This window comes from Furipterus horrens, unplaced genomic scaffold (assembly GCF_987537825.1).
Source record: "Furipterus horrens unplaced genomic scaffold, mFurHor1.1.pri manual_scaffold_11, whole genome shotgun sequence".
Lineage (NCBI taxonomy): Eukaryota > Metazoa > Chordata > Mammalia > Chiroptera > Furipteridae > Furipterus > Furipterus horrens.
Genome location: NW_028327181.1, coordinates 65,359,445 through 65,430,112, shown reverse-complemented (window position 1 = coordinate 65,430,112; position 70,668 = coordinate 65,359,445). Strand labels below are relative to the sequence as shown.

Here is a 70,668-nt window from a genome sequence, read left to right as displayed (position 1 = left end):
AGAGGGCCCCTGCCCTCGGGACAGTCTTGTTTTGGCGAAGTCTTAGATTGAATGGGGAGTCCGGCCCTTGGGAACTCCCTCTCTGATGGGGGAGACACAAACCTGCCTTGTGGAAAGCCCAGTCTGAGGGACACAGTTCCTGCCTAGGGGGCCCCCCACCCCCACCCCAGGCTTAGAAAGGAAACACGGCCCTCCCTGTTGGCAGAGACAAAGCATCGCTTTGGGAAACACTATCAGGGCAAATGCGGTCTCTGTTACTTGTTGTGCATCTGCCTACATCCCCATCCTGTGGGCCCTGGGAGAAGGTGAGCCCCTCAATTCAGGGCTTCCTAAGGGAACATTTGTGATCTTTGGCATCAGGCAGATCTGACCTGAGTTTAAACTCCAACACTATGCTGTCCTTCCTGTGTGTCCTTGAACCAGCGACTCAGCCTCTCTGAGCCTCCTTTCTTTTCCTGGAAGACGGAGCCTGTCTTGAGGAGAAAGTGGTGAAGCTGTGTATGTGAAGCCCGAAGAGCCCTTCAATGGAGGGCAGCGCCCCAGGTCAGACCAACTCACAGGATGCGGCAGAGAGGCAGCCCCTCCACTCCCAGGGGAGAGGGAACCCAGGTCCCACAGGGTAGTAACCAAATCAGCAGTGGGACCAGGAGTGGGGCCCCAACCTGTGGCAGCCCTCCCTAGGCCACCAGGAGATGGCACAAGGCCAGATGCCCAGGGGCATACTGAAGATGACATGGGGGCCCAGACTGGGGGCTGGGGAAAAGGACCCCCCTTCCAAAGCAACTCCAAATTTAGAAATTAGAATCTATTACCCCAGAAACAACAGAAGAGGTTCCGTGGCCGCCCCCACCTCCTAAGAACTGCTTCTGAGCTGGCGCTGCTTCCTTTGGGGTTATTTTTAGCTTGTTTTCCCACTAATGATTCTTTTGGGTGGATTTCAGGGTTGGAGCTGCGTGCTCTCTGGGAGACAGAAATGGTATCTATACAAAAAAGAGAGAGAGAGAGAGTTGTTATCCATAGTAATTCAACTGGATTTGTAAAGTTATTATTAAGCATTTGTCACCACAAAAGTCACTTTGATTTAGCTTTCCTTGGAGCTCTTCTCCATGCCCAATTTTGCTTCCTTATCTTACACAGGAGGCCTAGAGAGTTTAAGGGGCCTGTCGAGAACACACAAAACTCAGAATCACTCTTCCCAGAAAGAGAAGGGAAAAGGCAAATCCTTTGGGGCTTGAATCTCAGGGGAAAGAAAATTAAAATCTGGATAATTATGACAGCGCACACACGCACACACATACATACACACACACACACACAGAACATTTATTGTGAGTCAGTCACTGCTTCAAAGAGCTTTGTAACACTGTGAGGTAGGTACTATCAATATCCTCATTTTTCAGATGAGGATCTAGGCACAGAGAGGTTAAGTAAATTGCCCAAAGTCACACAGCTAGTAGATAGCAGACCTGACTTGAGTTCAAATTCCAATGTTACAATTTCCTTCCCGTATATCCTTGAACCGGTGACTCTCTGAGCCTCCTTTCTTTGCCTGGAAAATGAGACCTACCTGTATTTGAATCCAGCAGTCTGGTTCTAGGAATTAGGCTCTGAACCACCCACCAAATAGCTCCTGGCAACAGCCTGTGAGGATCTGAGAGACAGGGGTGGCAACACAATGCCTTGACTTGGGCTGAGGCAGGGAAGGGGATCTCCAGGTGAGAAAAAGTCTGCAGTCACCCCACACAGTCTTTGAGAGTCCCCGGCTGGTGGATTTTGAGGTGGCATTTTGAGGAGATCAGCCTCAGAGGATGTTTATACAATAAATGTGCTCTGAGCAGCAGAAATGAGCACAGGCTGTAGGGGCAGATGGACCTGCAATCAAATCTCAATTCTGCCACTCTCTAGCTGTGGAACTTTGAGCAAGTTACTTTGTCTCTCTGAGCCTTAGCATCCTCATCACTCAATGGAGATAATATTTACATGCCACCCAGGATTATTGTAAAGATTTTTTTTTTTAAAGGTAATGAATAGGAAGCACCTGAAACATCACAGGACATTGGTGTCCAAACTATTACCCCTTCTGTCTTTCATTCACCCATTCATTCATTCATTATTCATTCATTTGCTTAGTAAACATTTATTGAACACTTAATGCATCTGTGAAACTGTGTTCAATTTTGTGGAAGATTTAAAGATGAATAAAATATTACCTTCGTCCTTAAGGAGTTTATCAGTGAATAGGGGAAGCTAAGAGATCAGGTGAATTCTAACTACAAGGCAGATGGTAATTGATTTCAACTTGAATGATGAGCAAGGCTTTGAAGAAAAGGGCCCACCAGGAGGTGGGAAAGGTGGGACAAGTTTTCCAAGCAGCGGGAACAGCAGGCAAAAGACACCAAGGCAGAGAAGGTACAGCTTGTTAGTGGGAGGATGGCTAGAAGGTATGCATTAAGCACTAAATGAAAATCTAAGGGATTTGGATTTAATCCTGTAGTCAGTGGGGAGTCATAGATGGTTTTATAGCAATAGTGAGATGTAGGGAAGCTGAGAATCAGCTTTGGGAGGTGGGGTGGAGAACTAAAACAATGATTCCCATCTTGAGGGATCCGGAAGGAGAACCTGAGTTTTGATCCCAACTCTGAGATGGGCTCCCTGTGTGAAGTCAGGCTGACTGCCCGCTGCTCTGAGCCTCCCGTTCCCACCAGAAACACTGGGTTTCCCATAAGACCTCTGTTGGCCATACAAGTCTATGGTATAAGGGCTTCCTCCCCAGCCCTCAGCATGCCTGGCTCCTCTCATCTTCCCCAACAGCCAGTCTGGCATTTCCCACCCAAGGCAGGAATCCTAGGCACTTCCAGCCCCAGAAACCAGGCAGAGCTGGCTCAACAACCCTATGAGGTCATAGGCAGAGGTTTGGGAAACTCTGGGGAGAAGATGGGCCCCTGGCTCTTCCTCTGCCACCTGCACCTAGCAGCCAAGTTGGCTAACAAAAGGGAAGTTGAGTAAGACGGAGGAATATGGAGAGCTTACTGCCATTTTGCTGCTGGGCTGTGGCAAAGAAAGCATGCTTGCTCTCTCTCTCTCTCTCTCTCTCTCTCTCTCTCTCTCTCTCTCTCTCTCTCTCTCTCTCTCTCTCTCTCTCTCCCTCTCTCTCTCTGCCTCTGCCTCTCTATTCTCTGCTGCACATTTGATCAGAGCTTTGCCCTGGAATTAAGTGAAGCTGTGTGGGGGTGGGTGAGCCAAGCCCAGCCCATATGGCCTGAGTCCAAATCCTCCCTTGGCTGGGTGCCCAGGGTGGTCCTAGCTTTCTGTCCTCATGTGCCAGAGGGAGGAAGGGAATGGGGACCGCTAGAGTCAGGGTTAGGCAGGGGGTGGGGGTTGGAGGGAATACACTGCTTGACGAGGAATCAAAGGTAGAATACTCCAGGGAAATGAGAGTAGAAAGACTGTAAATGGTTCAGGGGGCAATTTATTTTGCAGTGTGTGTGTGTGTTTGTGTGTGTGTGTGTGTGTGTGTGTGGCCGTGCACATGCAGCAGTGATAAGATGTTTCATAAGTATCTTAGTATCTTTGACCATGTGTGTGTGAAGCTGTATGTAAATGAATAACCCCGGGAGTTGGTATTATACAAGCCTATACCTTTGTGTATAGGGGGTGTGTCTGCTTGCCTCTCCAGCCTCCCTTCCTAGCCCACCCCAGCACTCAGTGCTCCACCCATGCCATTTCCTGATCACACTGAAGGCCCCCTGGCTCCACGTACTTACAAAAACTGCTTCCTCTTCCTGCAACAGCTTCCTCACCTCTCTCTCTTCTCCCCCCTCCCTCTTCCCCAGTCTACACCAACTGGTCTATCCTAAAAGATCACCTCCTCCAGGAAGCCCTCCCTTTTCCTGCAAAACCTATGATATAGACAGAGCTAGATGCCTGTCATTCCAGCTCCCTGTGCTTCCCTCCATGGGGCAGCCCTCATAGCCACCCTATGTCATATGCCTATGTCTGCCCACTTACCTCTACTATACAATGGGGAGCTCCTTGAGGGCAGAGGCTACTTTATTCAGCTAGCATAGCTCCAAACACAGAGTAGATGATTAATAATTCATTTATTCAATAACCAGTAACTGAACATCCAACAGATGTCAGGTGAGGGCATACAGTGAGGACAACACAGACACAGAGCCTGCCTTCCTGTGTTCTCCGCTCTCTGGGAGGAGACAGGCATGTCAGCACAACCCTATGCATGCTTAGATGCAAAAACCAGAGCCTTATAGGTGCACAGAGTAGGGGCGGGCAGTGCGCAGAGTCAGGAAAGGCTGCAGAGAGGAAGAAATGTCCACAGTGAGACAGAATGACTGAATGAGTACATAAATGCATTTGCTAAAACTGGAGTCCAAGGTCTGAGCTGAGCCAGCAACCACACTGAATCAGGGCTGAACCTCCAAAATAATGATCTGGGGAGCCTCGTTCCCTCCATCAAAGAAAAGATGGTTCCCAAGTCCACAGTGGGACTGAACCAGGTGGTAAAACTTTAGGGATGGGCACACTGTGATGCAGGGAGTCAGGCCATACTTTCACGGGGTTATATCCCTGTAACTGGCTGTGTGACCTTGGGCTAGTCACTTGCTCTTTCTGGGAAATGGGTTTCTTATTTCTAAAATAGGAAAGGGATGGGTTCTGATCTATAATCCTAATTGAGAACACGATCCCATCGCAGGGTGGATTTACTGTGTCATGATGCCTGGATGCTCAAGGTGCAGAGAGAAATTGAACTGAGTACGTTGTGATCAAGACTCGAGCCATGACTGATTCCATAGTCACTGTTTGTTCCTTTTTTCCATGAGGCCATGCAACTACATCACATGAAGTCTGGGAAGACTCCCTAGAGAAGACCCCTGAGCTGAAATGTTAGGAGAAGCAGGTTTAATTGGCAGAGAAAAGCACTAATGAAGCCCAGGGAACAACACAAGTGAAGGTACAGAGAAGTGAATGAGCCTGGTGTGGAGACGGACATCCCTGGTGGTGGCGGTGGCCAGGACGCCCTGGCTGGGACAGAGGAGTCACACTGGGGAACAGCAGGAAATGCCTATGGCTCCATCCCGCAGGCTTTCAGATCCCCGCAGTCAGGGTAAGGTTGGCATGGCAGCTGGAAAATCTGGGCATATGGCACAATTCAAGTTGAGACAACCAAGAGGAGCATCAGGGATGAAGGTGACTTTAGCAGTGGCCTCCTGGGCTCTGGGAGGTCAGGGGAGTGAGGTGCCAAGCAGGTCCCCATGTCAACTCAGACCTAAGACCTGATTACAAGGACTGGGTAAAAATCAGTGCCCAACTACCAAAATAAATGATTATGAATGAAGAATTTGAGGTGTCTATTTTGTTGAGCACATATGCCAGGCACTGTTCTGGGCACTGGGGATACACTGGTGAACACTTCCTCTAAAAGAATCTTGGCCTTGGGGAGTTTATATTTTATCAAAGGAGACAGATGTGACAGACAAATTACAAAATTAAATGTCAACCACTATGAGTCAAATCAAAGTAGGGTAAGAAGACAGAGCAAAGAGCTGGGTGATGGTTGTGTTATTTGAAACTAGGGGGTCAAGGAAGTTGTTCCAGAGGAGGTGGTAGGTGAGTCGTAACCTGAATAAAGCAAAGGAACAAGACACAAGGCCCCAGGGGGAAAGCTTGCTGGATGGAAGGAACAGCAAGTACCGAGCCCCTGAGCAGGCATGTGCCCGACATATTCCTGCAGGGACGCCTTTGTGGCTCCAGTGTAATAAAATCGAAGGAGAGTGGTAAAAATGAGTTTGAAAAGGCAGCTATGGCTCAAATCATCTAGGACCAAAGTGAGCAGTTTGGTTTCAAGAATTGTAAGAGTCAACATTACAGAGCACGCATTTGTGCCCCGTGCTATTGAGCAATCAGTATACATTAACTGGAATTTTAAAAGCGACTGGGGCTTGGTGTGATTTTCTACATTTAACATATGAAGAAGGCAAGGCTCTTCGTGGCAGAGATCCTCCCGGCTTGAGCATCAGTTTGGGGCCTAGAATCTGAGCTGGGAGATCAGCCTACAGGGGAAGGCACAGTGGTCCAGCTTCAGGGCAGAGGCCGTGTGGTTATTGTCACAGCCACATGAGTGTGTATTAAACTGAGTGTATGTGTAGCAGCAGGTAGGTATAAGGCGGTGTGCTGAAGGAGGGGAGGCAAGAGGCTGAGTCACTCTGTATGGTGCTGCAGAGAGAACATTGCTCTCTGGTAAGAGGCTCCTGTGTCCCCAGAGTCCCTGTGTTGGCTGCCACAGCATTGTCCTCCCAGCAATGAATGGCCTGTTCATGCCTGGTGCCCCCACTGACCATGAGGTTTTCCAGCCACGGTCACAGTAGCTTTGTCATCTACATAATCCAAGGAACTTACACCTCCCAGTAAAAGCATCTAAGGTTATGTACCTGAGGTTTACGTCTCTGCTACTTTCTAGCTGTGTGATCTTAGGCAAGAAACTTATCTTCTCTGAACCTCGGTTTTCTCACCTGGAAAATAGCAATGATAATAGTATCTACTTAACAGGGTTGTAGTGAGGACCCAGAAAATACATGCAAAATGCCCAGCATAGTGCCTGGCACATAAAAGTCACTCATTAGCTATTAATATGCCAATGCACTCAATATGGATTTGTGGAACTAAGTTCTTGAACTTGCCCACCTGGGTCTTGTCTGTTTTATTCAACCTATTGCAGGTCTCCTCCACCCCCCATCATAAAGTAAAGTGTCTTCATGATACCTTTGTAGAAGAAATGGTGTAAAGCAAAGAAGTAATTACCATAGGGCACATCTTGCTAACAGATGCAGAAAATAAATCAAGATAAAGCACAGATGAGCGCAGGCACAGTTCAAAGGTATGGTGGCTTAAGGCTGAGATATGGAGTGTCATTCCTAGGAAAGGGCTTGGTGGGACTACTCTCGATACTCAGGGTGCACATTGTCTCTATAACTAGCTTGCTGCCAAATTTGAGAAAGCAAAAATGCTCTTCGGATATCTTTCAGTTAGCAAAAACAGGTACTAATGTATTTGTTTCCTAAAAGTAAAGTGAGAGAAACCTGTATTCTGGTACCTAGCACAATGCTTCACACATAATTAGAGTTTGATTTTTTTTAAGGTCAAAGTATTAAAAGACAACTAACAGAGCACAAAGTGAGTAGAAAAAAAGGAAATAATAAATATCAGAGCAGAAATAAATAAAATAGAGCAAAAAAAAAAAAAGTACAAAAGATCGATGAAACCAAGAGCTGGTTCTTTGAAAAGATAAACAACATTGACAAACCTTTAACCAGACTTATCAAGAAAAAAAAAAGAGAGAGAACCCAAATAAACAAAATCAGAAATGAAAGAAAAGTAACTTACCTCACAGAAATACAGGGAATTTTAAGAAAATATTATTAACATTTATGTGCCAATAAATTAAACAATCTGGATGAAATGGATATTCCTAGAAACATATGGTCTTCCAAAACTGAATCAGGAAGAATCAGAGAATCTGAATAGACAGACTACAATTAGTAAAATTGAAGTAGTAATTTCAAAAAAAAAAAAAAAAAAAACTCCCAACAAACAAAAGTCCTGGACTAGATGGCTTTACAGGAGAATTTTACCAAACACTCAAAGAAAAATTAATACCATTTTTTCTCAAACAATTTCAAAAATTCAAGAGGAGGGAAGACTCCTAAGCTCATTTTAGGAGGCCAGCATTATCCTAATTCTAAAACCAAAGAAAGACACTGCAAGGAAAGAAAATCATAGGCCAAAATCTTTGATGAACATAGATGCTAAAATCCTCAATAAAATATTAGCAAACCAGATCCAGCAATACATTTAAAAATATCATACACCAAGATCAAGATCCAGAAATGCAAGGTTGGTACAACATTTGCAAATCTATAAATGTGATTCACCACATAAACAAAATGAAGGATAAAAATCACATGATCATATCAACAGATGCAGAAAAAGCATTTGATAAAATTTAGCACCCATTTATGATTTAAAAAGACTCTCAGCAAAGTGGGAATAGAGGGAACATACCTCAACATAATAAAGGTCATTTATGAAAACCTACAGCCAACATCATACTCAGTGGGCAAAAACTAAAAGCATTTTCCTTAAGATCAGGAAAAAGACATTGTTGTCTGCTTTTGCCACTCCTATTTAACATAGTACTGGAAGTCCTAGCCACAGCAATCAGACAAGAAGAAGAAATAAAAGGCATCCAAATTGGAAAGGAAAATGTAAAACTGTCATTATTTGCAGATGACATAATATAATAAACTCTAAAGATTCTACCAAAAAAAAAAAAGTGTAAAAACTGATAAACAAATTCAGTAAAGTTGCAGGATACAAAATAAATATCCAGAAATTAATTGCATTTCTATACACCAATAATGAACTAACAGAAAAGGAAACTAAGAAAACAATCCCATTTGTAATTGCATCAAAAGATACCTAGGTATAAATTTAACCAAGGGTATAAAAGACCTATACTCAGGAAATCATAAGACACTAAAGAAAGAAACTGAAGAAGATACAAATAAGTGGAGGTTTATATTGTGTTCATGGATAGAAAGAATTAACATCATTAAAATGTCCATACTACCCAATGCAATTCCTATCAAGATACCAATGGTGTATGTCATAGAACTAAGACAAATATTCCAAAAATTTATATGAAACCACAAAAGACCTTGAATAGCCACAACTATCCTGAGAAAGAACAAATTTAGAGGGATCACATCACCTGATATCAAACTATACTACAATGCTATAGTAATCAAAACAGCATGGTACCTGCATATAGATCAATGGAACAAAATGGGAGAGCCCAGAAATAAACCTATGCCTCTGTGGTCAAGTAATATTTGACAAAGGAGGCAAGAATATACAATTGGGTGAAGATGGTCTATTCAATAAATGGTTCTGGGAAAACTGGACAGATGTGTGCATAACAAAATGTAACTGGATGACCTTCTTACACCATACATAAGAATAAACTCAAAAAGGATTAAAGACTTAAATGTAAAACTTGAAATTATAAGAATGCTACAAAAAAACACAGGTAGTAGAATCTCTGACATTTTTTCATAGTAATGTTTTCTCTGATATATCTCCTCAGGCAAGAAAAAAAAAAAAAAAATGAGACTACATCACACCAGAAAGTTTTTGTACAGTAAAGGAAACAATCAACAAAATGAAAAAACAACCCACTGAATGGGAGACCATATTTGCCAATGATACATCTGATAAGGGGTTAATATTTAACATTTATAAAAACTTATAAAATTCAACACCAAAAAGACAAACAATCCAATTTTTTAAAAATGGCCAAAGGACCTGAATAGACACTTCCCCAAAGAAGACATACAGATGGCCACTAGATGTAAAAAAAGATGCTAAACGTCACTAATCATAAGAGAAATGCAAATTAAAACCACAATGAGATATCACCTCACACCTGTCAGAATGGCTATTATCAGTAAATCAACAAATAGCAAGTGCTGGTGAGGATGTGGGAAAAAGGGAACCCTGGTGCACTCTTGGTGGGAATGCAGACTGGGGCAGCTACTGTGGAAAGCAGTATGAAGTTCCTTCAAAAAATAAAAAATGTAACTGCCTTATGACCCAGCAATTCTACTTCTGGGAATATATCTGAAGAAACCAGAAACACTAATTTGAAATAATATAAGCACCTCTATGTTTGTTGCAGCATTATTTACAAAAGCCAGGAATTCGAAGCAGCCCAAATGTCCATCAGTAGATGAGTGGATAAAAAAAAAGCTGTGGTATAGTTACAGAATGGAATACTACTCATCCATAAGAAAGTAAGAAATCCTATCCTTTGCAAAAACATGGATGGGCCTGGGGAATATTATGCTAAGTGCAATAAGCCAGTCAGAGAAAGGCAAATACCATATGATTTCACTTATATGTAGAATCTAATGAAAAAAAATAAACTAACAAAATAAAAACAGACTCATAGATACCGAGAACAAACTGATAGCTATCAAAGGGGAGGGGAACTGGGCAAAAAAAGTGAAGAGATTTTTTAAAAAACCCTCACAGACAGACAACAGTACGGTGATTACCAGAGGGAAAGTGGAGGGAGGGAAGAGAGAGTAAAGGGGGAATAAATGGTGACGGAAGGAAACTTGACTTGGGGTGGTGAACACACAACACAATATTCAGATGACACATTATAGAATTGTATCCCTGAAGCCTATATAATTTTATTAACTAATGTCACTCCAATAAATTCAATTTTTAAAAGGTCAAAGTATTTATTGAAATGACCAAATTAACAGGCCCCAGTTTTTGCAGCTATAAAATGAGAGGACTGGCTTAGGAAATCTCTGAGCCCCTCTGTAGCTGAGCCAGACTAGAATTCCAGGAGACCTCAAGGGCTCCCAAATGCTTAGCTCCCATTAGTAAAGCCCCATGCTGGTCTGTCCTATCTGCTCCTGCTGGCAGGCACTCTGAAAACCAGGAGCATGCTGGCAGGACATATATCACAAGGTCAGCCATGGTGGTGGGTTGGGCAGAAGAGGAAGTGGTCATCAGTTTCTGAATGGGTCCCTGATGGGCATTCATGCAGGGTACAGGGGCCCGACACAGAGTCTGACTTACTGCCCAGCTGCCTGGTAGGAGCCTGGGGCTATTCCAGGCACCACCCAGGAGCTGAGAATCAAGGAAGCCTCCAATTATTGCCAGTTCTCCAGCCAGAATGACTCTTGGCCCTGAACAAAATGGAAACAGCAGAAAGGAGATACCACCACGTTACTGAATAAGAGTTCTTTTGGGGCACAAGAATACACACAGGCCAGGTCCTCTCTCTAGCCTGGGTTCCCCCAGAGGTTGCTCCTCTGACCCCCTGCCCAGGTTTGACCAGGCATTGACAGTTGGTATCGATGACTAGGCCTCAAAGGTGCAGACAGGGCAGTGATAGCAAAGGTCGGAGGTAAGGTATGAGCCTCTTTCTAAGTCAAAGACTTGAAAGACTGGAATAGTTGGAAGAGGTGGCTATATCTTCTTCGTGCCAACTTTTTTCTGCCTGAGCCCTAGAACTGGCACTGCCAAAGAGTAACAGGTCCATGGGACACTGGAGTTGGGGCTTTAATTCCCAGGCACGGTGTGGGGGAGGGATTAGCAAAACCTTCACTTCCCTGGGGCTAGGAGAGAGGTCTACCATTTGGAGGATCAGAGGACAATCAGACACACTGACCTGGCAGAAGCCTCTGGGTCCATGAAGCATAGACCCACATAGGAAGTACCAGAAGAACCTGAGGCTGAAATTAACATTCTCTAAAGATAGCAGGTGGTCTCCACCCACCCACAAACCTGCCTCACCTTGGGCCTCAGTCTCCTCCATAGGATGAGCAAAAATGTATAATACCACTGAACTTATCACAACTGTAATCAATTAAAAGCTTCGTTTGTGTCTTCCCTTCTGAAGTGTAAGTTCCATGAGGACAGGCTAGGTCTGTCTTGCTCTTTGCTGTGCTGATAATGTTGGAGATAGTCACCATATCACTGTGAAAAGGATGGAGAGAGAAAGGAGGGAGGGAAGGAGGGAAACGTGAATGGGTAAAAGGAGACTCACTTTTTAAAATCATCTAAGACTTGGTGGGGGGGGGCAGGAAAAGAGAAGAAGCAGAACACTGCTGTTTCCAGAAAAGCTCCTGAGAGTGGGCTGAAATTGCTGACCTGTTGGCTGCCAACATCTGTGGAGAAGGGGAGCTTGGTGTTCCTCCCTGGGACAGTGTCCTCAGCTCAAAAAAGCAAACTTGTGTCTCTCCTCTCTTCTGGACTTATTCTTGACAGGCCCTGTGCCCCTTCCATTGGAGGCGGGGAACAGGGATGGGAGTACTGCCTGCTTCCTTCCTCTTCTTCCCAGAACCCTTCTGTCTCAGGAGGTGGCCTCTCACACACACAGCCTGACTGTTAGCTTGTCTTTCACTGGGATGGTTAATAAGCCCAAGGGTGACATTAATTGCCACCAGGCATTAGGAGCCTAATGAGAATCATCTTGCTTGAAGACTCCAGCACCTTGTATCCCCAGGGCCTCCAAGAGCCAGCCAGCCCACTTCACACTGCACCTCGCAGCTCCAGACAGATGTGCTGTGGGGGAGGGGAAAAAGCCTCTCTCAGCTCTCCTAAGGCCTCAGTACAAGCAGAGGCAGCAACAGCCCCAAGCCAGGGAGGAGGGAGCCTTCCAGGAACTGCCCAAGCCCATTTTCCAAAAAGAAAATGTCACTTTCCTGGATGAACAGTAAACTCACAGGATCAAGAAGTCTAGGACTCAGTCAGGCAGATGGGGGACAGAGACTGAGCACCCCAGATGGCCTTGCTCTGACCTACTTTGCCCCACACTCTGGGGTGAGTGCAGATCCACAAGACCCTCAACCCTCCCCTTGCCCCTCCCCCTGTAAGAACTATGTCCTTAGAACTGAAGATCCTGTCGCTTCACAGGAGAGTGGGATTAAGACCTGGCCCCTGGAGGTTGAAGCATGATACCCAACGTTGCTATAAAATCATTGCCATTGATCCGATGCCTGGCTGACGTTCTGACAGTTGACTTGTCGGGTCTGATCTGGGTTGCGCTCTAATGGAACGGGCCTGAAGGTGGGAAAGAACGCCCCCAATCACCCCTCCCCCTCATCAGCAGGTGCCTGGGTGAGTGTGCAAGAGAGACAGTTCCCACTCCCACCCCACATCCCCGTAAAGGCTTGCAAAACAACCTGTAGGAAGGCACGTCCCCTGCTCTCCACCCACTCCCTTCCCCAGGGGACCGGTTTTCCCCTAGATTCGCCCCACGATCCATCCCCGAACGAAGCTGAGCCAGCGAGCTCCGGCGTGGCTGGAAGGACTGGGCGCGGCAGCTGGGCTGATCCTCATCCAGTGCCCCACGAAAACCCCACGCAGACTCTGGCGATGGGGGTAGGGTGCCCCCTACCCGCGCCTCTGGCAGAGCGGCTGTAAAACACCTCCGGCGCCGAGCTGGGAGCGTGCATCCTTTAAAAAAGGACATCAGTGGCTACAGTGGCTTCTACCCGAGGGAAATGCAGCCGCTGCAGTCGGCCCCACTCGGGCCCCAGCGCTAGCCTTCACTCGGGAGAAAAAATAAAACATGAAACAGGGACGAGCGAAATCGCGAGGTCGGCCCTTGCCGGAGTCTCATTAAGGAGCCGAGCGCGCCCCCAGGCTGGGAATGCGGAATGGACACGTGGACAGGGGAGGGGGGACTCGAGGTGGGGGGGGGTGTCTCTGTGGTGCGCGAGTCGTGGGCCGCGCGCTCCGGGGCCACGTGATCACAGGGAATCTGGGAGAAGGGGGAGGCGAGTGCGCCAGGCTAGGCGCCTGCTTCTGTCAGGGTGGGCTCTGAATCCCGGACGGGGGAGGGCGGGCGAGCGCGAGTGTGTGTCTCTCTCGAGTCATTTACGGCGAAGCAGCCGGCACTCGCGCCGAGGAGGCGGCGGCTGCTTGGTGCAACTGTGGCTCCCCCCACCTCCTCTTCCTTTTGGCTCCTTGATTCTTCTCCCTACACACACGTCCATGGGGAGTCGGCACCCCTGCCGGCACCCCCTCTCCGCTCGGCCGCATAGATACCAGCTGCCGCCTTCCTGGCCGCGGGCTGCGCGGGCGCCGGGTGCCCCGGCCCCTGGCGTGGCGCCCAGGTCTCACCGCCCGCAGCCCGGGCTGGCGCTGCGCTACGCTCGCCCCAACTGACTCCGAGAGAGAGAGAGCGCCGATGCCCGGCTGCACAGAGACAGCGGGCAATCGGACGTCCGGGGGCAGGGCGGGGGTGGCGGGGAGAAGGAGACGTCGGAGATTCTGAACCCCGGGAAAGTTCAAGGTTTGTGCAGGTCTCCCCGGGGAAGGCGAGGAGTGAGGCTGAGCATTGCGCCCCTTTGCTGAGACAGCGAGACTTGGGAAGAGAGGGGGACGACCGGGAGCTGCATCGGGCTGGCTGAGCCCCTCTCCATCCTACTACGTTTACGACCCGGAGACTGAAGTCAGCGCCCCAGGCAGGCAGGGCTCGGGTCAGGCCACTGGCCGGCGTTACATCTCCCTGGCTTCTCCAAGCCCCATCTTAATGGGGCAGCCCGTTCTGTCCGGGCCACCCTCACCCCAGCTGCGGAGCCGCGGCCCGGGCAGGCGGCGCTGAGCCAGCCTGTGTGCAGCCTGGGCCCTGGTCGAGACTGGAGAGCGCGCGCTGGAACCCAGCCTCGAGCTCTGCGAGGGGACAAGCAGCTGGCCGCCCGCCGCGGGCATTCGGTCCCGGCTTCTCGTAGGGTGGTGACGACCAGTATCGCCGGCCTCAGCACTGCACGAAAACTTTTCGTTCTGCAGATGGATTAAAGTTGCCCGGATTTCCTCTGTCTTTGCAAAAGAAATCATTCATTTCCACCTAACCCGGGGATTTTTATGCTGGAGCTGCTGAAGGGCGCTTGGAGGAAGAAAGCCGCTCTATCCATGTGGGTTTACTACCGAAACTGAAGAAATTGGGGCTTGTGTTGGAAATCTGCACCCTCGACCGAGTTCGGATTCGAACTGGGCCGCGGGGTTGTGGGATCCGTCACTTGGCTCTAGGCAGCCCCTGAGACGCGGGTGGCCACCGGCACCGGGTCCGCACGTGCGGCTCCCCCCTGGCCGCACAGATCCTGCAGGGGGCACCAGCCGGGGAGGTAAAGGCTCCTCCTGCCGCGAGCGGCGCCCCCACCGGCTCCCAGGGTGTAACCGGCGGCGCCTGGGACGCCCCCTCCCCTCAAACTGTCCCCGAATTGCACTCCCTGGCCCCCAGAGCCTCCGCAGAGACAGCGGGGCGCCGCAGGCCATCCTGAGTTGGATGTGACCAAGCCCAGACTGGGGGCTGAGTCGTCGTCCACTGTTGCCCCCTCGGCCACCGCCCGCTCCTGCCTTGCCCATGGCCCCAAGGATGTCGGGCCGCGGCGGCGCCGCCCTGCTCTGCCTTTCAGCGCTGCTCGCCCACGGTAAGTGTCGCGGCGCGGACTCGGGAGTGAAGATGCGGCAGTCGCCCCTGGAGGGGCACAGAGGCGACTGGTGAAAGGCGAACCCCCATCCCCGGACCCGCAACCGCGGCTCCTAGCTTAGCATCTCAGGCTGCAGTTCGAGTTACCTCCAGCCCCCAAGCTCTTTGGCGCGAGTGGAGGATTCGAGCCCCGCCCTGGGGACCGATCCCGGCCCAGGAAACGCGGGGCTGTGGAATCACTCCAGTTTTCTCTTGATTAGTAAGAAGGGTCCAAACCCGAGTGTCCGGGGGCGTGTCCGCCCACGGAAATCTATAGGGATCCGGGGATCCATTAGATCGTGTCTGGGCTGCCCCTCCTGTCAATCCCTCTTCCGGAGCCATCGGGGCTGGGGGCTGTTGGGGTCCTCGGAGACCGTGTCTTCCCTCGCCCCTGGCTCGCAGGCTGGTGCGGGGCCGCGCCGCCCGCTGCCTCGCTTCCCGCGGCGGTCCCCAAGAAAGGAAGTGGACTGGCAGGGGCCCGGGGAGCCGCGGCGGCTCGCCCACTCGCCGTCCTGTGAGCTGCATCTAAATGGCCGGCTTAGCCGAGCCCGGAGGGCGGGGGGGTATAGAAAGCCGACGCAGGCCGGGGCGGCGCGCGGAGCGAGCGGGCTCCAAGCTTTCGCTTTCTGCAATCTGTTGCGTCTGCTCCCCAGGCTCGCCCCGGGCTCCGTGGTAAAGGGTACTGGAGAGGGAGGGGCCAGGTTGGTGCGCTTTGGCAGTGGGACAGCAGGGATACGGGTGGGGGACAGAGGTTCTCTAAACAAACCCCCGCTAATGAGAACTCAGATCCGACGGGTGGAGGCTGCAGCGGGCCTTCCGCAAGCTGGAGGCGCTCCAGGAGCCGAGGGGCGCAGACCGAAGGGGGAGGGAGAACTCTGGGGAGGGAGGAGAATGAAGAAGAGAGGCCTTCTTCTTTCTCCCAACAAGAAACCAACAAGCCTGGGACACATTGCCCTAACCAGCGGGGAGTGGGGCGGGGGGTAGGGGTTCATTGCTCCTGCCGAGGGGTGGAACCTGGACAGGCTGGAGAGAGGCTTAGATGGAGGCAGCAGTGGGCTCTTCGCGGTGGTGGAAGACCCTCGCTGAGTCGTGCTCCGCTGTAGCCCACATCTGCCCTGTCCCTAGGAGCCTGCCTAAGCGCCCGGTGAGGGCGCCCAAGGTGTCTAACCAGCAGCCTCTGATCCAGACCAAGGCGCCGTTCTCAAGGTTGAGAGCCTAAGGAAAGGAACGCCTCTGGAAACCTAGGGTCCTTACGCTGGGAGTCGATGGGGAACAGGCTGGCCTCCCTTTGCCGGTGGATTGCTTCTTCCATGCTGGGAGCTGTTTCGTGTTCGGTTCACCAGACCCAGCCAACCTCAGTTCTTTATCAGAAGAATGGGCAAGACAGCACTTGGAGGGGAGGGGGGACGCATGTGCAGCTGGGAACCTGAAATGTCAGCTTCATATGCAAGACTGAGTGTGGGGAGGTAGGCTCTGTGTCTGCACCCTGGAGCTTGGTAAGCATGGAGTTTGGACCCCTGGCAGGAGAAAACTGAGCTCAGGCCTGGGTCTAGGCATGGTTCTGCCTCTCTTCTGCATCTCACTGCCAGAGTTTCCTTCTGAAAGCTTGCCATGGCCCTACCTCTAGGTAGCTCAAATGTTCTTCCTAGGCTCCCACTGCCTACTCTCCTGAGTCCTCAGCCTGTAATTAAAGATCCTTTCCCCTCCCTCACTTGCCAGAATCCTGCCTTGCTTCCTAAGATCCAGCTCAAGCTGTCTTGCTGTCCTGGTACTGCTTCTCCTGAAGCGTTAGCAATCTGCCTCATTTCCTCCTTAGATGGGTCTCTTCTCTGTGCTCTGCTAGTCCTGGAGTGCTGGTGGCAGAACCATGGGCTGATTCTTCTCTGTCCTTCCATACCGCCAGTGCCCGGTACATGCATGGCCCAAGGTTAGCTGATGACCAGTAAGAAGCTATTTGAGGAGGTGGGGTAGGGGTCTCCCACTGAGCAAGCATTTCCCCCTCCTGATTATCCATCTGGCTCCTTTTCCAAGCTCCTTCCCTGAGCCCCCATCTCCCTCCGCCTCCCCTTCCTCAAGGAAAAGTACCAGCAGATTTTTCAAGCTTGGGAAACCCCCAAGACAGATACAGCCAGAACCACTGAAGTTCCTCCCTCCCCAGACCTCATTTCCCCCTGGGCCTTTCCCTTTCAGGGTCAACACCCACTCACCCAAACTGTCCCTCTATCCAGGAAGAGTATGAAGATTTACTCTCAATTCAATCTAACTCTTGTTTGGGAGTTCTGGGCTCTTCAAAGGTGCTGGGGTGTGGGAGCAGTTGCCATTTTTGGTGTCTGACAGGCTACTAAGGCCAAAGGGTTCTGACTACACAGCCAGACTGGGAGCCAAATAGCCTGGATTTTTGTTTAATTGTGGTGCCAAGGGGCAGAGTGACCTTGGCCTGCCTCCCTCATGTTTCCCATCTTCCACCAGCAGTGTGGCCTATGGTCCATCCCTCCCCTTCTCACTTTCTGCCAGTACATACTGCCGGGCAGATACAGAGCCCCACCACCTTTTAGGAGGCAGCTCAGCCTGTGCGGGGACAGCCTCTACTCTGTTCCCAGTCTCAAGGCTTCTGCAGAGATCTGAGAAAGGAACTTGCCTGCATCTGGTCTTTAGGGAGGCTTTCTGCTCCATATTTAGTTTGAATAAGAGTTTGAGGGGGGCAGGTGGTGGTTAAATCTGTCAGAGAGTTGATTATGTCAGCCCCCTATTCAGTAACCTCCACTGGTTCCTCACTGCCTATAGGATCAGAGATGCTCCCTGCTCCCAACCCCCCAGCATCCAAGGCCCTTTATGATTTTGTATCAAGCTACCTCTTCACTTCTGTGGTACTGCCCTCCCTCCAGCCTCTAAGCATCTTATGAAAGAATGCTTTTCTCACTTTCCTGTCTTTCTGCTTTTACACTTACAAAGCCCTCTATTTGGAATACCCTGCCTCCAGAAATTCTTATCTAGCCTTCAAAGCCCAACTCAAACATCATCTCCTCCAGGGAGCCTGCCTAGATTATTCCTTAGCTTCTCACCAGCAGCCCCCATCCCTCCAATAGAAGTAATTGATCTCTTTCCAGTGCTGCCTGGGCCCTTCATACTGCCTAGGCAGCACTCCTCATGGGCTGCAGTGCCTGTGTGTGAAGGGTGTGTGGGCATATTTACACACAATCCTCACAAACTTGCATTTAGGGCAGGAGCCACATCCTCTTGGTTTTTGCCCCAGTCTACAGTGTTTGGCACATAGTAGGGGCTGAGAAGAAATGAATGGGGTGGGAAGACAACTTTATATATTGGGGGGCCCTTTTAGTGTCAATTGAAAAGGGAGTTCTGGGGTGCAGGGCAGAAGAGGGGTTGGGAGGAGACAGGCAGAGACACCAGAAAGAGAGGGATGGCATGGGGCAAAGCCATGCCACACCCCTTGAGTGGCACATACTGGATACACACATCTGGGGTGACATGTTATAACACAGCTCCAGAGGACATGAATGTAGTGCCCCATGGTGCTCTGATACATGATATCAAATACATGTGCCCTCACCTTTGTGGTCAACAGCCTGGCAACCTCAAGTTTCTCCTCCTGGTTGTGTCCCCACTTTCCCATCCTACTGATTACCTAAGCTCTGGCTCCTTGGAGATGGAGGAGGGACACAACAGGGGGATAGGATCAGCACTGGGCTGTGGACAGCTCTCTCACTGCTGGAGTGAGGAATGAGGAATGATGTTTGTCCCCCTCCCCCACCCCCACCCCCCATCCCTGCCCCAGCACACACGCACACCCATCTCCTTTCTGGCCACACAGAGCCCTTTGTCACAACACAGCCTTGTAATGTTTAAGACCAGTAGGTGGGGATGTGTTATAAACTTGGTGGCAGAAAATGAGCTTTACTGAGGATAGCTCAGTGCTATGGGAGGTAAGGCCACTTTGGAATAACGGCATGGGTATTCATTCCCTCAGCCCTCACTGGGGGCCTGTCTGGAACCAATGGACCCCAGGACTGAAATTGGTAATGAGTGCTTGTGATGCTGCAGAAACTGAGACTCTGAGAGGCACTAACTCCAATGACCAGGGTCTGCCCACCCACCAGGGGCAGGGTGTGTGTGTTAGGGGGAGGGTCTTGCTTTGTTGTCCTATACAAAATGACGTCCATCCACAATGCTGAAACTGAATGAGATCACAGAACCACCCAATCCAACCCTCCTGTGGATGAGGAACTGTGCACTTGAGAGAGAGAAAGGGGCTGGCCAAGGTCACCCTGCCAGCGGTTCTGGAATCAGGACTAGCGCCAGAGCCCAAAGTGGGTTTCTGGGTTGATGGTCTGTTCTGGGCCCCTCAGTGGAGATCCCACCACCTCTGTTCTTCTCTCTCTTTCCAACTTCATGCCAAGATGTGATTCTGGCCTCAATCTAGCCTCAGGTCCCAGGCAAGCAAAATAATCGATCACCAGTGGTTTTAATAGACCCTGCCAAGTACTTGCCAATAGGGAACGTGAAAGGGTTTGAAACCAGATCCTCGGGTCCCTCTTATGAGCTTGAAGCCCAGTTGAGGAGATGAGAAACTCGAGTCCCCACGATACAAGAGACAAAGGTGCAAATCCTGACCTTGTCAACTCGTTGTGTAGCCACAGGGATGTCACCCCCCTCTCTGAGTCTTTTCCTCTAACTCTGCCAAGTGAGAGGGGATGATGCCCACCGAGCCCCCACCAACTCTCTGTTCAGTGATGGAGAAGCTGCTCACTACCTCCCTCCTATTTGTCTGCCCCACGCCCACGCCTCCCTCCACCAATGCCCACAGCAGGTGCTACCAAGTGGAAATGACTCTTCTACCTCAGACCCTCCACAAGGTCTCCCTTACTTCTTCTTTGCCCATACTCAGTACAGAATTTTGATAAAAGATTAATGAATCAGGTGTGTGTGTGTGTTTCTTTTAGGAAAATAAATTTCTTTTCCTGTTTTCCTCCTTTGTGTTTTTAAATGAAAAGTAGGCCTCCTTATCATCAATTCAGCTGGCTGAGCCATACTCCAACAGTCCCCAAGGATGAGGCCATGTATCAGTGCATGCCTGCACTCTGCTCACTGCTGCACCAATTTCTGGGGGGCAAACAGACTTCCGGGGTGTGGGTGGAGAGGCACTGAGACAGGTGAGGCCAGTGTGGTAACAGAGGGGGGACAAGCTCCTCTCGGGATGCAGGCTGGAAGTCCAGAAGTCATGATCTCCTTTCCTGTTTGCCCCTTTCAGCTCCTCCTCCTCTTGCACCACCCCCCAACACACACACACTCACACGCACACTCACAGCCCTTCACCTCAGGCCTGCTGGCTGGCAGACAACCCAACAGGATGAAGTGGAAAATGGAAGCAATTACTTGGATTATTCGATGCTTGTTGCACAAATGAATGAATGCAAAAATGACTAATTCAGTGCAGAAAAGGGTAGAATATGTAATTGAAGAAAATCCCCTCTTGCCTGAATTATTACCTAGATAATTATCTGTCTTTGGAAAGTTCTGCTTTTTATCAAACTTGAATCCTTCCTGCTGCATTGCCACTCACACCTTTTTGGTCACCTGGATAAATGAGATGACACTCAAAACGGTCCTGGTTCTCAGAGGCATCTCCATCCAAGAACCCAGGTCTGAGCAGTGTCAGACCCCACAATGCAGACTCCTGGCCCTGAGAATAGGCAGCCAGGACAGCTGCAACCCTGAACTCCTCCTCAGGAACACAGCCCAGACGTGGCCAGCCCTTAAGCAGACTCAGCCACAGTCACACTGAGTGACATCCTCTCTGCTTTTCTGAGGGAGAAGAGGGGAGGAGGGGAAATGGTTTTTCCCCAGGGAGTGCCCAGTATAAAGAGTCAGACAGTCTCATTTTCAGAGAGGCCCCAGTCTAACAAAGGAGGCACAGCCCAGCCCTCTGAGGTGGCCTTTGTCCCTTCACACGATCTGACCATGAGAGACAAGCTGGCCACCTTTGCCCAGAGGTTACAGGATGCCATCTTGCAGGCCTCCCCTGACACCTGCTTCCTTCAGCCCCCAGGGCTGTTGGAGAGCCTGGCTCTGGACCAGAACCAAGTGTCTGAGTGTACTTTGGGTGGCTCGGTACAGATAATGCAGCAGACATGTCATGGCAGGCAGCAGTGTCGGTGGGAGCTAACAGTGCAGGCCCCACACTCGCAGACACGCCCACAATCATGGGCACACATTGGTACCTAATGCTTGAAAGTTCTAACAGTGCTTTGGAGTTCAGATTCATGATCGCATTTGATTCTCACAGCAGTGATTTTCTTCCCCATTTTATAGAAGGCAAAGCTGAGGCTCAGGAGAGTTCTGGCCACACTAGCTCCTGAGGTCAGGTTTTCTGACCCTGAACGTAGAGGTCCTCTTGTCGGGGAATAAGCGCAGACATGGACACAGACACACAGACCCATACACCTGAGTGAGGCCCCGATCTGACCCCATGATCTCTCCAGTCTCATCTTGAGCCCCTCTCCCTCCTGCTCTCTAGGCTTCTTCCAGGCCCTTGGATGAGTCATACTCTTTTCTGTGTCAGAGCCTCTGTACGTGCTGTTCCCTCTGACCAGAATGCTCTTCCACCCCTACGCCCTCCCCAATCTTCAGAGCAGAGCGTGTCCACATTTCCTCTCGGAAGCCCACCCCAATTTGCAGATGAACAAAGCCCCCTGAGATTCACTGATGATTTGCCCCATTTGTAACTGCAGCGCCTGACCTCTCTGCTCTCTGTAAGCTGCATTGGAGCCAGCAGGTATAACCTCTTCCCTGCTGCTGTACTCCCAGGGTGCCCTGGAGTGTCTGGAATAAAGGAGGCATTTAACGCTTTGTCAGATGAGTCAGTGAGTGCACGCCTTCCCTGTCACTCAACAAGTATTCAGTTAGTGCTTACTATGGGCCAGGCACCTGGTCTTAATCCCCAGGCCTTAATCCGTGAGCACAACGAAGTTTCTGCACTTGTGAATCTGTTATTTTAGGGTAAGGGGAGAACAGACAATAATAAACATATTAAATAAGTCAATTATATAGTATGTTAGAAGGCAAAAAGTGCTAAGTAAAATAAGAAAAAAGCAGGATGAAAGGAATTGGGAATTGCCATGTGTATTTGTACACGTGCATGTGTTGGTAGGGGTTGGTTGTGCGGTATTAAAATGAATGTTCAGCTGATAAAGTCATTAAGCAGACTTGAAGGAGGGGAGGGAGCAAACTAAGCAAATATTCAAATATTACAGAGGGACCAGCCCTGGGGCAGGAGCAGGCTTAACCACTCAAGGTATAGCATGGGGCTGGAGGGGCCCGAGCACAGTGTGGGTGGGGAGGACCGGGGGCGGGGAAGGCAGGCCCCTGTGAGACATTGATTTGTGGTCTGAGTGAAATGGGGAGCCATAGCAGGGTTTGGAGCAGGAGTGGCCTGAGCTAACCCGCAGCTGCAGGCTTGCAGAGCTCCAGAATCTACGGCGATGGGGACTGACCCCCCAGTGCCACAGGCAGGGACCTCTGTCTGCTCTCTTTAGCTCCTTGCTCCACGCAGGCCTGGCTGTGGCTGCCTTCCCTGCCACCCCACGGCCACCGCATCACAGGCAGGACCTGGGTGTACAGGAAGCAGACTGCAGTTTGGAGAGTGATCTGATACCACTCTGATTTGGGGAACACAACAGCCAGGATGTCTGCAGGCTGTTGTGCTCAGAGAATGCAAAAATCCCATTTCCCTGGGTCCCTCATCACCTGGAAGCAGCTCTAGCTCTGGGTTACTTGGTACTTTGACCTCTCTGCCTGTTCCTATTTTATGTCTGCAAGTGCTCAGTTGGCGGCCCCCTCTTGCCACAACCAGCCCCCTGCCACCATATGACCACTGCAGCCCATGCCACTTAACCAAGGAGGTAACCTGCCCCTATGGGGAAAGGCAGGTATATGGAGCCTTTATCCAATAGGAAGGGACCCTTGGATTGGAAATAGGAAAAATTGTCATTTTCTCAGCTACCAACACAGCAGAGAAATGATCTCAATTTTCTGTGGTTGTTTTCAGCAGGAGAAAAACTGCTAGCCACCAGCCCCATGCATGAGAGGTCTGAAATGGTGGGGAAAGGAAGCTGCAGCTGGGGGAGGAGTGGGGAGAAACACAGAGGGGCCTGGTGTAGTGCAGAGGCCTGGGCTCCCCATTTGGGCACTGCGGCCTTCTTCCCTGGGAAACCCCCACCCCCACCCCCTGGAACCCTCTGACCACACACCTATGTTGGAGGAGCTATTGAAGTATCTATCTATCTTAATAGTCACTTCTATTAACTGAGCACCTACTATGTTCCATGCCCTATGCTGGGCACCAGAAGTCATCCCTTAGGAACCAGCTCTCCTCCCCACCCTTTCCCCTTGCTTGTCTCTGAAACAAAACTACCTGGCTTATTCACTTCCTATGGGACTTTGGACAAGTTACTTAATCACCCTATGCCTCAGTTTCCTCATCTTCAAGTGATTATAAACATGCCCAACTTACAGGGTTGTTTTGATAATTAAATGACTCATTAATTCATGTCAAATATTTAGAATAGTATTGGGCCCTACCAAGTGTCCAAAAATAATAGTTGTCAATATTATTGTTATTAATATTATTAGTATATGCCAGGCACTCAGTACAGATCATGTTTTCTTCATTTTTAGTGTAAAACACTTTTACAGCAAATGAAGAAAACACGGTACCTATCCCATGAGGAACTTCTAAGGTGGTATCCTGGGAAGATGAGCCACGTCGGCACAGATTGTGATGAAATGCAGTTATATGAATGTTACAAGGGGCACAGAGTGATGTGGAACAAGAAAAATCTCATAATTGTTTGAGGGATCTGGGGAGGCTACATGGAGGAGGTGTTACTTCAGGAGCTTTAGACAAGTTAGAGAATTATGCATCTGAAGACTAATAATAAGTTAGCATCTACTACATGTCTGATCCTCTGGGGAAGACAGAAACACAAGGCAAAAATGGTCACTGACTTACCAGCTCTAAATCCAACAAGGAGAGACTAAATGCAGGGTGCATTGTAGGTAATTCTTTACCTGTATAATACCTTGACACCTCTCAGAATTTTGACCCCATGTTTCATGCAGCACTGGGGAGCTGTTGAGTGTTATGGAGTGAGGGAGGGACATGATCAAAGCAGGGTTCTCAACAATGACTTAGTTTGAGGCAGTTTGCAGACTGGAGTTGGTGCAGCAGCTGATCTGGGAATGAGAGCTCTTGGGATGGGGATGACCACCAGACATCATCAGAGGTTCTACCACCTGGAAAGAGCCCACTCTTACATCCAGGGAGGCAGATCTGAGCGTTGGCTCTGCCACTTACCAGGGGCCTGATTTTTCTTTTCTGCTACTTGGTTTCTGCCTCTGGAAGATTGGATGGGAACTGTGAAGTGCAGAGCCTGCAGCATGAGGCTTGGTGTTTGGATCTGTCTTATTTTAGCAGGCGAAGGCCCAGAGAGCAAAGGGACTAGTCTACAGCTCACAGCCAGTCCTGACCCCCTTGGGGCACCTTATTGTCCAATCAGAAGTCCTGGGGAAAGCAGCTGAGGGTGAGAGCTGAGAGAGCCAAGACCTCCCTCACTGTTGTTATTAGGGGACCAGCCTCTGTCCTCATTCTACCCCCGCCCCCTGCCTGCCCACTGAGAGCCGGAGGCTGAGGGGCCAGATCTGACCGGGGTCACTGGCAGAGTTTGGGCTCCAGGAGAGCCTCAGAAGTAGCCAGCATGTCACAGGATGGTGGTGGGGTTTCAAATTGCACAAAGGCAGTGTCGCTGGGTGACCCAGGAGCCCTGGCCTGCCTGGGCTCCCTGAGCCTCAGCTTCCCCATCTGTGGACCGGGAGCCACTGCATCGCCTCTCTGGGGCGGGGCTGCTGCACACGGGACATGCTACAGTGTGTGTGGAAGCGCCCAGAACAGAAGCTGCGTGCCTGCTGGAGGGGCTCCATAGACACAGTAGTTTTCATGTGTTTCCTTCCTTTCTGCCTGGAACCAGGCCTTGCTGCCGGGAAGCACGTTTAAGACAGTGCCAAAGACTTCCCGGAGAGCTGTTTTCTAGTGTTTGGGTTGTTCTGCTTTGTCTAGGGTCTGATCGTCCTTACCCTCGATGGCTCCTAGCAACGTGCTGCCTCTTTTAAGGACAGCGGTGGCCAGCTGTCAGCACCTCTCCATCCCTCTCTCTGTCCCTCCTTCTCTTCCCAGGAAAGCAGTCACAGGCATGGCCCCCATTCCGACTGCTTCTCCAACCCCGGGGTGGGGGCCAACCCTGGGGTGGGGGAGGCATTCCCAGGTCCAGCAGCTGGCTTCACAGCAAATCTATGCTGCGGTCATACCAGCTGGTGAGGCCACAGCCTCCTAACGTTTGCATCTCCAGCAGCCCCCAGGGAGGGCCTAAAGGCTGCCCGTACAGCAACAAGACAGGTGACCCCGCTCCCCGGGCAGCCCCCACCATGGCCTTACAGGGAGCTCCCTCCACAGAGCCCAGGCATCCCTGCAGCACTTGCTCGGACCCATCCTGCAGCCTAAATGTGCATGGAGACTGCGGTCCCAGAGCTGACTTCTCTCCCTCCACAGTCTCAGACTCCCAAACTGCAAACAACAGGAAGAAAACACACCCATCTATAGGGGTGTCAGGGGCCAGGTAACTGGTAGGCACCTGTGGCTCCCTCAGAACTCTGCGCAGAGTCATTGCAACCTTTTATTCATCGTGGCCCCATAGGAGTCACCTCTAACAGTTCGACCCCCCCCCCCAGAGGGCCCCTGGGCTCCTCAGCCTCCCACCATGCTCTTCCTCCACCTTGGGTGCTCTATGCTATTCTTCTCTCAGCGAACTGTGCACCCTCAGCCAAGTCCTTCCCTCGCGCTGGAGTTTCCTTGCCCTGTGTTTGAAAGAAGGGTTTACTGAGCTGGGTCAGTCCTGTCCAAAGGAAACATACCATGAGCCACATACATAATTTAAGTTTTCTTAGTTATGTCATGAGAAAAAGTAAAAAGAAACAGGTGGAGTGAAATTTTAATTATATATTTTAACCAATATAGCCAAAAGAGTATTTCAACATGTTATTAATATAAAAATTATCAATGAGATATTTTACATTTTTTGAAATTTTGTATTAAATCCTCCAAATCCCTTGTGCATTTTACACTTACATCACAGCTCATCGCAATTCCAACTAGCCCCATGTCAGCTGCTCAGTAGCCACGTGTGACACGTGGCCGCCATCCTGGGCAGTGCAGGCCAGGCACCTCAGGGGCCCTGGAGTCAGTGCTCCGAGGCCTGGCAAGCCGGGTCACTCTCCTCTCTGCAGACCTTCTGGAGAGTCCCTGTCCAGCATGAAGCCTGCTCGGCTCCTCCCCTGCCCTGGTATGAGTCACCCTGGCCTCAGTGACTCCCGTTCACGCCACTTTCCTTCCCCTCTGCCCAGAGGTCCTGTATGCCATAGGTCAGATGAAGTCATCTTCCTGCTCAGAACCCTCGACCTCACTGAGAGTGAAAGTCAAAGTCCTCACATCACTGTGGCTGACAAAGCCAATGTGGTCTGTGATCTGTCCCTTTTCCCGACAATACCTCGCTGACTGTACCTTCCCCCTCTCCCACTTGACTTCAGTCACACTGTCCTCTTTGCTGTCCTCACACATGCCAGGCACTGAGCCTTGGGAACTTGGTTCTTGATGCATCTCTGCCTGGCGTTTTCCCCAGATAAGCTTGACTTACCCTCCCAATGCCTTCAGGCCACCACTCAACAGCATCTTATCAGTGTGGCCCTCCCTGACCACTCCCTACCCAATACAGCCCTGGCCACCCTCACTCAGTCCTCTCACCCTACTTTGTGTTCCTTCCCCTGACATATTATATGTTATGTGTCTTCTTGTTCATGGATTGACACCACCACCCCATTAGGATGGAAGCCCCTGAGAGCAGGGGCCACATCTGTGTCCTTCACTGCTCTATTCCCCATACCTGGACTGGAACGAATGAGAAAAACATTGCTCCTTTCTCTCCTCTCACCCTTCCCCCCAGGGAGCCACTGAGAAAGAGATCTGGGAGCTAAATGGGTGACAGAGACCGAGGTAGGGATTCTATTCTCTTTCATTCACTCATTCATTCATTCACTCATTCACATACTCATCTGCCATATCCTACCTTTGTAGGCTTAGGATAATTACTTCACTTCCCTGTGGCTCAGTTTCCACATCTATAAAATGGGTTAAGAAGAGTACCTTCCTTATAGGGTTTGTTGTCATGAACAAACAAGCCACTGTATGCAATGTGCGTGGAGCAGTACCTGGCTTGTAGTAAGTGCTCAGTAAAAAAAGGTAGCTGTAGTTCTCTTCAGCACATATTCTGGATGCCTATTCCACACCAAGCATTGTGATAAACACTGGCCATGCGGCAGCAAGGACCTGGGAAATGGTGCCTTAGGCACTGACGTGGGCTGGGATGCAAACAATTCAGTGTAATCAGTGCCATGGTGATGGAGGTGCAAGTGACTGGCCTCACTGGACTTTGGAGACAAGCAAGTGTGGCTTCCTATCATTCTGCAGCAACTACCGCCAGCATCTCTGTGAGCCAGTGAGTTGGGGTCCAGCTGTACCATGGGGTGACCATTTTTCCAGAGCCTGCCCACCCAGCTACTGCAGTGTGCTGGAGAGGGGTCAGTCCTGCCATTGGGGAACCTCGGCTTTGCCACCAATCTGCCAGAAGTCTCTTTTATCCCCCAAGCCTCAGTCTTCTCTGTAAAGTGGGCACCTACATCTTAGATCATGGGGAGTCAATGAGTTAATGTACGTAAAGTCCCCAGCACAGCCTGAGATGCTATTGTTACCCTGCTAGTGAAGCACTGGCCAAAGGGAAGAGGGACAGCGTGAATCTCCTTGTGCAGGGCCTCGTGGGCTGCTGGTATTTCATCAATGTTTGCCAAATGCCCTGGAAGCTAGATGGCACCCCGAAGCCCTCTTTGGACTAAGGCACAGAAGAACCCTCACTGAAGTGAGATACTTGAAGTCAAAGAAACCTGGGCCAGGGGAGCTGAATGGGAGCTTCAGCCACTCTTGTCCTTGAACCATCCCGACTTGAAAGATGAGAAAACTAAGGTCCAGAGAGGAGAAGATCTTAGCCCAGGTTGCCCAGCCATCAGGCAGGGCAAAGCCAGGAGTAAAGCCCAAGTCCCTAGTGCACAGGACAGTGGGCTTGTTACTGTCTTCAGAGGTGTTGCGTGCAGGTGGGGTGGGGGGAACAGCATGAGCAACAAGGGCTGCAGGAAGCTGGTCGGTTGCAGGTGGGGCAGCCCCCACCTCCTGGTTCCCCGGGGGGCCTTATCTGGAGGCCTGCCTCAGCAGGCGTGATGTTTACACGGAGTAACCGGATTCCATCTCCAATAATCACATCACAAGCAGCATGAAGTGCACCTGCGGGGAAGGCTTTGTTAAATGCGCAAACTGATATTATTTCCCCACCATTCCTCTCCCTAGGACCCCCCCCACCCCTTTCCCTCCCGCATCATGTACACATATACACACACACACATACACACACACATGACCTGCATTCCCCAGGCATCCAGTTCAAGCCTCTGGTCCCTGCCCAGTGCAGGCCAGTTGTGACACGTCCAGCCTTAGATGGCCATGTCTCCTCTCTGGGGTGTGGGCGGGAGGAGGTCAAGGTTTCACTCTGGAAGCTCCCCCCATCCCCCACCACCACCGAGGAACGGGGAGCCCTTGGCGGTTCAAAAATGGCCACCATGTATCTTACCGCACCTTATCACCCCATCACAGGGAAGCCTCACCTGTGACATTGGTAACCATGATCCCCCACTGTATGGATGAAGAAACTGAGACCCAGAGAGGGTGACTAACTGGCTCGGGTAACAGATGGGAAGAAGCAGAGTGGGACTCTGGCTCCGGTGACATGTCTTCCACTCCCTTGGGGTCCTAACCTCCTGACTCTGCGGTTCTAGGTCCCAAGGCCCATTTGTCACACCCATTCAGCTTTGTGTCAGTGCCATCAACTCACCCATGGAGGTGTCCCAGTTACAAAAGGGGAAACCAAGGCACAGAATGGCCGGCTTCCCTCCTCGTGTGTCTGAGCCCTCTGCCCAACATACACTCCCCACCGAGCTCTTCTCCTTGGTTGCTGGCTGCTATCTCTCAGTCTCCCAGCCTCACCAGTCAGACCAGAGCTCTGCAGGCCCCCCGCCCCTCCTGCACACCCTCAGAAACCAGGTCTCCTCCATATCCCTGCAACGCTCATCTGCATAAAACCATCCTGGGTCTTGCCTTTAAAAGTCTTCAACTTTTCTCTTCTCCCTAAATGCCCCTAAAGGATTTCTGTAAATTGCTCTAAGTAGCTCAAAACATTGAAAAAAGGAGAAGAAGAAGAAGAAGAAGAAATAATAACTTAGTGATGGGCTGCCTGGCTGAAGCCCCCAGCGCACACCAGGCACTCAGACACATGGCCCCTCTGCTCCAGACCCAGAACAGGGGAGCACTGCCTCTCAGACCGAGCCTTGCTCCTCCCTCAGGCAGGAGACCACCCAAGTTGGGTGCGTCTCCCATCAGATTGGGAGCTCCTGGGGGCAGCAGCAGCCCTCCTTTCACTGCCCCCTACCAGACTGGGGACTCTCCCAGGGGGCAGTTGTGCCTCCCTCATCGGTCTGGGGGCTATCCTCGGAGAAACTGTGCCTGCCTCCTCGGACTGGGGATTCCCTCCGGGCAGGGCTGCAGGGAGCTCTCAGAAGCCCCTCTGATTCTAATTTTCCTTGTTCTGCAGCCAGTTCCCCTACAGAGCTTCATTCCCCACACTTCATTCCCAATTAGAAATCTGGCTCCTGATTACTAGACTGGGGTGCTCCACTGATTTAATCAAGCATTCATTCATTAATTAATTCATTCATTCTATTAAAGCTTCCCAAACACCTACTGTGTGCCAGGCACTGCCTCGATGTGTGTCCTTCTGCAGACTTAGCCCCTTGGAGGCAATCCTGTGACCAGGGTCCTCAGACATAGACTTAGTTCTCCTTGGACATGAATTCAGCCTCATCCCAACTACCATCATGACCTCCCGACCTGTTTTCTGTGTCAGCTGGAGAGGGGCCCCTCTGAGGGTGGGGGCAGAGGCCAGAGGTGGGAGGGCCCCACCAGCTCCAGGGAAGTTCCCCTGTGAGACCCTGGCTTGGCTCATCCTTTCATCCACAATCTCCACCCATAACCCCCTCCTCACTTCCTGCCCATGGAGCCCTGCATGTCAGAGCCAGGATACCTTGATCCCAGTACTCTAATAATTCCCAAAATGAGCGAGTCTCTTCCCTCTCTGGGCCTCAGTGTCCTTTTTTGAGATGTGATAGGGATGAATTCAATCAGTGATTTCCTAAATTTTTTTCACCAGGAAATAATACTATATATAAGATTTAATATGACTTAATACATAAACTATATATAACCCAGATTATCTGTGACACAGATTCAAGCAGAGTTGCTGGTTGAATGGAGAGTGGCGATGTTTTCCTGAGGTCCCATCTGTCTCCCCTTCCCCTGTCACCCCATGGCTGCCCTGGAGACACCAAGGAGTCCAGTTGGCAAGTCCTTGGTGCGTTTAATCCATCCCTGAGGCCCTTCCACTGTGTAATTGAGAAGTCTGCGTACTGTCGCTTGATGGGGCCATCCCTTCACCTCTCTGTCCCCCCTTCCCTGGGTCCCCACTGAGGGTTCCAGTAAAGGTGAAGCCCACGAGAAGAACTAGCTCTTGTCTGCGCACCCAGCTCCCCAAGGACCCTTGAAGGAGCCCAGCCCCTGACTAAAATGCAAGCATAAGAGATGCTCAGAGACTGCAGACAGGCCACCTTAGGACAGCCCTGGGGGCGGAGCGTGGATTGTTCCAGATGAGACACAGCCCGTTTATCATCCTCCCCGCACTCCCTGTGATGTGCAGGAGGAGGACAGAGGGGAGTAAACACAGACACAGGCCTCTGCTTCCGCTCCCATTTAATTGGGACCCAATTAAGTGAATAATTGTTACAACTGTGAAACCGCCTTCCACCAACTTGGAATTGCAAGCCTGCAGAAATCAGCCTGAGTCTGCCGGATCCAGGCTGGTCGAAGCCCTGGCCCAGCAGGCTAGGGCTCTCACAGGGCAGGCAAGGGGTGACCAACGTAGAACCCCTGGCCCCCCAGCTGGCAGTGACCCAGACCAGCCCCTGCTGCTGGAGCACAGCCTCTGGCCTCCCAGCTCCGTGGTCCCATTCAGCCAACTGCATTGACCCAAGATGTGGACTCCCCGTTCCAGATCCCACAGACACTTGCTCCATCCAAGTCCAGGCGGAGGGGAGGAAGTGCCACAGTTGAGGCCAAGACAAGGGTCCCAAGGAGAAGCTGAGAGGGAGGGAGCCAAGTGGAAAATTGCAAACCTTAAGCAAAAACATACAAGGAATGGGGGAGTGGGCTCCTTGGGCTGCCCAGAGGAGGTCTCTTTAGGAGAAACCAAGATGGAGGTTTCTCCACAGCAAGAGGGTGTAGGAAAAGCAGAGCAGGCATGATGCATGACATTCAGGAGGATCCTGGAACCCGTCGTAAGAAGCACCCCTCTGAGGGCACGCGCTCATGTTGCTCAGCCACTTGCTGTCCTGGGCTCCGTGGTCAGTGGCTGGAGCGTGCAGTGCATTCTGTCCCCACCTTCAGGGTGGGCTTGTCTGATGGTGGCCCCTGCACTGGGGCTTTGAGGACATAGAAACCTCATTGGTGACGCCCATAAAGAACGGCTGAGGCTGCCGCTTTCACTATACAGTGCGGGGGGGAGGGGAGCAGGCATGAGTTTGGGGAGCCTCTGAATTCCCTTTCTCACAAAAGGGAAAACTTCCGTGAGACCAGAACAACTGCAGGCAGCGGTCCACACTCCTGGCTGCTCATTCAGCAGTTCTTTTTTACATGCGGTGCTTGGGGTCCCAGCGCGAGGAGATTCTGAATTCACTGGTCTGGGGTATGGCCTAGGCTCCCGGGTGATTCTAAAGGGAAACGAGACTTGAGACTCTATCAGAGAAAGATTTAAAACTAATGGGAGTGGGGCAAGAATCACCTGCTCGGGACCCACCCAGACCTTCTGAATTAGGGAGGCTGGGGAGAGGAGCCTTGGGGGGCCTGGGAAGGAGGAGGAGCATAGACAGGTGTTGATGATGGACCCGTCCTACTTTTAAATGATTTGAAGAGACACCTTTTCTCTTTTGTGTGTGTTTTACCTCCTCATCTTTCTCTCTCTCACTTAGTCCTCTGTTTCAGGATCCAGAACTCAAGGTAACATTCTTAGAACCATTGGTTAGTCTCATTATACACTTTACAGGCACTCAGTAAATACTTACTGAATGAATGGTAGGTAAAATCTGCTTGGTGGGCCAGCCTGGGAATGTAACTACTACTGATAATGTTGTCTTTGTGGAGAAAGGTGTTGAACTGTGTTTCCAAGCTTTGACAGCCAGGCTTTGATAGCCAGTTCCCACTGAACTTTTGATAAGCAGCCCATTTGTAAGTCGGGGGAGAGAGAGAGAGAATGTTCGAGAATGCTCTGCCCTGGGTGAGCCTGGCAGAGAAAGCCTGATGCTTCCAGCATCTGGGGCAGGAAGAGCCCTGGGTCCAAGGAGCAGCAGTGTGGTCAGACAGAGCTGGGGTCCCAGGCTGGAGCTGTGACCGATGCAGAGGGTCAGGGTACTTTTCACAAGGACAGCTCTGGCAGAACAAAGATTCCAAGCAGGAAAATGACCCAGAGCTGTAAGGGGGAGGGCCATGAGGTCATGTGACCACCTGAGCTGGAGCTCCTGGGCCCAGGCCCAGCTCCCAGTGGGCACTCTATCCGTGTTTGCTGTGGGAAGGGGGAAGGCCTGGCCCCCAGCAGGGAGCAGGTAGAAACCAGGAGAGGAATGGGGTGGGGAAGTGTCCCTCCTGCCTTCTCACAGTGTGGGATTTGGACAGTAGCAGCCCACAGGAATCCTGGGAAGTGTCACCAGAGACCAACGAGGGCTCTGGCTTGCATTTCCAAATGTTTTCCAGAGACCTCAATTGGACCATCACCATAGTGTCATTAAAGAACACTGTGGAAAGTCGGAAAAAGCAGAAGGGGTCCCGGTGCCTGGGCAACGCGTCCCCTCCCATGTGCCCCTGTAACGTGCAGGAGCTGGGCAGCACCTCCAATGAGCTTCGATGGTCAGCCTCCAAGGGGCAGCCATTAAACTCAGAATGAGGGGCTCAGGAGAGCCCCCCAGCTTCCGGGGCTGCTCCACCCCCAACCAGGCTGTCTCTGCTCAAGGCAGGCTAAGCTCTGCAGGGAGCTCTGACCTCTGGTCCAAGGCTGTCTTTGTCCCCAAAGTCCCAGCCCTACTTCCTGCTGAGGGGGTCTCCAGAGAGGCAGCCATTCACAGGGGAGCTGACCCCTATGGCCTTGGGGGAGGCAGGCCGTCCCTGACCACACAGGGTGACAGTGATTAAATGGACCAGCAGCTGGGCCTTCGGGCCCTCCCTGCTGCTAATTTAGGTCAATTAAGCCAATTTGTCTTTGTCGACTTGAAGTCCTTTCTCTGTAATGGCTCTGGCCCCTCTGGGGCCTCAGAGAGAGGCAGTTCCCTGGCTACATGGCTGCCTCTCCCCCAATCCAATCCCAAAGCCCCAGGCTCCGGGGTGTTCTTGAACCATGTGACCCCTCCCATCGCACCGCCCAGGACCTCCACAGCTATCATCCCTGCAGCTGACCCATAAGGTAGATCAGGCAGGGTTAATCTCCATTCCACAGATTAGCAATTAGGGGTCCTCCAGGGAGGGGACGACTCCCAGTTACTGTGAGTCAGTCAGAGTGAGGCGGGGCCTGGGGCTCATCCACAAAAGGGCAGAAGGACCAGCATTTTAGGTGAGGGTGGGGTCAGAGGCCAGATCCCCAGACTGACCCTGAGTAATGGAGCTCACACAGGCCCCTTCATTCCTCTGGGCCTCAGTTTCCCCATCCCTACCACTGCAGAGCCTGCAGAGGACATTGGACCAGGACCCTACCAGTCCCACATTCGATGGACTGCCCTGAGGTGGAGGGGGTGCGGGGGGAACGGGATCTCTCTCCCATGTCAGGGAAGTGGCACGCTCCCTCTCTAGCTCTATTTGGAACAGTGGGAGCAGATGCGACACTGCCCCATTGGACCAGCAGGGACGAGGACAATCCAGAGCTTCACAGTGTCCCCTGAAGGAGGCTGCAGCTCAGGTTTTATCCCCATGGTGCCAATCTGGGCCTAGCACTCAGAGCAGAGGGTGGGCAGGGCCCAGGGCAGTGGTTTCTGGGGGAGGTGGGTGGGAGGAGAGAATGGGGACCCTGCACTACCAGAGGCAGCGTCCACCCTGGAATTGGCCAAACTTCCCTTTCAGACCCCACCGATGGCTTTCTTAACCCACCCTTGTGACCGGAGTCACTTACATCAAGGGCAGGAGAGATATGTGCAGAGAGATGCGAGTCACCTCTCAGGAGGTCTTCCCAGAAGTGCTGGTACCAACGCCAGGGCCAGCGCACAGGAGGGCTTCCTGCAGCTGCCAGGGAGAACCAGGGGCCTGTGCCAGCCTCCGGTGCAAAGCTCTCGCACGTCACCCGGTGGCTGCATCTAGGCTGACAGACAGCAGAATGGGCAAGGGTCAGGATGCTGGATAGTGACAAATGGAGGTGAGCCACACCTCCCTGTCACCTTCTCCTGGGTCATCCCCTTTGAGGATAAGCCATACTGCATCTCAGTGTGTGACCTCAGGTTCCCCAGCCTGTGGGTGGGTGCAGGAAGCTAGAGGGTGACAGACTCTCAGACCACCTGGAGCTCTGGGGCAGAGGCTGTCCAGGTTGGAAGGGACCCAGGGAAGGGCTGGTGGGGAGACTGAGGCCCAGACAAGTCCCACAGGGAGAAGATTACTCCCCTGCCAACACACTGTGCAGACATGCCCCGCAGAGGCTCAGCTGAGTGTCACTCTCCTGGTCATATTTAATGCACCTTCAGGTTGTGCCAGATACCGTGGGAACTGAGGTGTGTGCCATGCCTGCCCCTACACAGGTGGCCTGGAGACACAGTATGGCAGACAGGGATGCTTAGTGGAACTTGGCCTGGAGCCTGAAGGGGGCACTCAGGGGCCATGCCCTCTCTGGGTGTGGTATGTGGATAGTCCTCCTCTAGCCAGCTCTGTTCCCTGGGTGTCCCTGTGCACCCCAATGCTGCCTTCAGCCTCTTCAATGCCCACTATGCTCAGCCCTGTGCCCCGTGGGCAACCTTCCTCCAGGGCCCTCTCAGACATGCTCAGAGCACTGAGCCCAGACCTGGCTGCCCATTTACAGCCTCCTACAGATGTCCCACAGGCCACCCACCAGGTGTGGGCCCCACCTGTCCCCCTGCCTCACTCCTTCCGCCCTGAGGACAAAGTGGGAAACCTGCGCTACCTCTCCCTCTCCACTTCTTCTACCCACCACACACACACCCCTGGCCTGGGGTCTGGTCGACTCTGCCACTTTGAAGTAATAGCAGCAGTAGTTGTTATGCACTGGTGCTTACCCAGTGCCAGGCATTTTACATGTATTAACTCGTTTAATCTTCACAGCCACCCTGCAGACAAGGAAGCAGGCCCAGAGAGGGTGGCCACTTGCCCAAGGCCACACAGCAGCTGAGTGTGGAGCAGAGAGCAGGAGAGGAAGACAGACCCTCTAGTCTGTTCTTCAGAACAGCTCATCAGGAAAGTCTTCTCCTTCCTGGCTGCCACCCCCCCCCCTTTGGCCCCCTGTGTCTGTCACCTGTGCCACTGCAGCCTCATCCGGAGTGTTCTGCCTGGCCCCAGTCCCCCCACTGCGGGCCACCTCCAGGTGAGCTCTTTCCAAAATGAAAATATGACCATGTCACTGACATCCTTCACCTTAAATAGTTTCCATCCCCCATTCCTATGCGTAGGATGGAACCCTCCAGGATCCTCGGGGGCATCCCAGGGCCCCATGATCTGGCCTTGCCCATTCCCCTGCGTCGTCACCCACCTCTCTGCCCTCTCCCCCTCCCCAAACACACACACCCCATGTGCTTACCCTCCCAGATGACCATCAGCACCTGGACTCACTGAGCACAGAAGGTCCCCAGGTTGTCAAGGTGACCCACCCACCCCTTCTTCTTCCTGGCAAACTCCTACTCAGTCTCCCAGCAGAGGGTCTCCTGAGCTTCTCAGGTGGGCTCCATTGCTCCTCGATCTGCGTGCCCTTAGCAGCTTAGCTGCCTGTGCGTCTGTCCCCCTCAGAGACCAACTGCAACCTCTCTGGCCCACCTGGCACATGGAAAGCCTTTGAAGGACCCAATAAAGGAATGAATGCATTTTGAGGAAGGTAAAGTCCTAAGTCTAATAAGAATGATTTATTATTAATATCAGTTGCTAACATCAATTACGCAGCCCTTCTGTGCCAGGCACCATGCCTAACACTCGCATTTCAGCCTCGTGGCAACCGCATCAAGCGTCTATTACTGTTGTCAGCACTTGAAAGGAGCAGCGTCTGAGGCTCAGCAGTGTTGAGCAGCCGCTCAAGGTCACACAGCTGAAAAGAAGCAGGACAGAGATTCAAAGCCAGGTTATCTGAGTCCAGAACCCAAGCTGCAGACTGCTACTGCTGCAACCCAGCTGCCCAGAGCAGCCCAGGCTAACAGGGCGAGCCTGCAGGGGCCAGCAGATGTGTAGGCAGCTCTGAGAGGGACATGCCTGTACTCTGCTGCCTAAAGAGCTACTTGTATTTCCTAATGCAATCAGCCGTGAAGTCCTAAGTGAGCAGACTCAGGTCCCTCATCCCTGACTGTCACATGGGCAATTGGGGCCCTCAGAGCATGAACCAAATGATGAGTGAGGTTCAGCCCAGCTCAGCTCCAGAACCACGTGGCTCTTCAAAGCTGGGCCCAGCAAAGGTGTCTCTTTTTGGAATAAGAAGTCAGGTGTACTCAGCATCTGCACCTCAGTGGGTGGGGTCAGGCAGGAGGAGGGATGGCCCCTTCTAGGCCAGTTCCTATGGGGTTTTTTCCCCGGACATCCAGAGCAGGCCCCATGGAGCCAGCCTTCCCCAAATACACCCCCAGGAGCGGAGCAGCCCGACCCTGTCCTGCTGTCCCACTTGGGCTGCAGACAGGGAATGGCCCTGTGCCTCCAATAAGCTGTGGCTTTGTCTAAAGCAGAAGGGCTGAGACGACCCTTCAAAGTGCCTCGTTAGCTCCAGGATTTCATGCATCTAGGAAAGATTTATTGACCAGCTATTGCCATAATGCCACATAACAAACTGCCCCAAAACTCTGTGGTATAAAACAATGGCTGTTCTAGACTGGTTGGTGGGCTGGACTTCAAGCTGCTGGTTGGGTCCTGGTCTGTTCATGCTTCTTGTATCCTCTTTGGACCAGGTGCCATTTGAAGCTTATTCTTCTCATAGCAAAAAAGGCCCAGTTGTACAACCACATTTCAAGCACCTACATGTGTCGCATCTACTAAAATTTCATTAGATGAAGCAAGTCCCACAGCCAAGCTTCAGATTAGGAGGTGGGGAAGTATACTCCCCCCGCCCCTACCAAGGCCATGGTAGAGGTGTGACTACCTCACAGAATCTCACAGTTGGAGGGTCATTCAGCAAACCTACCACCTGTGTAGAAGCTCCTGTGCAGCATCCTCAACAGAAATCATCAGCCTCAGGTGGCTGGGATCCTTCCAGGGATGGGGAGCTCACTACTTCTATGAGGCAGCCCTTCTATTGCTAGGCTGCTCTAACCCAAAAAAATTACCAACTCATTTTTAGTTACAGGTCTACTTCCCCAAAAATTCCATTAATTGATCTTAGTTCAATCAATATTTAAGGAAAACTTACTCTATGTCAGCTGGGGACTGGGGCTACATTGATGAGAGTCACTGTCCACGTGCTCTTGGGGCCATAGACAAGGAGGAAGGCAGACAAGTGTGCAGGGTGACAGGTGCTTAGGTAGGGGACCTGTGATTATTCTGGGAAGGACACCTAACCTTTCTGGGGCAATAGACAGATCTCTTCCCCAGCACTCCTTGCAAATGCTTTGGTGCTTGTCAGACCTGGGTTTGAATTCCAGATCTGTCATCTATTAGCTGTGACCTTGGGCATGACTTGGCTGCAGCATCCTTCTGTATAAAATGGAGATAATGGATGCCTGCCCTCATGGGAGAAAGGAAGCTAGAGTACATAAAGCACTTGGCACCTAGAAGAGCTCAAGAAATGGCATTGTCGTTGTCAGTGTTGTTAATTGCATGCCCCAAGATGGAATTAGCATTAAGCACATCTGGAGTCATGAAGTTAAAATTGTGACCTTCAGAAACAGACATCATACTTGTTCCCGAGTTGGCATGAGCAGAGAACTTTTGGGAGGGTGACTCCGTTTCCTGCCTTCTTGGGGCTCCCTCTCAGAAGCGAGGACCAGAGGCCCTCAGCCACAGGACCCAGCAGTGGGCGTTCGGAATACAGAAGATTTAAAGCACATCTTCTGAGCAGAGACAGGGGAGTGGGTGGCCATAGCGTCGAAGAGGGTATCATCTGTTTTTGTGCAGCCTCTTCCAGAATCAGAGGGCTGTAGGGAGCCTCAAAAGTGTCTAACTGAATACCTGATGTTTGGAGCTAGAGGTCAGGACAGTAACGATGTGTCCTAGATGCCATGGTTTCCCCTCCACACTCACAGCAGACACCGTTCATCAGTTACGGCTCTCTTCTTCCACAGTGTGGACTCCGATTCAGAGTCATTGTCATCTCAGACTCCTTAGAATGAGAGAGAAGAATCTTTAGACCAGCTTTACTTTACAGCAGCCCAGACAGGCTTCCTAGAGGAGGTGGGATTTCAGGGTCTTTTTAAATGGTGGGTGAATCACAGGGAGCAGAAGAGGGGAAGGCGTGTTCTAGGTGTGGAGTGTGGGGGTGCAAGGGGAGTGTCCTGTGCTCAGCTCGGCACGTGGGCTGGAGGAGAAGTCACCCGGTCCGCTCTGCCCTCAGCAGCCCTTCGCAGGTGCGTGGCGATGGGAGACAGGAAGAGGAAGGCCACTGCAAGCAGGAAGGGCCATCAGGTGAGGTGGGGCTTGGGGGGAGGTACTCGCCAGGGGTCCCTGCCCCTCCTCTTCAGGAAGCTGGGAGCTGAGCCTGTTGGGATCCCTTTCCCTTCCCAGCTGGGCCGGCTGTGGGCCAGGTTGCTGAGATAACATCAGCTCAGGAATTAATTATAGCACTTGCTTCTCACTATGTATCAGCCCCTCAGAGCCGCGGCTTCATCCATCTCCCCTGATTTTGCCTTCCTGTCTGAGTGTACATGGTGTGTGTGTGTGTGTGTGTGTCCAGGAGGGGAGCAGGGAGGCAAGGCCGGCTGCCACCTCATGGTATTGCTTCCCATGGGGTGGCTCCCCATTGCCCATGGCGTGATGGGCAAACTTTTAAAGGCATAGAAATTATTATTCATGTAAAAGCCTCTGAAAATCCGTGACTACAAAAGCTGCTCAGGATCCCTGGTAGGGCCTGAGACCCTTCCACAGAGTCCCAGGGCTCCAAGGAATACAGTTTGAAAACTGCGACAAAATCCACAGGCCCCCTTGCCTGGCCTTCGAAGCCCTTGGCCCCCTGGTGCCACCCTGCCTGTCCAGTCTCAGCTGTCCCTGTTACAGGCCACTCAATCCAAAGCTGCCTTTAATCCCTGGCCCATTTGCCACCCTGTTTTCTCCACCCTAGAGCTCCCTGACCCCACCTAGGGCCCGTCACCATCAGTTATTGAATTTCCACCCGTTCTTCAGGACCCAACTACTCAAATCACTCCTCCCCCTTCTGGGGTCTCTTGTGTCGGCATCTGGCTCATCTTAGAACACCCAGGAGCTCTGCACGTCTCTGAAGCCTCGCAGCTCTTCCTGCCTTTTAGCACTGGTAATTTATGTACTTGTCTGGTCTCCCAGTTGGCCGGCGAATTCCTTAAGGGCAGGAGCTATCTTCTTTATCTCTGTCTCCTGGCAGTTCCCAGAACGTTCTCGAGCAGAGAAGGGGCTGAATAAATATTTATTTGTTGAATATCTTTATTGAGTGTCCGTTACAAGCCCTAGTATTGTACCAGGCAGTCAGGCTGCATGGTGAAAGGCCCCGTCCCTGCCCGCAGCAAGGCTCTGTCAGAAAGAAAGCAAATCTACAAACCCACATTTGCAGTACAGACAAATAAATAAATAAAGTGCAAAAGATGTGTGTGAACAGTGCAGAAGTCAGTGCCTAACCCAGCCAAGAGATGGTCAAGGAAGGCTTCTTAAGGAGGCAACACCTGGGAGAAGTCAAAGGACAAGCAACACTTATCAAGTGGTTGTGTGGGGAACAGCGCAGCAGGCAGATGGAACAGCAGGTGCAAAGCCAGAGAATGCAGAGAGCATGGCTAGAGCTGCCCAGACTCAGGCATGTGGGTTGGGGAGTAGAGAGGACTCAAGAGCAGGGGCGGTGGGGGAGGGGTCAGATAACTCAGAGCATTATGGGAAGAAGGACGCACTTGTGGGAACATTGGGCTGGAAAGCAGGAAGGGAAGCTTCCAACAGTCCTCCTGAGCCACATACCATAAGACAGTGTGGTGCACGGGGCAGGAGGCAGCTCTGAGCCCTTGGGCAGGGCTTTTCTCCTCTCGGAAGCTCAGTCTTTCCACCTGTAAAGTGGTGATTTGAACCAGAGTCTTAAAGGTCCCTGGCCAGCCCTGAGTTAGAAATGCCAATGGAGCATCAGCTAGACAACTGCCAATCAATCAATCAATATGGTGCCAAGAGAAACCAGAGCAGAGCTGATGGGGGCGGGTGCGGGCAGAGCCTGGGACAGTGGGTGGATGCGGGGAAAGGTTTGGGCATGCAGGTGAGGAGGACCCGTGAGCCTGGGTCTGTGAGAAGCACTCCGCATATGTACGTAGGTCTTGTGAGCCTCATTTTGTAGATGAGGAAGCTGAGGCTTAAAGATTAAGTGAGTTGAATCCAAGGCTATGGCTTTGATCCTCTGAGCTTCTCCTCAGCTGGCAGGCAGCTCTCATCTCCCGTCCCCCTCCCCCTACGAGGGAAACTGGACAAGGCCTCATAGTGTCCCATGCACATTTTGCAATTCTCTCATTTAGGCCCTGTCACCACTCCATTGGGCAGAGACAGAAGGAATGGTTGGACTTCTTCTTAGGGTGGCAACTGTACCAGTTTGCTCAGGACTGAAGGACTTTCACTATTAAACCTGTGACAGTCCCGAGCAAGCCAAGACAAGACGATCACCTGACTCATTCTACGAAGTCACTCCTGGCAGGTGGCAATGCCCTAGTCCCCGAGTTTGCTCCACTCTCAACGCACACACACCTTCCTTCCTGGGGGTCAGCTCAGGGTGGGGGCCTCCCTTCCCAACCACCCAATTCTTAAGGCTTCCTACTGCCTGGCCTGAGAGAGGGCTGCCGCAGACTCTGGTGAGACAGGAGAGAGCTTGTAACTGAGTCAGGGAAACAGCCAAGGCTCCAAGCACAGCCAGAGGCCAGTCGTGGCCCCTCCTCCAGTGCTGACACCCCAGCAGCCCCTCGGAATGTGCACTGCCCCGTCTTTCTTGGATTGTTTCACTTTCTCCTCCCCAACAGGAAACTCCCTGAACTGGGTCTTGGCTCCTGTGACCCAGCTCTGTGGACCCCCACCCTAGGAATCAGGAGTCTGAATTCCAAACCCTGTTCTGCCCCTAAACCTCCAGGACCTCAAACAAATGTCTTCCCATCCCAAGGCTCCATGAAAATGGGGCTCAGAAGAAGGCTCACCTCTCGGGATTATTGTGAGAGCATCAGAGGTGGTTCACATAAATGCTCTGTGCACTGGCAAGAAGGTCATGCCCACCTCCAGCACAGGTCTAGGAACATAGTTCGGTTGACCAATACACCTGTTCCCCAACTTCCAGGCTCCAATGTCCCAAGCCAGGGAAATCATGAGGGCCAGCAGGGCTGAACCCCAGCTCTCTGTCCTTGGGCAAGCCTCTTAGCATCTGCTTTGGTTCCTTTCTTGGCAAACACAGTGCTGTTTTTTCTCGGGGTTATTGTGAGGACCTGTGACACATTTAGCCCAGCGCCTGTGCTCCATAAGCAGCCTGTAAATGTGAGCTGGGCCCCTGCACACCCTGCACCTCTGGGACCCTGCTGCTCATGAAGCCTCGACCCCAGACCACGGCAGAAAGGGCTGGAGGGGTGATGTGGTTCCCTGGCTCTCCACCGGCCCTGCCCTCCCAAGGCCTGGCCCCAAATCCACCGCCACCCACGCGCTCCAGCACGCGCACAGCCTTGCTCTCTCACACACTTTCTTTTTTCATTGTTTGTGGCTAATTGTTTATTAGGAGATGCAGGCGGCTGCGCCAGTGGGAAGGCTCAGCTTGCTCTGCTATAATTAGGATAATACACATTAGTCATTTAGTGTAACTCAGAGAGCAGCCCCCTCCCCCACACTCCCCTCCCCCGCTGCCGCTGCGGCAGCTCCATCAGAACCAGGGCCAGGCTGTACAGGTTTGCACTGGATCCCCCGGCCTCCCTCCCACCCTTACTCCGCATCCCTCGCCTCTGCTCACCTCCTTCACCTCCTACTTCCATCGCTTTGGCCATCCTACCAAGAATGGGGATTTTCTACCTCCTCTCTCTCTCTCTCTCTCTCTCTTTCTCTGTCTCTCTCTCTCTCTCTCTCTCTCTCTCTCTCTCTCTCTCTCTCTCTCTCTCCCGCCCCACCCCCACCCCCCTCCAAGCCTTCCCGGGCAGCCAGAACCAGAGATCTGGTTAGGTAGGTCAGCAGAGTAGGGAGAGTCTGGGTCTCCAGGCCCCGGAGTACAGGCAGTTCAGTGAATGCTGTGATCTGGTGGGAAGGTCCAGGCCTCCCCCCACTCCAGCCTGCCCCCCCGCAGAGTGCCCTCCTGGCTGCCACCCTCCCCTCTTCCCTGTTGTGAGGGCCGGGCCTTGGTTTGCAGAGGACTGGACCAGCAAGAGCAGGCCTTATCTTCAAATGGCCCTACCCATGAGCACACCCGTGCGACCCCACTGCCCATTCCCCAATTCACTTATAGTCGTCCCGAAATCCATGAAACTAGGCCCCCCGGGAAGTTAGTGTGTTTTGGAGGGCAAGTGGAGGGTCCCATAGGGCTGGCCGGAGCAGAGGGCCCTCTGCTTCACTGGCCTGAGTTGGAACAAGGGGCTATTCCAACAGCATCCTTCTGTTCCCAGTCCCACAGCCACTGGCAGACTCCAGACCTGGTAACATATGAACCTCCTGACCCCCCTTCCTCCATCCTTGAGCCCCAACCCAACGCTCCCAATCACAAAAGGGACCTAACATCAGGCCCATTACAGCTGGGCAGACTGCAGTCTGGGGTCAAGGGGTTGTTGCCGGGGGCAAGGGTGAGGATGAGGCCCCTTTTGGATTTTCAGAAATAAACAAAAGAGCTGTTCTCAGGGATAAGGGATGCTTGACTGACAATTCAAGGCCTCCTTTGTATTCACAACCCTGTTGGAGATTCTGGTCCTGGTCCTGAGATCACAGATGTAGACAGACCAATGGACAAACATACACTCACAACTCACAAGGGCAGGCTCACGGAGCAGTGCCGGAAGGGGGCTGGACTCACTGTGTGCTTGGAGTGGGCAGGGCTCCTCTCCTAGACTTCTTCCCCTCTGCTCCCCACCTCCATCCCCCCAAACCCTGCCTCTGTGCTCCAGGTTCCTACAGCCCAGCAACACCTCCAGCCCAGCGGCACCAACCTGGTTGTACATCTTGAGTTCCTTGTCCCCAAACGGTCTGCACCACTTCCTCCTGGGCTTCCCCTTCTCACCGCCCCTCTCTGTCATGGTCCCTGAGGCTCTGCACCCCAGTATGAGAGCAGAAGCTGCTGGGAAAGGGGTGACCCTGGCCCAGCCAGTTTCTCAGGATCAGGAAACTTTTCCTCCACCTCCCCTTGGGACTCCTTCCCTCTGGAGGCCAGGCTACAGAGCTAGCACGAGGGGGGCCCTGAGACCAGCAAGGAGCCAGAAACCAGAAATTTGGTCCCCAAGAGTTTCTGGTCTGCCCTGCTGTGCACCAAGCAGGGCTTCCTTCCCTGGGCCTAAGGGTGCCCAGGAACAGAGCTAGCTTGCAGGGGCTGTCCTAGCAGCAGCTTTTGGGAGTCCTTCTGGTGTCCTGGTCTTCCTTGCACTCCAGGGAAGCATTCCTAGCCCCGAGTTAGCTGGCTTGGGTTCCTTTCATTCAATGTAACTCCTCCCCTCCTCTCTGTCTCCCTCCGTGTGGCTCTAATTTCCTCCATTTTTCTCAAAGATGAGAGCTTGCAGCTCAGCAGCAGGCAGCTGGTGGAGAGAAGGATATTAGGCTGAGGAAGCAAAAGGAGTGGCCAGGTTAGGAAGGATGTCCCAGGATGGTAGGGCAGGAGTGCCTGCAAGAGGAAGACTGGCACAGACTGCAGGTGTGTGTGTGGGGGAGGGGGGCGCAGAGGCGTGCAGACACAGCCTTCCAGGGCCATTCATGGGGTTCTGGGCTGGGTGCCGGGGATAAGGAAAGCCACAGGCCCCTATCCATGTGGCAGACAAATCAACCACGAGAGAATTAGGGTTGTGTTCATTCACGTAGGGGCGGGAGCCAGTCACTGGGCCTCGGAGGATTTCTGGGCCCTGTGATGATAATAATTTAATTTAATTTATTTAATGATCAGGATAATAACACCCAAACAATAGCTTACATTTAAAGAGAGTTAACGCTTTGCAGATGATCTTACAGCATTTCATGCTCACAGCAACTCAGTGAAAAAGGGATTGCTGTCACCCCGGTTTAGTTTAGGAAACCGAGGTAGGGGGAGGCTAAGACACTTGCCCAGGATTTTATAGCTAATAAATGACAGAGCCAGTCTGATGGGAGCCTTCCTGACCCTCGATTTCTTCATCTATAGAATGTGGGGAAGGGACACTGCCCTCCCTTCTGCTAAGAAACAGGGAGTCCCCTGGCACATGGCGTGGCCGATCACCAGTACTGCTGAGAGTAAGCAGGCAGGGGGTCTGCTGGGAGGGGATTTATGGCAAAATGAGGGGAGGGGGGGTGCCCCTTCTGCTGGCCCATCCCCCCAGCTTACTTTTTCCAACATTGGGTTCCAGCCAGGGGTGGGGGTCAGGTGGGTGACAGTACTGGGAAACTGCCTCTCCAGGACTTACAACCTCTGGGGAAGCTCCAGTTGCCCCTATTCCCGCAGCCCCCAGTGCCCACCACAGGAATGGTGAGATATTACATATATACTGGCTGCCAGTCCTGCCCCGGAGCTCCTGCTGTTTCAGCCTAGCCCAGGCTACAGGCACACGGAGGCCTTCAGTGTTGGGGACACAGAGGCCAGAGGAAACGGGTGCCACCAGGCTGGTGAGGGAGACACTGCTCTGCCCTGGGGAACAGCTTTGGAAATGGGGTAGCAGGTGGAGGAAGGAAGTATGGAGGAGGTCAGGTGGGCATGGGCATCTCTCTCAGACCCCAGAGCTCAAGGTCTTCTGCTGGGCTCCTCCTCCAAGAGGTGACTTCCTGCAGCTCCAGCCTTGGGTGAGGATATGCCTATATGGACCAAGGTATATGGCAAATTTGTCAATGTAAAAAAAAGACAGAACCAGCCAGTGCTAGGTGCCAGGCTTGGGGAGCAGAGCTAGGGCTAGGTTTTAGTCCCTGCTGGCTCCCTGGCCCACCATCCTTGTGCAAGACCCAACACTCAATGGTTCTCTGATGATAATATAGCACCTGGGATGCTTGAGGGGCCCTGTCCTAGTCGGGGGTGGGGGGGACAGTGCAGGGGGAACACCAGGCCCAGCTATCACCCCTTCTTTATCCAGCTGACCCCTGCATGGTCCTGAACCCACCAGGACTCCCTGCACACATGGCCCCTGCTCACCCCTAGGTTGCCCTAGGCAGGGCAGGAACCATATGTTTCTCCCAGATGAGGAAACTGAGGCCCAGAGAGAGGAGGAAACTGCCCAAGCCTAAACAGCAGATCAATGGCTTCCCAGACTTGATTCCAGGGCCCCCGACAACTAGTGCTCCTTCCCGCCTTGGTGCCACTTTCAAGATCCTTGGGACACTCTGCTTTATGTGTCAGTCATCTCTGTGTTTGTCCTGTTTAACTTAACAGATGTTGGCAGAGACCTGCCGTAAGCTAAACAACGCACCAAGTGCTAGAGGAGAACAGCTCAGCACTTTCCTCCTCTCAGAACTAAGTGACCAGCAAGTGTTAAATGAATGAATGCATGAACACTGGCTGACTCTGTTCCAGAAACTACACCAACCAATTTGCTTCCATAGCCACAGCAACTCTAAGAGCTCGGTTCTATTATCCTCATTTTACGGGTGTGGAAATCAAAGCTCAGACAGGCTAAGTAACTTGCCTAAGGTTACACAGCTAGGAAGGGTCACAGCTGGCATTGGAATGTGAGTTTTTATGGCTCCCGAACCACGCAGGTTCTTCCTTCCTTTTATTTATTTATTTTTAATTTATTCTCCTGTATGGATGTGTGTGTGTGTGTGTGTGTGTGTGTTTAATTCTTGAAACAGCTTCAAACATTTTTCCTTCATTTTTAATGGCATTTATTGTTTTCCTTCTAATTTTATACGCGCTACATGTTCACTGCAGACAACGGGAAAATACATAAAAGCATACAGTAAAAAATAACAATCACCCATAATCCTCACCCCCTAGAGATAACCACCATTAGCATTTTGATATATTTCCTCCCAGAGTCTACATATTTTTATATAAAATTGGTAGCATGCAGTATTGCCAGTACTGCAGCCTGCTTTGTTTACTCCAAACTATTTGTGAATATTTGCTGTTCTAAGTAAATATTTTTCTAAAAAAAACAACATTTGATCTATAATGGCTGCATACATACATACATCCTTAGATATTCGCTCTTATTTGACCACACCCTGCTTCTGGGCATTTAAGTCGTTTCTAATTTTTTACTAATAAATGTAACATTGTGGTGAATATCTTTGTACATAAATCTTTGGGCCAATTTCTACTTATTAGATTCCCAAGGGGGAGTTATTGGGGCAAGAAGCATGAACAGTTTCAAGGCCTTTAAAACATACTTTGAAATTGTGTTCTAGAACGATGGCCCAGTTTACCTTCCAACAGTAGGGCACGTGACCACCGCAGTTCTTAAAACTCTTGCTAACACTGTGTATTACTAATTTAAAAAAATGAAAACAAGAACCTTTCTCAAGCCATATTTTTCCCACTGCAACACCCCCTCTGCAGTAACTGGCATATTGGTTGATAATTCCCCTTGTTGCCAATGGGAAGACAGAGCCCAAGATCAGAAGTGACATACTTGCCCTGGGTCAGATTCCTGGACTAGCTGAGAAAACACAGGACTAGAACCTAGGCCTCCTGCCTCTTGGTCAGGGCCTCCTGCTTGCAGTCTCAGAGGAAAGCTTCCTCCCCTGCAGATCTCCTGGGCTAGGGACTTCCCGCTAGTTCACACCCCTCCTGCAGACCTGGAGCTCTGGGTTGGGAGAGGTCACTAGACATAGCCTGGCCCTAAATATGAACCACATGGCCCTTTGATCCTCACCACCTGCATCAGCCATGGCTCTTGCTCCCTTGCACTTGATCGTCACTGTCCGCATCGCCTAGTTACGCCACGTGAGCTACAACCCCTTCAGCATCTCCCAGCCTTTCCTGCTTAGCCCTTGTGTTTTCCCAACTTCTGTGATGACCACAAGGCCCGGGATGCCTGGTAAACATACAAACGACCAGGTCTCCCCTCTGCAGATTCTGACTGTGCAAGCCATGGTCTGGCCCTAGAGTCTGTTTGCTATTGTTGTTTGTGTTTGTCTTGACTGATTATTCAGGCAAGTTCAGGAGCAAGTGCTAAAGGATCCCCAAGCACTGACTATCGGTGTAGTGCTTACACACACACACACACACACACACATGCACGCACACACAAGGGCAGGCGTGCACACACAACTTAGCCCCCTCAGGCCCCTTCACATGCCCTGCTGGGCCCCTCAGCTGCAAATTCATCAAAGCTAATGACCATCTATTTTTCCCCTGATTTGCAAGCGATTAGTTTTAATTTGGGGGCAATTAGAGGTAGAAGCAAGAGGCATCTGATCTTGATTAGAAGCAGGGAGATGGCCAGAGGTGCCCCCACCTCTAGCCTGCCCAACCCTAGCCTTCACACAGATTAATTTATATATTTACTGTTGGGGAGGAATGCTGGCCTCTGTGCTGGGAGGGAAGGTGAAAAGATTGTCTGGGGCTGGCCAGGGACCCCTGCTGTGCTCCCAGATACCTACAGCCAGCCTGAGATGAGAAGGGGGGCCTCTGCCCCGCCTGTGGCCCTCATAAGAGGATAGAATTGACATTTGTTAAGCACCTGCCGTGGGAAGCAAAGCTGGTCCAGACCCAGTGTCTGCCCATATCCCAGTCCAGCTGGGAAGGCCAAAGCATAAACAGCTACATGCCTTCTAGTGTTGGAGGTGACGGAAGAGACCTCAGCACAGGTGAAGGGGCTCCTAGACCTGCATCCTGCCCCCAGGGAACATTCACAGAAGTAACTAATGAGACAGCTCATTGATAGTTTGCATCTCACACTCATACCAGGACCAAGCTCCTGGTCAGTCAGAGCCAGAGCTGGACAGAGCAAAGCAACAGCAATGAACTACCAGGTGGTGGCAGTGAGAGGAATCAGGGAAGGCTTCAAGGAGGAGGTGATGCATGGGCAAGACATAGAAAGATGAAGAGACCATCATACCCTACCCTCTGTGCAAGTCTTCTCTTGGGTGCTGGTGGGTCTGGTATCAATCTGTGGGGCCAGTGAAGCCTCTATTAATGCCTCAGTCTCTTCCTAGAACAAGAAGGGAAGAATGAAGCTGCTTTCTCCCAACTGAGCATGGCTCTGGAATGGGCCCAGGAGCTGATGGGAGAGGGGACTTAGGGGGATAGGAGTCTAAGCCTGTTGCATTGACATCCCACCCTTGGTTACCAAGCTATAAAGAACTAGATGTATCCTCCCAGGGTTGAGAGAGGAGGATCTCTTCAGCTCAGCTGGGAAGGGTCACGTTCCAGGCACAGTCGGGGAGGGGCTGAGAATAACACCTCAGCTGCCATCATTATCCCCATGGACAAAAGCTGCATGACCCCAGCCTGTCCTCCTCGCCCCATATGGTGTCTCCACATCATAGTAGGGAAACTGAGGCAGAAAGGGATGGAAATAGCTGATCACCATGTGTTTATTTGCTTGGGCTGCCATAGCAAAGTATTTGAGACTGGTTAGCTAAGACAAGAAACATTTCCGTTCTCGCAGTTCCAAGTTGGTTTCTAACTGTGTCTTCACACGGTCTTCCCTCTCTGTGTGCCCATGTCCTGATCTCCTGATAAGGATACCTGTCATATTGGAGTAGGGTCCACCCTGATGACCTCATGTTAACGTCATTACCTCAGTAAAGACTCTGTCTTCAGACTCAGTCACATTCTGAGATCCCAGGGATGAAGACCTGCATATATGAATTGGGAGGGGCCACAACTCAGCCCTAATACCCACCATGAGCCCGAGAAAACATGGAGAAGCCCCTTCTATAGAGAGATGGCAGCAAGGAAGGATCCCAGGGCTGGACCCAAGTGAGTCCTGAGGCGCCAGGCTGTGTAGACGGGCAAATCTGACTGCTACTCTGGGGAGAGCCAAGGCCACCGACAGGAAGAGAGTGTTAAGTCTGGTCCGCAGGGTGAGCTGGGCCAGAGCGCAAGTGCAGTAGGTAGAGAACACAGTGCAGTCTGGGGAGAGAGTGGAGCAGGTGAAAGGCGGGGGTGTCTGGGTTCAGAACCAAGCCCAGCAACTGCTCTGGGCTGCCTGGTGGGGGGCCTGAGGCAGGGCCTGAGGGGCGGGCATGTGCAAGCCCAGTGTATGAGTGTGTGTGTGTGTGTGTGTGTGTGTGTGTGTGTGTGTGTGCACCTCCTGTTGTGTGGAGTGTGTCCAGGGCAAAACAGGTTCAGGCTGAAGCCCCTCTCCCCGACCTCTGCACCTGGCCTGACTTCAGCTCCATGTTGATCCATCCTTCTCCCATCTGTGTTCCTTCAGAGAACCTTCCAGTAGCTCTTCCTTCCCAAGCCCATGCCACGCCCCGTGATGTCTGGAGTGAGAGCTCCATGCAGACAACTCCACCAGCCTCACCTTCCTACCCCCAGCCTTATAGGGCCTCCCCCAGCTCCCTGGAGAAACTGAGTCCCAGAGAGGTCAAGCATCTTCTTTTAGGCTCCAGAGTAAGTGAGGGGAAGAGCAGAGGTGAGTGCGGAGGTCTCAGGGACGTGCCCCCCGCATCCCACTCCACCACAGAGGAGGCTCAGGGCCCCAGAGGATAAAATGACCCATGGGGACGATGGGAAGGGACACCATCTCACCTGGCTCCCCTTCCCGCGAGCTAGCTGTTTCCTTATTACAAGTTGCTTCCTCTTCCAGAATCTCAGTCTCCTGATGTTCAAGGTTGTTGGGAGGGGTCAAGAGCCCTGTGCCAGGAACCCTTCCCATCTGTGGCCGCCCAGGCCCATCTTGGGTGCCCCAGGGAGGAGGCCCTAGTTAGCCCATGGCCTCCTCGTCAGTGCCAGGGAGCTCATTAAGAGGATTCCATGCATTCAACCGAGACTTGTCTAGCGAGGGTGAGGTGAGCGTGCAGACACGTTTCTTCAATCCCTCCACGCCCCTCTGAGTCTGCTGCCCATCCGGTGGCCTCACTCCCAACTCTGTCGCCAAGGGGTCCAGGTGGCCCACCGTGAGGGTGGGGCAGTAAGAGGTTCAAAGGTGACTAAGTGCCACTTAGCAGCCTCTGGGGGCTCCCGGGGATGGTAAGTGAGGCAGGGCCCGGGGTGCTGGCTGCCGCCTCCCTGCCCGGCCCACCTGGACTGCGGAGGGAGCACTTGCAGCTCACTGACTGCCATCGCCCTTCTCCGCTGGCAGCAGGACCAGCACAGGGGCCCCTCCCCGCCTCCGCCCGGACGTCCCACCGCACCCACCTGTGTCCCTCCTCCCTCCTGGGTTTTCCAGCTACTCTCAGCATCCCTGTGAACAGGCTAATGTCACCACCTCAGGTTTAGAGGTGAAAACGGAGGCTCAAAATGGAAGCAATGTGCTCACTGAGTATGGCAAGGAGGAGGCTTGAACTTGAGTCTGTCTGCTTTCCTGCTTCCTGCGGCTTCCAAAGCAGCTGTTTGGCTGCTGTTCCCTGGCTCGGGCCATTGTCCTGGACTGCCACACCTGTGCCTTGGGGCCAGGTTCGTCCCAGGTGGCAGGGGTACTTCTCAGAGACTCTAGGAGTAACTGCGGGGCACCAGACAAGAAGGCGCTCCTGTCTCTCCAAACAGCTTCCTGTCCTCGTTTGGGACTCAGGGGCCCACCTGCACCCGCCATCAGCAGTGGTGTGCCTTGCAGAGCTGCAGAGGGTCTAGTGGGGAAGGGTGGCCTGAGAAGAGAGCTCTGAGATGGAGGGAGCACTCAGGTAGTGAAAGCATGGTCTGCCCAGAGGACCAGAGACCCGCGGTTTCCCCTGCTGGTCCTAAGGGCTGCTCAGGAGGCCTGCCAAGGCAAGAGGCCACCTCTCTTAGAACAACTACCCTCAGGGCTTTTGTTGTGCCCCGAGCCAATCGCCTCCGTTCTAAATGGGGAAATTAAATCACAGATTTAAAAGATAGGTTGCAGGTGCCAGAGCCTCAAGAACAGGGAATTTTTAGTTCATTGCATTTATGAGAAATTGGGTGTGAATGTTGGTGGAACGGCCAAGGTTTAGTTGATGGTGGTAAAATGAAAAATGTGCATAAACTCCCGGTATCCACTGTAGCGTTGATTAGAAGAATCCTCCTTAGAACATAGATCTCACTCAGTGTAGACCAACCGTGACTCTTTGAAGGTTTGCTCCGTGAAAGTCCTTGTAGATAACTAACTCCCATGCAAGGCAGGATAAGAGGTTCCTCAGAGAGGGCAATGCTCTGAGGAAGGATCTGGAAATTGAAATTGCATCTCGAGAGGCTTCGTGGAGGAGGTGACTTTGGAGGAAGATTCAGATGTGGATGTGTGCACATAGGAAAGGAGAGAATTTGACACAGGGGGCACACATAGCATGAACAAAGGAGGGGGGATAAGGCAGCATCTGTGAGCACTAAAGCCAGGAGTTGTCCAGTTACGCTGGCAGTGGGGGCTTGGGAAGAGGATTCCTAGGGAAAGGGGAGCCTGGAATCATGTTCTAGAAGGCCCTGAATGTCACGCTCAGAGTCTGGATTTTATCTGGTAGACAGAAGGAGGAGACCCTTTAATAATACTTGCATACATTTGCATTGTGTCGCAGTTTACAGAGCACTTTCTTATTTGATTACCAGAAACAAAACAAATGACCACACACTGTGAGGCAGCATTATTATTATTATTACCCTGATTGCAAAGGGGAGGAACGTGATTCAGGGGTCCACGGGAAGATCCAGAACTGGTTCTCAAACCTGGAACCTCCAAATCTCGGTCCTTCCTCTGACAGTGTCCAACATGCTGAGCTGGGAGTGAGGGGCCAACAAGGTCTGATTTCCATCCAGGAGAAACAAATCCTGGCTGCTATGTAGAGAAGGGGATGCCAGGGAGGGGGTGAGCTGGGGAAAGGGGAGACTCAGACGGTGTTGCATTGCCATAGCAACAGGAGTGAGGCCAGAACCAGGGCAGGGGCCTGGGAATGGAGGACAGGGGCAGCCTGGCACATACCAGCGAGTCAAGAGGTGGAATTGCCAGAGCTTGGCAGGATCCCACAAGGATGAGGGGAGGGGCTGAGAGGAGGGAGAGGTGAAACCCGAGGCCCACACCTAGGTTGGGGAGACTAAGGATGGAATTCCCTGTGCATACAGTGTGGGGGAGGTATAGGGAGCAGGGGGTAAGATATGGATCCCTGGGAACCTGTACCCTCTGAGGCAGCTGGACCTGTAAAGGGCTTGCATGGGAGGGTCAAGTGGCTCCAGGTTCAAATCCTGCTGCTGGCCCCTTTAGGGGTGAGTTACTTAAGCGTCTTGCACCTTTATCTGTAAGATGTAAAAAATAGGTTCTCAGAAAGAAGATGTTATTGATTTAAAAAAGAACCGGTTCAATCAATGGAGATTGTAATTATATTTGCTCACAGGATTGATCTGAGGATCACATAAGCTAATGCTTATTGAGCCTTCAACACTCCACTCCACTGTCAGCCCTTCTGCGCACGACTTTAGTAAGTCCTCATAATGGCACCTTGAGGCAAAAAAAAAAAAAAAAAAAAGAATTTATACTCATTTTACAGATGAGGATGCAGGGGGATAAAACCTCTTTAAAGCTTCACAATGCTTTGTGCTGGAACTAACTTCACCTCTACATTGCAGATAAAGAAATGAAGCAGCAGTGAGGGCATTAACACACCTGTAAAGGTGGAGCCAGGCTTAGAGCCCAGGTAGCCCAGCCCTGGGCCACTGCAGGACTGAGAGCCACCCCAGGACCGAGACCAGGCTGAGCACCACCCAGTGCAGAGTGCATGGCCCTGTGGCGGGGTAGGGGGTGTGGCAGGCTGGGGTGTCCTCAGGTCCCAGTGCAGCCTCTCCTGACCACTGTGGGGTCTTTATTCTGTCTGTCCCCAGCCTCTGGCCGCTCCCACCCAGCCAGCCCCAGCCCACCAGGACCACAGGCCAGCCCGGTGCTGCCGATCAGCTACCGGCTGTCGCACACACGGCTGGCCTTCTTCCTGCGGGAGGCGCGGCCCCCACCACCTGCAGTTGCCAACAGCTCGCTGCAGCGCTCCGAGCCCTTTGTGGTGTTCCAGACCAAGGAGCTGCCCGTCCTCAACGTCTCCCTGGGGCCCTTCAGCACCAGCCAGGTGGTGGCCCGGGAGCTCCTGCAGCCATCCAGCACCCTGGACATCCCCGAGCGCCTGACAGTCAACTGGAAGGTGCGGGCCTTCATCGTGGGTGCCCGTGTGCCTGCCTCGCAGCCTGTGGCCCAGGTGCTGTTCTACGTAGCTGGCCGGGACTGGGACGACTTTGGAGTCACCGAGCGGCTGCCCTGTGTCCGCTTGCATGCCTTCCGAGATGCCCGGGAAGTCAAGAGCTCCTGCCGCCTCAGTGGGGGCCTGGCCACCTGTCTTGTGCGGGCTGAGCTGCCCCTGGCCTGGTTCGGGCCCCCTGCCCCGGCAGCACCGCCCACCACCCTGCGCAAGTCTCCAGACGGGCTGGAGCCCGAGCTGGGGGCGGAGAGCCAGCAGGCCGAACTGTACTACACTCTTCATGCCCCAGACGCATCCGGGGGCTGTGGGAGCCCCCGGCGTGGAACTGTGGCCAGAGCGGGGGCCCGGGCGGAGAGTCCTACCCAGCACCCGCTGCTGCGCATAGGGAGCATCAGCCTGTTCCGCCCACCCCCCAGGAGGACCCTGCAGGAGCACAGGCTGGACAGCAACCTGATGATCCGCCTGCCAGATCGGCCCCTCAAGCCAGGGGAAGTGCTCAGCATCCTCCTCTACCTGGCCCCCAACTCCTCCACTCCCTCCAGCCCCAGCTTGGAGCATTTCACACTCAGGTAGGGATTTATGGGTCGGGGTCTGCCTTCCCTTCCAAGGTCAAATGCATATCTGACCCTTTGCAGAAGCCACCTAGCCTGTCCAGCACCCTAATCCCAGCTCCTCCATTTATCACTTGATTAACCTCAGGAAGACACCTCACTTATTTGAGCCTCAATAGTCTCATCTGTCTAATGGCAACAGAAATCTCTGCCTTACTTTGTATGTCACAGAAGTGACATCTGGTAAAGGAGAAATACAAGTTTTCACAAGTCTACATGTCCAAAAGGGTGGAATTGGGGCTGGAAGGGCCCTTAGATACTAGCTGGTTCAACCCTCCCATTTTACAGATGAGGAGACTGAGACCAAAGAGGAGCCAAAAGATGAACAGGAATGTGTGGGTGTTTGGGGACATCTTCCAATCCTAGAGTTGGAAGAAAAGCTTCCAGGAGTCCCAGCTCTTTCTATACCCTTAGAAAAACACACTTCACCAATTCAACGATGCCTTAAATTGTATCACATTTCCACTAAATATAATATCTCACAGTAGGAATCCATGGTTTGAGCCATGTTGGGTGATTCGCAGGAAGACCCCACCAAAACGCCCCCTCCCACCCCAAACACTATGCAATAGGACCTGAAACATCACCATTAGACCCCAGCTTCTTTAAGTATCACCCTTTCTCTTGAGTGTACTACCCTAAAGTTCAAATATCCCTGAAAGGATCATACCTGATTCAACAATCGATACCTGAATGTGAATGGGCTAAGTCAGTCATCAGAGATCTTGGGCTGCATTAATCGGAACAGAACATGTAGAATTAGGAAGGTGATAACCAATCTTGCTTTAGCCAGGATTAGAGCACAGCTGAAGTGTTGTGTTTAGTGTAGGACACTACACCATCCACGTACAGCATCCAGAGGACAGTGGCTAGAATAGGAGTGACTTGAAACTATGGCAAAAGCAGAGATTGGAGGAACTGGAAACTTTAGGCCCAGAGAAAAGAAGACTTAGAGAAACCTGCGCACCCCCCAGCTTTCTGAAGAACTGTGCCGGGACGGGGAGTCATTCTCCCAGCAGAGCCCATGGTTGTTATAGTTCAGCTAAACGTAAGGAAGAGGCTCTAATCCTCAGGGGGCCTTCTGAAAATGGAATGAGATGTGTGCAGAAGCAGAGAGTCCTTTGTCACTAAGGTGTGCAAGGAGAGGTTAAGTAAAGGCTTAGCAGAGATATGGTAGAAGTAATTGCAGCTTCCGCTGAGGGTCAGAGTCATAGCTCTGTGACACCAAGCTCCCCAGATTAGTCTCAAGCTTTGAGTCTGGGACCCAGGGTAACTTACTCATCTGCTTCCCCTACTACCAGCTCTAGCCTAGGGGTCATGACCAGGGGGGTGGCCATTGGGCCCTAGGCTGACCCTCTCTCTCTTTTTTTTCTTCCCTCTTTGTCCCAGGGTGAAGGCCAAGAAGGGTGTGACCCTCCTAGGCACCAAGTCACGGAGTGGCCAGTGGCATGTGACCTCAGAGCTGCTGACTGGGGCAAAGCACTCAACAGCCACTGTGGATGTGGCCTGGGCCCAGGGCACACCCCTGCCCCCGTGGTGAGCTGAGGTGGCACCTCTGCCCCCCTTTTTGCAGGACAGACACCCAGAAGAGTGAGGGAGTTCTTGGGGAGGAGGCCAAGCTTGGGGAAGGGCTGGAGCTTAGTTTAAGGTGAATCTGAGTCCATGCAGGGGCACCTCGGTGGCTGGAGAAGACTCAGAGGACCCCAAGGGCAGGCTGCCGAGGAGGGCTGGGGTCCCCACAGGGGTTTCAGAGCTCCTGAGCTGCTCCCAACCCCTCCTTTCTGGCTTTGCTTCCTTCTTCCACCCGGCAGGGAGGGCCAGGGGCCCCTGGAGATCCTGCAACTAGACTTTGAGATGGAGAACTTCACCAGCCAGTCAGTCAAGCGGAGGATCATGTGGCACATTGACTACCGCGGCCATGGCGCTCTGCCTGACCTGGAACGGGCAGTCACTGAGCTGACGGTCATCCAGCGGGATGTGCAAGCCATCCTGCCCCTGGCCATGGTGAGCAGGGCGGGTGAGCAGGCCAGCAGATGCCCGTGTCTATCGTAGGTGCATGTGTGACCGGAATGTGCACGGCTGAGTGTAGGTATAGATCACGGCGTGTGTGCGTGTGAGTCAGTGCCAGGGTGCATAACTGTCCCCCGAACCCAGATGCGCCCATGTAAATGTGTGTGTGTGCGAGCTCACAGGAGGCAGCCAGTGCTCTGTGCCTGGTGCTGGAGTAGCACAGAGATGCTGAGGGGGACAGAGGTGGGAGAAGTCACCAACAGAGGGACTGCTCTGGGGAGGTTTCCTGGAGAAGGGTCATGCAGTTGAAGGTCATGTGGAGGAGGGGTTCATACAATCAGAGCGGATGAGGAGGGGCTCTAGGCAGGGGATCATGCAGACAAAGTTGCAGTAATGGGAATGGGAATAGTTCATTCAAGGGAGCAACGGTAGGAAGAGTGCCTTGGGCTGGTAAGACTGGAATGATCATCTGCAGCCCAGGAGCACCTTGAATGGCCAGGGGAACGTGGGACCAGCCCAGGGACATCTTGAATGGCCAGGCAAATGTGTTGGATTGTCCTCTGTGAGTCCTGGGAAGCATGGAAGATACTGAGAGATGATGAGAGGAGGCTAAGGGAGGGTTGTTCTCTGGGCGCAGAGTGAGGTAGACCATGAAAGTTACTGCAGAAGTCCAAGCGAGCTGAGCATCTGAAAAGGTGCGTGAGGCTGGGCAGATGCACCTCTCTGCACGTGTGTGTGGGTGTCCCCATGGAAGGTGCACATCTGAGGGTCTGGTGCCTTGGCTGGCAGGTCCTAGGAGAGTAGGGAGCTTCAAGCACCTGGGCTCTGTAGAGCCTCAACCTTCTCTCCTCCCCGCAGGACACAGAGATCATCAACACAGCCATCCTGACTGGCCGGACAGTGGCCATTCCTGTCAAGGTCATTGCCATTGAAGTGACTGGCCTTGTTCTAGATGTCTCTGCCCTGGTGGAATGTGAGTCTGACAATGAAGACATAATCAAGGTGAGCTTCCTGGAGGTGGGGCCCCTGGGAAAAAGGCCTCAGACCTTTGAGGAGGTAGCCCCAAGCCAGAGGGGAGTTCACATCCCATACAGGTCCCCTTGGTAGGCAAGAAGACTGGAACTTGGGGTCCAGAGTGGGGAAGAGCTATAGGCATCCCTCATTCAGCCTGAGCGGGGTGAGAGAAAGCCCTAGGCACTGCCCTGCCATTCCTGGATGGCTGCCTGTAGGAATGTGGAAGAGACTGTTTGGCAGACCACAGGGAGAAGGAAGCATTCACAACTTGAACTCAACCCAACCTGGCAAGTCATTACTGAGCCCCTGCTCTGTGACAGACCCTGGGTAAGGCAATGGGGGAAGAGGGGTGGGCTCTCAGAGATAGGTCCTGAACCTCATTGCTGAATCCAAATGGAGGAGATCCAGCACAGAAAAGAAGCTTCCAGAAGCATGTGAGTTAGGCCAAGAGCAAAGAGGGCATTGATCTGACTCAGATGGCCCAGTTGCCACCTCAGGAGAGCCTCCAGATTTGCCATTTCCCCTGGCTTTGGATAGTGGTCAGAGACTGTAGATCTGGCAGTAATGCAGAAGGGTGTTCAGCCCGGGTACTGGAGGTGGGTGAGCTGTGCCAGCCTCCAGCAGGTGCCCAAATCAAATGATTAGACACCGGAATCTGTTCCCTGTTCTTGTCAATCCTTTAGCTTAAAGGAGAGCAGGAGGGGGTTGATGTGGATGTCCTCCCTCCGGCTCACTGGGGCTCACCTGGGTTGCATGCTCTCTCATTACACTCAAGGTCTGGGGAGCCTGACGCTCACCTCAGCTGTCTGCCCATCCAGGAAGAAGGCCTTCCAAGTGAGCCAGAGCAGGTGGCTTGATCCCACTCCCCTGTCACCTCCTGGGAGTAGAAGGCTTGCCCAGGCCCATGGGGCCCTCCCCTGCTGGCAGGCTGGCATGGGAAGAAATGGGTCTGTTCCCAAGAGCCCCACAGCAGCCCCAGAGGGACCAGAACAAAGTTGTGATTGCTTAGATACCAAAGGGAATTAATGAAGATTTTAAATGGAACTTGTTTCTATTCTCAATGAAATACACCCAGGTTCTTTATGACGTTTGCCAATATTCTAAATGGAATTTGCCAGCCTTCAGATGAAATGCTCTGCCTTCTGAAGTGGGAAATGAGCATTCTGGCAGGGCTGCTGTTCCACCTCCACCCACCCCTGTGGGATGGTTGAGACAGCTAGCAGGAGTTCGGGACGATTCAGGGGCTCATCGCCACATATAAGCCCCAGCCCTAGCACCCTCCCCACCCACACCTGAGCCTCAGGGTGTCATCAGCCCACAGGCTGCATCCAAACACGAGGATGTGCACCCACGGGCCTGCGCCAGCAAGAGCACCTAAATGCTTCGTACACAGCGTTCACTCCAGGTGTGTACCTGGGCACATTTGACACATACACCCATCTGTGTCTGCCCTGAAGGACTGGCAGTGACACCTTTGTGAGTGGGCACAGGTATCCACCCAGATGTGTCCATTGGGCATATGCCCATCTGCGGAACCTCTAAGATGCATTCGGTACTCAGGTGGGCATGCATTTGCAAAAGCTGAAGCCATTGGTGGCAATAATCCACCACCTGTCCATGTTTTTGGTTCTCTGGTCCTGATTTTTCTTCTCCCTTTCCCTCACTTCCATCCCTGGTTAGAGCAGCCCCGTCACCTGAAATTAACCAGTGCCCATTTTCTTGGGGCTGCTGGGCCAGAGGGGCCTGGGAGGAGCCCTGGGCCTGCCCATCACCCTCACCTCCATGACCTCCTCCACGCTCAGCTGAGCACTGGTGTCCTACTCAGGACAGGCTGCTCTTCAGTCCAGTGGAGGACTCTACCTGCCAGACACCTGCTTCAGAGCCCAGGGAGCCATGCAAGGGAGGGGAGCCTGCCCTGGGGACCCGCAGCCTGAGGGCTCTTCCGAGGTGTAGTCTGGCACAACAGAGGCAGCCCCTTGTAAAAACATTTGCACATTGGCTCCTTGCCAGGGAGCACACCCCTCCCACAGTAGCCACTGGAGATGAGCTCTGGACACCAGAAGCTGACACCTCCCAGGGGAATTATATTAGGTGCCTTCTCCCACCTGCCGTCTACCTCAAGTGACTGGCACTTTCTCTCTCCCACAGCTTTCTGGCCCTGCTTGTCAGACTGCAGTCCCTTGCACTGTCCCACAGGATGACCTGTAGGGCAAGATATGCCAACCAACCTCCCTCCCCATCCCCAGGTATCCAGCAGCTGTGACTACGTGTTTGTTAGCGGAAAGGAGTCTCGCGGGTCCATGAATGCCAGGGTCACCTTCCGCTACGACGTCCTCAATGCCCCCCTGGAAATGACAGTCTGGGTCCCCAAGCTGCCTCTGCGCATCGAGCTCTCGGACTCCCGCCTCAGCCAAGTGAAGGGCTGGAGGGTACCTATCCTCCCCGACCGGAGGTACAGCCCCTCCACACACAGCAGATACTCGGGACATGCGCGGGTGACACAGCCCTGGCACACAGTCTGATCTGCATGTGTGTATAAGGCCTAGATGTATACAACCTGCAGGTTGGTTGTGCAATCAACAAATGTTTATTGAACAGCTACTATGTGCCAGGCACTGATGGGTGCTTGAGATATGGGATGAGTGTGGCAAGTGCCTTACTCAGTCAAGCTCTGGGTCCACCAGGGAAGCCATCCTGTATATGCCACCGAACATGGTGGATGCAGGGAGCAGGGAACTGAGTGCCATGAAGAAAAGAACCACATCTTCCTCTGGGAAAAGTCAAGGAAGACTTCCCGAAAGAGGTGACTATTGAGCTAAGCCTTAAAGGATAAATAAAAAAGAGTTGTCTGGAGAACATACATGCCCCACCCATCCCGGGCACACCAAGGCACACTTGTAAGCACATCAGCCAGGCACACCATGACTCACACTAGGCCCCCCCTCTGGGGGGCAGGCTTACACACCTGAGTGCCCAACTTGGGGACATGTGTGTCTGAACTTAGTGCATCCCACTCACCCACTCATTGCTCCTAGTGAAAAAAAGCCCCAGGGAAGAGAAAGAGACACAGGACCAGGGAGAGAAGCAGGCCACCAAGTGAGAGCTAGGCTCAGTTCAGTTCTTCAGTTTTGGAAACACAAAGCAGTGTAGACCAGAGCCTCTCAAACTTTAATGTGCACGTGACTCACCTGCATATTCTGTTTTGAACCAGCTCCTGGGTGATGTTGATGCTGCATTGAGCGGTGAGGACGTAGTGAATTCTGAAGCCAGACAGCCTGGGTTTGAACACTGGCCTCTGCTCTTCTCAAACTGGGCAACAGTGGCTACGTACATAACCTCTTTGTGCCTCAGTTTCCTCATCCATGAAACAGACACATTAACAACTCCCAGGATTGTTGTGAGGATTAAATTAGTTAATATGGGCAAAAGAACCCTGTTTGTGAATGAATATTCTGGTCGTTGATTGTTCTAACACTTGCAAAGCAATAGCCACACCCTTCACACAGTGCATCTCCTGGTCTTAGCATTTTGGACAACCTGGATAGGCTGAGAAGTCCCCAGACCATCGTGTCCTGGTGCCCTTTTGCTCACCAGTTCTTCCCCCAGTTTTTCTCTCCTTTTTTGTATTTAACTATAAGCAGCAAGAGAAACCCAGACTGCCCCTTTGACGCTTTGCTTGGGGTTCTCAACTAAATATCCTGGCTGATCCCTTACAGGTTGCCACACAGCGCAGGACAGAGCCCACCCCAGCTGGCTGGTGCTCTGTAACAGGCACTGCCTCCGCTCCAGCTCAGAGCTGAGAGCAAGGCCAGGCACACGGGTAGTGCTGAAAAGAGGAAGCACTTGTTAGGATTTGACGCCAGCTTTTCTCAGGAGTGGGTGAAGCCAAGAAGAGGCAGAGAGAGATCAGGAAGGGTCAAGACGGTGCCTTTCTAGGAGGAAAAAGCCTAGGATTCCTGGCTCCACGCTCATCAGGAACAGAAGGAGTGAGCCAGGGAAAAGGCTTGCCATTTGCACTGGTTCCACTCATGGGAGTTGGAGAATGGCCAGGGGAGGGAGGGGCTTGTGCAGGTCCTTGCCAGGAAGAGGAGCCCTGACCCTGTACCCCACCCCAGGTCAGCCCGGGAGAGCGAGGACGAGGACGAGGACGAGGAGGAGCGGCGGCAGAGCGCCAGCCGTGGCTGCACCCTGCAGTACCAGCACGCTACTCTGCAGGTCTTCACCCAGTTCCACACGACATCATCTGAGGGCACCGACCAGGTGGTCACCATGCTGGGCCCTGACTGGCTGGTGGAGGTCACCGACCTGGTCAGTGACTTCATGCGGGTGGGTGACCCCCGAGTGGCACGCATGGTGGACAGCAGCACGCTGGCAGGCCTGGAGCCGGGCACCACCCCCTTCAAGGTAGGCACAAGCGCAGTGCTGGGAGCCTTGGTTTCCTTGGGCAGAGGGTGTGACATTCTTAGCACAGGATTTCCAGGGCCTCAGCCTCTGGAAACAATTCCAGCTGGTCCCCAAAACACACTTTCTTCTCCTCCTGCCCCTCTGCCTGAAGTTCCACCACTGGAGGTCAAGATCCTTTAGCTTCACCTTGGTGAAAGGTCTCCCTCCAAGCCTCGTCAGTGTTATCAACCTCACATCACTATCTTGTCCCTGAGAGCAGGTGTGAATGAGGAGGGAGAGCCGGAGACTGGGCTCAGGCAGCCAGGAGGCCAGGAACGGGGGGAGTTCAGGATCAAGGAATTCAACTCTGACCTTCCTACCTGTCAACTGGGTGCCTGAGTAGAAATCCCCCGCCTAGGAAATGGTAAATGGTGACCCATGGGCTGGAATCTGCTTGCAGGATACTTGTTTATAAAAACAACTGATTCTATATTTTAAAATTGGGAAGTTCCTCATTTTTTAGAAAACTGGATTTCTGGTTTTACAAAATATAAATCTGGCAATACCACACTTGCCTTCCCACCTAGCAATAAGCTGCTAGAGTCAGTACTGGTACCCCCTTTACATGAATGTGAGTGTCCCCCTTTGCCACAGTCCCCACCACTCCCTTTTTTCTCCCTGACATTGAGATTGGAATATCAGTGGCTATTTATCATTGCACAGGCCTAGTGTTTTCTGTAAAATTCACCCATCTCTCTCATCTGTGCTCTGTGAGCCCCCAATGCTTGCTTGGCCCCTGGACCTTGGTTCCTGGATGCAGACCTAAGACAGAGCACCCCAGCCTTCCCCACCCACTGGGCCTCTCTTCCGGTAGCACTGGGATCCCTCTCTGATTGGTGATCCTGGGGGTGCTGCTTTCCTGGCCTTCGCCCACACCTCCCCCTCTCTGCCTCAGGTGGTGTCCCCGTTGACAGAGTCTGTGCTTGGAGAGACACTGCTGACAGTGACAGAGGAGAAGGTCAGCATCACACAGCTGCAGGCCCAGGTGGTGGCCAGCCTTGCCCTCTCCCTACGGCCCAGCCCTGGGAGCAGCCACACCATCCTGGCTACCACGGCTGCCCAGCAGACCCTCAGCTTCCTCAAGCAGGTAACTGGATGCCCAGCCTACCAGCCTGGGGGCTTGGACTGTGGGAGGAGAACTTGCAGGCTCTGACTTGCCTTTGTGTCATGAGGCCCCACATTAGGGCTTTAGGTAATGGAAGACATATCCACCCTCAGTGCCTCGCATGCCTGCTCCACCTGCTGCCCCTGCCTTCTGCACAGGGGGTCTGGTCAAGGTCTCCTTCCTGCACCTGCCACCCTGAGATGTTGCTGATGAGGGTTTCCCCTCCTGGATTCTCTGAAGGCCCACCACCTCTGCCTCTATCCCCAGGAGTTAACCCTACCCATTTCTGGAGGCCCAACTACAGCCCCCTCCCCCATACATGCCAGGGCCCTGGCTACAGGCAAAGGTGGAAGAGTGACAGGCAGTAGCGCAGGGAGTGAGAAGGTAGGTGTTGAGTACCAAGCCGAGTCAGGAGCTAGAAGTTCTCTGCCCCCCAACTCACTCCATGACCCCAGGCTAATTCCTTCTCTCTGGGCCCTGCTTCCTCATCAGCAGGGAGGCCAATTTAACAAACAGAGAAGACTGTCATTGGGCATGTATTCTCAATCTCCAACTATCTGATGGGGATGATCCCAAGGTTAGGCATGGAGATGTGGAGTTATTCCTGCAACAAAAGGGACCTGAGTTAGACCCAAGGCAGAACTTACCTTTAGCTCATCGAGGGCTGAAGAGTGAAGTGGACAAAAAATCTCTAGGCAATAGCAAGCCATAACATACCCTGTACCCTCTTCACTGCCTCCAGAGGAGGACTCCCACTCAATCACTCCTGAGCACCTGCCAGCTGCCAGGCACAGTTCCAGCACTGGGAATAGGGCAGGGAGCCAGAATACCTTGGTCCCTGCCCTCACATAGCTCAGTATCCAACAGGAAAGCCAGCCAGGACTACCTGACTCCTCTCCCCTCCTCCTCCTCCTCCAGGAAGCCCTCCTGAGCCTCTGGCTCTCCTACAGTGATGGCACCACAGCTCCACTCTCCCTCTACAGCCCCCGGGACTATGGGCTGCTAGTGAACAGTCTGGACGAGCGGGTGGCTACAGTGACCCAGGACCGGACCTTCCCACTGGTGGTGGCGGAGGCAGAGGGGGCCGGGGAGCTGCTCCGAGCTGAGCTCACCATCGCCGAGAGCTGCCAGAAAACCAAGCGCAAGAGCGTTCTGGCTACTACCCCTGTGGGCCTGCGGGTGCACTTTGGGCGGGAGGAGGAGGACCCCACCTATGACTACCCAGGCCCCAGCCAGCAGGGGCCTGGTGGGGGTGAGGACGAGGCACGGGGAGCCGGCCCACCAGGCACGAGGATGTCCCTGCCGCAGGCCCCGGGGCCGGTCACCGCCAGCCCAGCAGTGCTCCCCACAGAAGATTTCCTGCCGCTGCCGACGGGCTTCCAGCAGATGCCGCGGGGGCTGACGGACCTGGAGATCGGCATGTACGCGCTGCTGGGAGTCTTCTGCCTCGCCATCCTCGTCTTCCTCATCAACTGCATCGTCTTTGTGCTGCGTTACCGGCACAAGCGCATCCCGCCCGAGGGCCAGACCAGCATGGACCACTCTCACCACTGGGTGTTCCTGGGCAACGGGCAGCCACTGCGGGTGCAGGGGGAGCTGTCGCCACCCACCGGCAACCCACTAGAGGCCGTGCCGGCCTGCTGCCACGGTGACCACCACAGCAGTGGTAGCTCGCAGACCAGTGTCCAGAGCCAGGTGCACGGGCGTGGCGATGGCTCCTCCGGCGGCTCTACCCGGGACCAGGCCGAGGACCCTGCCAGCTCACCCACCTCCAAGCGCAAGCGGGTCAAGTTCACCACCTTCACCACGCTGCCCACGGAGGAGCTGGCCTATGACTCAGTGCCCGCTGGTGAAGAGGACGAGGAGGATGAAGAGGACCTGGGTTGGGGCTGCCCAGATGTGGCAGGCACCACGAGGCCCACTGTACCCCCAAACCTACACAACTACATGCGCAGAAACAAAGAGATTGCATAGAGGCTCCAACCCCCTACAGGGTGGGATCTGTGTGGGACACAGCCAGGACGCCTGCTCACAGGGCTGTGGGTGGCTGACGCGGATGTCACCTGCCCTGCCCCTGCAGCTTTGGTCTTTGCAGGGCCGCCACCTCGCTCGTCTGGTCCTCCCCAGTGCCTCACATGGTTCCCCTCCCCTGCCGGTGCAGGCGGAGGCTCCTTCCTTGGGGGCTCACTAGGAGGAAGTGATCCCAGTCCTGCTTCTACACTTTCCAAGCCTCCTCCTGTCTTAGACAGACCTGCCCCGTAATTGGGGCATGGAGGCCAAGCTCGGGGCCAGGTGGACCCACGACGTGCGCCGCCCCTGCCTCCCATGGCCCCTCTGTTCCCTCTGTGCTGGGGGCCCTGTGGGGTCTTGTGTCACAAGCTGCACAAAGACTTTTCTCAAACCACTATTCAGGGATTTCTGTCCTGCAGGATGGGGAGGCAACAGCTGCCACCCTGCCAAGGATCTTGCTGTGGACAAATTATTTGCAAGGTGGGGGGCCACTTGTAGCATCTTCTGGCTTTCTGGTACCCCATCCCCTTCCTAGAACCTGGGAGCTAACCCCAGAGGGATCTGTGACCAAGCCAGGCACCTTTCTAAGACCCCAGGACTCCCTCCTCTGGCCCCAAGGGCTATAGAAGGGACCTAAAGGGGAGGGGAGTCCTTGGCTCCCCCCTAGCCAAGCCACAGCCCAGAGCATGGTGGTCTGGGTGGGCCTATGGAGGCCTGCATGCCTCCTCCCACCCACCCCACCACAAGGTCAACACTGCGCCTTAGCCCCTCCAGCTCCGCTGACCACTCTTTCCTTCCCTGTAGGGTAACCCCCTGGCCCCCGTGAAATGAAATCGGGTAAGAAGGGGAGAGAGGGATGGGCAAGGCAGAAGGGAGCTGGGCGCCTCCCTACCCCACCCCACAGCCACCTTTCTCTCGGGTTCTGCCCACCACTGTGTCGAGTTTTTCTTAAATAAATGGAGGCGACCAGATTGGAGGTGGGGGCAGCAGCTTCCAGAGAACAGACAGTACGTGTGGCTTCTCTATGTCTCTTCTTCATGTGCACACATGCACACACTCACCCCCTGACACACACACAAACACATGCACACACATGGATGCTGCAGGCACACTAAATGGCCTGAGTGGGAAACACAGCAGAGCGCAGCTGCAGTCCTGCCTTCCTCCTCCACATCCAGGGGCCTGAGGCCTCCAGTGCCATGCAGGTAGATGCCCACGCCAGAGGGTGAAGGATTTGCTGACGCAGAAATGTGCCCTTACAAAGAGGTGCCTCCTCTAGGAGTCTGCCGTGACTGGTGCAGGAGGGAGGGCAGCCTCAAGGCCTCCAGGTAAATGCCTTGGGGTGAGAGGGAACAGGAAAAATGAGAGAAGTGAGAGAGGATGGTGTGCACACCTGGGCTCCCTCGTTTCCTTTGTGCCTTCAGTACTCCTCTCAGAGGAGGCTCCTCCCCATCACCATCACCAGCTCTCAGGGAGGCCTTCTTTCTCCGTGGATCAATGGAGAAAACCTGGTGGTCTCCATGGCAGGAGCCAGGCAGGAGAGAGCAAAGGTTATTGGGTGTGCCCCTCCCCCACAGTGGTCCCTGGACTAGCCCACTCCTGGGCATAAGCCGCAGCCCCTGGGGGCACACGAGCACCTTACCTGAGTGGGAAGACTGGCCAAGGCTACCCAGCAGCCTCCCACGCCCTGGACAGGTGGCTAGGAGTAGGGAGAGAAGGCACAGCAACCAGCACCTGCTGCAGAACAGACCAGACGGAGGACAGGCTGTACTGGCACCTGCCCCAACATGCTACTGCCACCTCGGAAGGACACCTGCCTTCCACAGTCATCTGCTCATAGACAGTGGCAGCACTGGGGGCACTGTGAGCATTAGGTGATAGCAGGTAGATGAAGCTCTCTGCACTGTGCCCAAGAACAGCAGCCGAAGCCTCCAGCATAGACAACAAATGGAGTTTGCTGCATCTAGGTTTACTCTTCAGGTGAGGCATGGCCCTGAAAGCAAGACTAGAGATTGGCCAGCTCTGCCCAGGACGTGCTGGCAACAAAGGACGGGGCAGGTTCAGTGGCAAGGAGACAGTTACAAGGAAGCCACGCACGCCCAGGGTGGAACCTGGGGGCAGAACTACTGACCTCAAGTTCCCAGAACACCAGATACCTGCTATTCAAATAAGCCCGACAGCATCCTCCTAAAGGGGTTCTCAGTCATTTTTTCTTAACCCACAGTGCCTAGAATCGGCAAGTGTTCAACACATATTTGCTGACTAAAGTTCAAACAAAAACTATAAATGGCTTTCTCATTACTCCACAATTGGGGACTTTCTATACCCTTCCATCTTACCACCTGATCAGTACAGAAGATCACAAGCTACAGAGAGATGAGCAGGACATGGGTATGAGTCAAAGAAGAATGACTATTCTAGGTTTAGTGTGTGCACATGGGAGGGGTGCTGGTGTTAAAGCTGGAACATGGTTCCACTTGTTGATTCAACACAGAAAGCTCCTACCGTGTGCTAGGCCCTACCAGGGGAGTATGAAGGCAAAACTGTGGGCCTGCCCTCAAGAAGCCCCAGCTCTGCAGGCAAGATGGACAAGCTGGACCATCTGGGGTGATGGATGACATCTGTGATAGCTGTGCCCTGACTTGGTGGGGCACAAAGGAACGGAGGAGACATTTTTCAAACTGAATTTCCTGAGGGTGGGGCCAGAGATGTTCCAGGAAGGGAGGGTGGTGGGTGTGAAGGCCCAGAGCCTGCAGACCTGGCGCCTTGTGGTTTCTCTCGATGCCCTGTCTCTGCACGTGCTTGCCCCGTACCGAGAAGAGGAGTCCCTGGTGACAGGGAAACACAAACCCCTCTGCAAAGGTATGGAGGCCAGAGGGGGTGGGGGGTGGGGTTCAGCAGCGGTTTGGGAGTCAGGCTCAGACCTGAGGTTCAGATCATTTCCCTCTCATGGGGGGAAGGAAGGAAACACTGAAGGCGCAAAGGCCACATTAGAAAGATGCTGCAGGGCCAAGGCAGAGTGGGCGGAGCTCTGGGAGCCTACGGCAGTTGTCAGCTGCAGACTTTGCCCACTCCTTTAACCCCCATGGCGCGGATGGGGAGGAGGCCTGTGCTGCTGCTTGACAGGGGCCTCCTCCCCAGGGAACCGTGGAGAGCAGCCCCTCCAGGGGAGACAGCGGGTGCTGTCAGCATCCAGACTTCCACAAACAGGGAAATGAGGGCCCAGAGAAGGGAGTGGTTGGCCGAAAGTTACACGGCCAGCCCAGCGGCAGAGCCGGAGCCCTGCCCACGGCCCCCTCCTGTAATCTGTGTCCCCTTCCCTTCATTCCTCACTCGCTGTCCAAGTGCGAGAACTCAGAGGCAATTGCTAGAAATGGCAAGTCCTGACCCTCGTGTAGTTCAAGAGGGAGCAAGCATGGAGGAATGAGGCGGGACATTAAGTTAACAGCCCCTCTGGAATGGCCCTGGCACTGAACTCCTCTTTAAAAATTTGTCTTCAACCCCGAAAACGAATCGAGGGACCTTATAAAGAATAGTTATTGACAGAGAGCTGCTCTGGGAGCTCCGGGAAACCAGGCCCATGAATCAGCTTGCTAGCAAAATGAGATTTCTCAGACAGCCAGGGCCGGCGAAGGCAAAGCGGGCAATGCAGACAAGCAGACCTGAGCCCCGTTCTGCATCCCGGTGCTCAGCTCCCTGCCCCAACCCCACGCTGCCAGCCTCTCCACACCAGCCCTGACACACCTCCAGGCCCTGTGAGCACCCCCCATCTCCACCCCTTAAGAGAAGGTTTCCAGCGTGGGGAGCCAAAGGGAGAAAATTGAAAATACAATAAATGAGCCAGAGAAGGAAACTCACTTGAAATGATGACATTTCCTAACATAAATGGGCAGGGACTCCTGGATGTGGCTGCATTTGCTAGGTGACCTTCAGCCAGTGCGTCACCAGCTCTGGACTCTTGTTTCCCCACTTGTACAAACAGGCAAGTCACCACTACTGGGTGGTACCCACTAACTTCCCCAGAGGGGCTCTACTGTTTCAACAAGCACCTAGAGGGACAGGAATCACTAGTCTCATTTTACAAAGGGGGCGACAGGAGCACAGGAAGGACAAGTAGCTTGCCACAGTCTCCAGCTTAGAAGTGACCTGGCAGGCAGCTACAACCCTACCCTCTTTCTGCTGCACCTGAAGCCACATTGGCCGCTGAAAGGGAATGAGGTTGGAGAGATTTGGAGGTGGGGTGGAGGGGAGAGGAAGGGGTCTCTAAAGATTTGATGGGGGCAGGCTGTGGGACCCCCATTTAAGGCTTAGATAGATCATGGTCAGTGTTTGGGGTCAGATGGCATGCGAGGAGCCCTGTGGCCTCTCCGCCATTGTTAGAGGAGCATATTCCCTCCTCTCCTGGGAGCCCTATCCCAGCTGTCACAAAAGCCAATCACCCGGTCCTCTCTTCGGCACCCCTCTGGCAGGGAACCAGCAGGGCTTTCCTGAGCAAGGCGCTGCGCCGGGCTCATAAGGAGAGCTGGTGGCGCAAGCAGAGATGCCTGGCGCAGGCAGGTGGGCACGAGCCAGCACCGGTCCTTTCCCTGGGGATACTGGCTGCCCCTTCAGTCTCTGGGGCCTAAGCAAGAGAAACTAGGGAACTGAGGCCATGCTCTCTGCCCCACCCCTGCCACAGGGGCACGGTGAGTGTGGATTAAATCTTTGCCATCCAGCTGACAGAGCACGGAGCACGGAGGAAGCAGGAGTGCTCAATAACTTTTTCTGAGGGCCCACTGCATGCTGGTAATCACTTTAGATCCATCATGTCATTGACTCTTCTCAATAATCAAGTAAGGTAGGTGCTATTATGACATCCATTTTGCAGAGAAGTCACATGATTCATCTCACGCCGCACAACCAACTTAAACAGCAGAGCCAGGATTCAAACCCCAGTTACTTCGGCCCCAGTTCCCATGGCTTCACACTGCCTTCCTTGGGGGGAACCTGGAGCTCAGAGAATCATTCTAAAGCAGTGGCAAGATAGCAAACTGGAAGTCCGGGGCTCGGTGGGAGTTCTCACCGGGCCATGGACTGGTCACACGGCCATGAGCGCGTCACTGCCTATGTCTGATACAAGCCAGGACTTTCCGCTAGATTCCAGGGCCCAGATGGTCCCTCTAGTGCCTTCAGTCTTGGTGGTTTTCTGCCAGTCCATAACTCCCACCCTCCATGCTCTTAGAGAGATCGCTGCCTTGGGTGAGAGGTGGGGCAACAGGCTTTAATGGTCCTCAGCTGTCCCCCAGGCCATGCCAGCTCCACCAGCCTCTACTTAATGCCACCATTGGCAGTGGCTCCCAGGGGTTAGGATCCACCT

General features: G+C 53.0%; 1 protein-coding gene across 1 annotated transcript; it reads left to right on the top strand.

Annotated features, from left to right (window-relative positions):
• Positions 1 to 13,425: 13,425 nt before the first annotated feature.
• TMEM132E (transmembrane protein 132E) lies at positions 13,426 to 66,319 on the top strand. Its single transcript, XM_090292528.1, has 9 exons — positions 13,426 to 15,032; positions 53,758 to 54,688; positions 56,120 to 56,266; positions 56,542 to 56,734; positions 57,599 to 57,742; positions 60,001 to 60,206; positions 61,870 to 62,158; positions 63,093 to 63,284; positions 64,221 to 66,319. Exons 1-9 carry the CDS (start codon positions 14,966 to 14,968, stop codon positions 65,274 to 65,276), a joined length of 3,225 nt encoding a protein of 1,074 aa, XP_090148654.1. The 5' UTR covers positions 13,426 to 14,965; the 3' UTR covers positions 65,277 to 66,319.
• The last annotated feature ends 4,349 nt before the right edge of the window (positions 66,320 to 70,668 follow it).

What these genes read in the sequence shown, in the direction of transcription:
- TMEM132E (XM_090292528.1), top strand. Translation starts at nt 14,966, where the DNA reads ATGGCCCCAAGGATGTCGGGCCGCGGCGGCGCCGCCCTGCTCTGCCTT. An exon ending in TTCAGCGCTGCTCGCCCACG is followed by an intron (nt 15,033 to 53,757) that starts GTAAGTGTCGCG and finishes GTCTGTCCCCAG; the next exon opens with CCTCTGGCCGCTCCCACCCA. An exon ending in GGCACACCCCTGCCCCCGTG is followed by an intron (nt 56,267 to 56,541) that starts GTGAGCTGAGGT and finishes TCCACCCGGCAG; the next exon opens with GGAGGGCCAGGGGCCCCTGG.